The sequence below is a fragment of the Paramormyrops kingsleyae genome, chromosome 7, assembly GCF_048594095.1.
Source record: "Paramormyrops kingsleyae isolate MSU_618 chromosome 7, PKINGS_0.4, whole genome shotgun sequence".
NCBI lineage: Eukaryota > Metazoa > Chordata > Actinopteri > Osteoglossiformes > Mormyridae > Paramormyrops > Paramormyrops kingsleyae.
The window spans coordinates 6,528,450-6,600,538 of record NC_132803.1 but is presented as its reverse complement, the minus strand read 5'-3'; positions in this window follow the sequence as shown (position 1 = coordinate 6,600,538).

Here is a 72,089-nt window from a genome sequence, read left to right as displayed (position 1 = left end):
AAATGCATGTGCATGTGCGTGCAGACTTGAAAATCTCACTCCAGCCAGCTGACCAAAGTTAGCAACCATGCATATGCAGGCGAGAATAACCTCAGGGGTCACGGCACCCCTGCAGCTGCATTCAACTGGGCCTCAAACCAGTCACCTTCTGATCACAAGCACAGGGGCTTAGCCTGCTAGTCTCAAATCACCCCGTTGTTTAGAATAGAATAGTGATATGTACAGTACTTGTGGTTCTGTACGTACTTGCAAAAAAAAAAAAAAAGCCAAGTGACAAGTGAATGATGTTTGAGAAAGGAGTTCTCCAATACTGCCACTGTGGGTCTGTGATGCTCTGCTTCCCATGAGGGCCGCCATTGTTGTCTCACTGACCAGCAGGCTCTGCAATCTTTTTTTTTCTCCCGCTCAGCCAGAGGGGGTGGGGTTTATGGAGAGTCTGGAAAGGATGAGATAACGCTTCAGAAAAAGTGTCTCTCAAAGGGCTGATCACGCCTGCTTATTGAGAACAGGTACAGAAGTCTGGGAATGAGCCTGGGAGGATAGAGTGGCCTGTATGCCGAGCCAAACCACTGGCCTCCACAGGCCGCCTGAATGGAGTTTGAAGGAACGGGAGCAGAGCCCTCTTTTAGAGTTTGTGAAAACTGTCATCCCTATGGGTCACAATGTTTGTCTCTCCACTGAATCCCAACCTGTGACCGATCTGCTTCTCTCTTATTAATAACTTCCAAACTCATGTTTCTGGTACATGTTAATCAATCAGCATACAACTTCAAATCTCATTTTAATATTTCGATTTAAGCGGAAGAATTTTTTTGCAATATTTGGAGTATCTTTTCAGACCTTTCATGCACTGGCACGCTGTTGTACAATACACTACACTTTATACACTAAATTATTCATCCTTTCCTTTATTACACAAACTGATGTGGTGCTATCCTAGAGATGTGACCAGTCTGCAATAGCTCTACCCCGAACAATGGACATTAGCTGAGCGACTTTGACACCTCAGGGGCATAATGGCCACAGCCAGCTGGAAGACAGGCAAACACCACTGCGATGTGGCATAGTTTACCACGATGGAGAAAGTGCAGACAATGTGACAAGACAAAGGACACTGGAAGTCAGCAGACAATCCTTTTGTGTCTGAGAGACCCTCCAACCCCCCCTAACAGCCTAGAAGCTTCTGGGTGACAAAGCATGTTCAAGAGCCTATTGCTCTACCACTGATGGGCTGATGGACCTCCAGCGCCGTACAATAGAAACTCTGTATGAGGTGCATGAACATCTGACAGCATGCTGGGCTCCTTTGACACCCATGATAGCCTTGCAAGACTACGGAGAGCCAGCAGCCAAGAGATAAATGCAGGTGAGATCTCTGTACTCAGCCATAAATGATAGTTCTTATTGTAAGCAAATAATCACATGAACTACAATAAGTTGTTGCTGACAAATCACATTTGAAAAACCAGTTGTATACCAGTCTTGGACTGCAGATTAACAAACGGATACACTTCACACGCAACACTAATAGCATTAAAATATTTCCATCACGTCCATGTTCCATAATGCCCTCAGTACTAGGTCAGGATATACAGTTAATTATGCATTATGCTCCTTCTCAGCTGCCAAGCCCATTGCCTCAGTGGTGAATATTCTTCATTGCTCTGGCAGTCACTCCTGCGCGTTAATCAGAGAACAGGCCTAAACAACCAGCTCTCTCTTTCGCACGCCAGGGTTCTGGAAGCCAGTCCTTTTCCAGGCACCAAAACATCGCCCCTCACCCAATCCTGAGTAGGAGGGAGACAATCAATGTACATGCCCAGCCAGGGCCTCACACTGGGACATGTTTGACTGTACCCCCCAAGTGTGTGGGTGACAAGAGGTTCGGCACAAGCCTCCGCTTGACCCCAATATGGCTGAAAATCTGCGCTGCCTTTCGCACTTTGTGGAGAACCATATATGTCACATGATCATCTCTACTCAGTGGCAAAACTCTCCCTGACAAATAATCCCAGCGAAATGTCTTGGTGGGGGGGGGGGTGTGGGGGTGGCATTGAAATCAGTGAAGGGATTCTTAGGACGTTCTTTTCAGAGAGATTTGGGCTGCCCAATCCCTGTCTGAGCACGTACCCGGACAGCCTGAAAACAACAAGAGCAGCTTCTGTTGTACCTCAGCCCCTTCTCACGAGGATAATTACACTTGCCTGCGTCCTGCCTCTCTCCTCCTTCAGCTGCACGGTGACAGAATACCATGCCTTGCGTCTCTCATCGCTGACTTATAGCCCAAAAACTACCCATGATAGGAAACAAAGAGAGGCTTTTCATATTTCCTCCTGCCTTTTATCCTTTTATCGCGCACCGAGCGCTCGCTCCTTTCAAATCCCTCACAAGGTGACGGCAGAATGATTTAAATGAGACAAAGCATTGATAATCTTCTGAAATGTCACATTCACCCCCATCGCAGAGCACACACACACCTGTCTCTGGAGGGGGTGGGACAGGTGTCTCAATGCAGGTAGGGCATTAGGAAAGAAACAAGTGTTAATTAGAAATGCAAATGGAGGCATCGCGGCTCTGTAGAGGCATCATGGGAGCTGCGTGGCCTGTCAGGTGCGTGACTGTCATCACTCTGCTCGTCTGCCTCCGAAGCTGGGAATGTGCAGCAGGATATATTCTCCAGAAAAGCAACAGTGCTGTTATCTGATGCTGCATAAGTAAAAAAAACTAAGTTTTGAAGAGTGACCTTAGGATATTCCTGCCATTTACATTTTAATATGTAATTGTGCTATATATATCCATCCATCTCCCGCTTATCCGAGGTCGGGTCGCGGGGACAGCAGTCTCAGCAGGGAAACCCAGACTTCCCTCTCCCCGGCCACTTCATCCAGCTCCTCTGGGGGAATCCCGAGGTGTTCCCAGGCCAGCCGAGAGACATAGTCCCTCCAGCGTGTCCTGGGTCTTCCCCGGGGCCTCCTCCCAGTGGGACATGCCCAAAACACCTCACCAGGGAGGGGTCCAGGAGGCATCCTAATCAGATGCCCGAGCCACCTCATCTGGCTCCTCTCAATGCGGAGGAGCAGCGGCTGTACTCTGAGTCTCTCCTGAATGACCAAGCCCCTTACCCTATCTCTAAGGGAGAGCCCAGCCACCCTGTGGAAGAAACTCATTTCGGCCGCTTGCACTCGCGATCTCGTTCTTTCGGTCACTACCCACAGCTCGTGACCATAGGTGAGGGTAGGAACGTAGATCAACTGGTAAATCGAGAGCTTTGCCTTTTGGCTCAACTCCTTCTTTACCATGGCAGACCGATCCGCCTGTCGATCTCCCACTCCATCGTTCCCCCACTCGTGAACAAGACCCCAAGACACTTAAACTCCTCCACTTGGGGGAGGACCCCATCCCCGACCCAGAGAGAGCATTCTACCTTTTTCCAGCTGAGGACCATGGTCTCGGATTTGGAGGTGCTGATTCTCATCCCAGCCGCTTCACACTCGGCTGCAAACTGTCCCAGCGAGAGCCGAAGGTCACGGTCCGGTGAGGCCAACAGAACCACATCATCTGCAAAAAGCAGAGACCTAATACTGAGGTCACCAAACCGGACACCCTCAACACCCTGGCTGCGCCTAGAAATTCTGTCCATAAAAACTATGAACAGAATCAGTGACAAAGGGCAGCCCTGACGGAGTCCAACCCTCACCGGAAACAAGTCCGACTTATTGCCACCCATGCGGACCAGGCTCTGGCACCGGTCATACAGGGACCGAACAGCCCTTAAAAGGCAGCCCGGCACCTCATACTCCCGAAGAACCCCCCACACTCCCCGAGGAACACGGTCGAATGCCTTCTCCAAGTCCACAACACACATGTAGATTGGTTGGGCAAACTCCCATGAACCCTCCAGAACCCTGCGGAGAGTATAGAGCTGGTCCACTGTTCCACGGCCGGGGCAAAAACCACACTGCTCCTCCTGAATCCGAGGTTCGACAATCCGGCAGATCTTCAGAACCCCTGAATAGACCTTACGAGGGAGGCTGAGGAGTGTGATCCCCCTATAGTTGGAGCACACCCTCTGGTCCCCCGGATGGTGGACCAGAATAGCCTCGAAGCCGTCCGGAAGTCTTTTTGCATGGCCTCGGCAAACTCCTCCCAAACCCAAGTTTTTGCCTCAGCGACCGCCGAAGCCGCATTCCGCTTGACCTGCCGATACCCGTCAGCTGCCTCTGGAGTCCCACAGGCTAAAAAGGCCCAATAGGACTCCTTCTTCAGCTTGATGGCATCCTTCACCACTGGTGTCCACCAGCGGGTTCGGGGATTGCCGCCGCGACAGGCACCGACTACCTTACGCCCACAGCTCCGGTTAGCCGCCTCCACAATGGAGGCGCGGAACATGGCCCATTCGGACTCAATGTCCCCCGCCTCCCCCGGGACATGGGAGAAGTTCTTCCGGAGGTAGGAGTTGCCAGGCCTGGCCGGCTTCTTCCCCCACCAGTGGAGCCAACCCACCACCAGGTAGTGATCAGTTGACAGCTCCGCCCCTCTCTTCACCCGAGTGTCCAAGACATGCGGCCGCAAGTCCGATGACACGACTACAAAGTCAATCATCGAACTGCGGCCTAGGGTGTCCTGGTGCCGGGTGCACATATGAACACCCTTATGCCTGAACATGGTGTTCGTTATGGACAATCTGTGACGAGCACAGAAGTCCAACAACAAAACACCACTCGGGTTCAGATCAGGAGGGCCGTTCCTCCCAATCACGCCACTCCAGGTCTCACTGTCATTGCCCACGTGAGCATTGAAGTCCCCTAGCAGAACAAGAGAGTCCCCAGGAAGAGTGCTCTCCAACGCCCCGTCCAGGGACTCTAAAAAGGGTGGGTATTCTGAACTGCCGCTTGGTGCATAAGCGCAAACAACAGTCAGGACTCGTCCCCCCACCCGAAGGCCAAGGGAGGCTACCCTCTCATCCACTGCGGTAAACCCCAATGTACAGGTGCCCAGCCAGGGGGCAATAAGTATGTCCACCCCCGCTCGGCGCCTCTCCCCGCGGGCAACTCCAGAGTGGAAGAGGGTCCAACCCCCCTCAAGGAGGCTGGTTCCAGAGCCCAGGCCATGCGTCGAGGTGAGCCCGACTATATCTAGCCGGAACTTCACAACCTCGCGCACCAGCTCAGGCTCCTTCCCCATCAGAGAGGTGACATTCCATGTCCCAAGAGCTAGCTTCTGCAGCCGAGGATCGGACCGCCAAGGTCCCAGCCTTTGGCCACTGCCCAGCTCACATCGCACCCGACCCCTACGGCCCCTCCTATAGGTGGTGAGCCCATATATATATATATTACATACATACATACATGCGTGTGCTTTTTAGTTAACTCTCAAATATTTACTTGTATTCTATGAAAGTAAATGAGGAATATTAAGTACTTCACCATAATTAAGCGGTGTGGAGGCTCCGTTGGGATTTGAATACCACCCCTGGCTGTTTGTCTGGTGCTTGAATGCTTGTTTTTTCACCAACCCAAAGACGGTAAACTGATGAGTCGCCCATAGAATGTGAGATTGCCACCCAGGGGCTCCTGTGCTGTAAAGTCTTTGGGATAAGCTCTACATTCACTGTAATCTCATAGTGGAGAAGCGCTTGTGGAAAATGGGGGGATGGATGGGTACTTTGGCAGATTCAGGGGGCCCAGCATGTTACAGAGCCCCTTGAATATGTAAAATTATAAGTAAAATTGGGTGGAGGAGGCCTAAGGTGACATTTTGGTCAGCAGGCCCAGAATCTCAAGGACTCTGATTCACAAACAATATGTCAAATAACAAGTATCAGTAAATAGTCAATCAGAACATAGTCAAACTGTCCTACTATGGCCCTATACACACACTCACTAATTGCTGCATTAAATGGGCTAAATCGTGTCTTTAATTGAGTGTCGATGCTAGCTGGGATTTGCATAGAAGGCCACGCAAAGAGCAATGAAATGGTTTTCCTTCTGCCCATTGCCTAGTGTCCCTGTTTGTTTAAAATATTATCACCAAACATTTTATATAGATTTATTCTGTGGAATACTGTATATATAATAGTACATATGCATTGAAATGGGCCTTGTGCCAATTATTGAGTGTGTATCTATTGTGTATTCATATTTCAATACCCGCATCTACTCCACAGCAATAGCCCATCTACTAGATTTTCCTATTTGACATTTTTAGGAAAAAAAAATTAGGCATAAACTGCATACATTTATTAATGTAGCTCCCTAACGGTAACAAAAAATCCACACAGCTACAGTCACACTTTATAGTATATGACCTGTATGTTCTGTAAACCTGTAATGATTGGTAAATAATACTAGTCGAAGAATGCAGACACCCGTCATGATTAGTATATTTTAGTAATATAAGAGTGTGTACGCCTGTCATGATGGCATATGTCACTAATGCAAGAATGTACACAACTGCCATTATTGATAAACATTACCAATATAAAGATAAAGCTTGTCATGACTGAAAACCGGCGTTAAAGAAGCGAAAAAATAAGCAACATATTTTCTATCCATAATTACAACATTTCTGATGTTGCCTACAAGGCTAAGTGCCTCATCCTATGTTCATATTTTTTAAACACAATTAATTGGATTCCTAATCTTATTACTGCATTGATTTCAAAAAGTCTTCTCTTTTTTTCTTCTGGGAATGAGATTAAAAAAAGAATAGCAGGATCATTTGTTCTGAGCTTTAGAACAACATAAACTTTAGAAAGATGTTAAAAAAAAACCCTGAATAGTAAAAGGTTGGTTCTTAGATGTTTAGTGTGTGGTATCTCATGGTAAGATGAATATATGAGTTCTTAATATTAATTTTTGGATCTTTAATCAAGTGAACTTCATTGGAAGGAAGACACACAATAGCTAATTCCTGTTTTTCTTTTCTTTTTTGTTGCTGTTTACAAAGGTAATCCTAAGAAATGTCAATTAAATCGTGAGCTAATTATTAATGATAGGGAGAGAGTAAGCAATCAGGTCGGGCATAGTTTCTGTGGTACAAGCGAAAATTAATTCAAGGCTTAAGGTTTTCATGTCACTTATCCGTACAGTGTATCTATCCAAGGAAATCATCGGGTATCAGTGATCCTGAAGGGGGGAAATTTTAATAACATCTGTTATTGGTGTCAGAAATGCCAGGGCTAAAGACGAATCATCAAAAAAACGTCTGGAAAAAAAATCTAATTAGAAAAAATGTGCTTTAGTGCCTTTAGCATGTGGATTAACCAGATGTTGTTATGCAATCTGCACTCGTCATAAACTATAATCTGACTTCTATGGGAGGGATATTTAAATGTATATTAAAGCTGCAGGGCTTATCTTATGAGGGATGGCAATCTGTCCCTTCCCCCCCCCACTCCACGACTCCTACTTTGGTTACCGGCATTCATTTGAGAAGGTCATAGAGACAGGGAGCCACTTAGAAATCTGTCAGTCAAAGATCTTTTGCCTTTGCTGGCACCATTCTACCTTCCACTCTCCTGTTGCCGAGGTGTCCATGAATTAAACCCTCTGCACATAGTGGTCTATTCTTCCATCAGGTGTGTAACTCAAAAAAGCACTTAAAAAGTTACACGCTTTTGAGTTATGTGTATTCTGCTCTCATCAGTACAGACAGCCCACCGCACTTAACCCAGATAAGACGGCACTGCCGTGCTAGAAATATAATTAACTCATCAAGTTAGAAAGAGGGGGTTACCCCAAACGATTCTGGCAGCAAGCAAAATGTGGAACATGCACTTCTTAATTTACATTGTGAACATAATTAAAATCCACAGAAACCCTTTTATATTGAAAAATAAAGCATGGAGGTATCCTGCTGCACTTATATTTGGTAATTCTCAAACAAGGGAATCCTCGGACAAAAAATAAATGCTACTGGGAAATACAGAGTTTGATTTTTGTGCAGAGCAATTGATATTACCTTATCTTTGAACTGCAACGGCAAGGAAAGTCAACTCCATAGTGCATATCTCGCCTAATTGCATATAAACCCCAGACTTTAGTTGATTGGAGAATACATGTAAGTGGAACAGCATGCAGCTGAATGTGCTTAGGAGAATCAACCACATAGAATGTTCGATTTCACTTTAGCCTGGAATATGTATAACCTGACCCACAATGAGAAACGCAGCTTTTAAACAAACAACAAACATGATTTCACAGCAGATTTAACTGGAATAATACCATGAATTTTTGGTATGAATTACTAATACTGTATGCTTTAAATGGTTATTTATTTTTCCAAAAAGTTTTTATTTATTTTATTTTTGGAATAAAGTTGAATATTGAGACATGCCCCATCATGTAAAAATATGTCTTTTACTAAATTCAGTTGAAGGAGAATGCGATCAGGACAGCATTTCCCTAGTGAGAAACATATGGGAGCTTGCAGGCAAAGTCACTGTAACACGGTCAATTTCTCTCAATTAATTTGGCCTGATTGCAAAACATAACAGCATGATTTCAGCAGAGGAGATTCAGTTTACCCGCTGGAGAGGGAATGCCAATTTAATTTACGTCAGTTAGACAGGTTTTTAAAATGCTGTTCTAAGTGATCATTATTCAAAAATCACCAGCAGAAGTATTGCTTTTAAAGACAGATCTCTTTCAATGATACTTTGCAGGAAGTTACTTTTTTAGGATGGTAAAGCCAAGCTAAATCCATCTATGGAGAATATGATTAATTATTCAGCACAGTACCAGATTACAGTACCAGTCAAAAGTATGGACACACCTACCCACAGACAGGTTAACTTGTATTAATCTCTACATTCATGGTTCTCAACTTTTTCAGCATTTAGGCCCACATATTTATCAGTCCGTGTTGTCAAAGCCCACTGGGCCACATTAGATTAGTAGATTAGTGTTTAATAACCAAGTACCGGTGTTCATGTTTCAAAAAAATGGAATTTCTTTTAGCTCAGAAACAAAATTTACACTCAAAAACAGAAATTAACATATAGGGTACTGTTCAGATAATTCACATGAAAAATGAAAGATTTGGTTTATCAAAAGCTCCAACAAGAACAGTTCCAAAAATGCTGAGTAAGCCTCCAGCAGCCATCAGTGTTGATCTCCTTTCCTGTGTTGGGAACAACCCGGCAAATACATAGACCTGGGCGATATATTACTATATTTACTTGCCATCTCCCCCCTGCTCACTGTTTGTGTCTCAGATTTAACTGTATCTGACTCTCCCTGCCAGCCCCTGGAGGATGGGCTCCCCCTTTGAGTCTGGTTAGGGTTAGAGTTCCCTCTGCTGCCCCCTGGAGGATGGGCTCCCCCTTTGAGTCTGGTCCCTCCCAAGGTTTCTTCCTTCTAGGGAGTTTTTCCTTGCCACTGTCGCCTATGGCTTACTCACTGGGGGCTTTGGGTGGGGATGCTGTAAAGCGCTTTGAGACGATGTAATGTTGTGATAATGCGCTATACAAAAATAAATTTGTTGTTGTTGTTGATATAGCCAAAAATGTTATCGTTATAAAATTTTTCACATATGTAGATGTTGATAATTATCACGATAAATGTCAAATCATTATTTCTTTCCAGTTTAAAGGCTGACTTTTACTCCTGAGTTCAGCGGTGGAGACAGAAAATTTTCAGTGGGGTAGCCAGGGTGGGGCCAGAGGTCATTTTGAGGAGGCACACAAATCTAAATACGAATATAAGGCATCTATAGAAACAATTATATTATAAAAGAAGTTTTTCTAAGTCAAAGTCTGATTTAACCACAAAAATGCAAATGCGAGGGTGCTGGCCAATGGGCTGGCCAGGTTCCAGTTGCCACCCCCAAGATCCATACAGTATATGAGGAAACCAGGTGATTGTAGTTATAAACTATCCTTTGCAATTTATTAATCGCGTTTGTTCAAATTGTGCTTTCCTTTTGAAATCGATAAATCGTTCAGCCCTACTATATTTACTGCCCAAATTACACATGGCGCTGGCGGCCTTTTATGGACCAATGGCTTCTCGCGATTTTAGATTCGTGGCCCACACAATGGCGTTTGCAGCCCGTCAGTAGCGTGCAGCCCAGTGGTTGAGAAACCCAGTTCCACATTTTGGAATAATTATTAGGACAACAAAATTATAAAGCACCAAAAAAGTATTTAAAAAATCTGATCCAAATGCAACTTGATTGCAAATCATAAAATATAAAATAAAAAAAAAGGTTAAACACCATATGAAAGAAAAGCAACGATAAAAGCAGTGATAGTTAAATAATATCGGGTTGAATTACGCGCTGAATACCTGTCTTAATCTAGCTTAATAATATAAATTCTAATTCAGTGCAGCCACATCTTTACTCAGAATCTCAAAATGTATAATCTTATAGTCTTTAGATTCCTGAAAAGTGCCATATAAATTAAATGTATAATTATATGCATGAGTCTCTGGACTGTGGGAAGCAGCACATATCCAGGGAAAACAAGCACAGGGAAATAGAGTGAGGATGGGAACACAGAGCTGGCATCTGAATCTGAACTGAACCTATAATGATAGATTGTTAGGTCATGATAATATCCAGTGGGTCACCATGTTCACCCTATGACCAAAAGCACCACCCCAAGTTGCCAGCATATCGTTTAAAAAATGCAAACTTAAGGAAAACTTAAGCCAGACTTCAAGCCATGACATAACTGAGTTTCAGAAAGCAAATTACCTATTCATGGATGGCTTCATTTACAGTAACATTGAACTTAGCTTCATATAGTTAGTGAGAAATACAATGCCATTCATTTATTATTGTTATTATTTTTTCAAATACACAGCTAAATTATTTTAACCTTTGCAAACACACACTGTAGCTGCAAGACTATTTAAGGGTGTTGGAAATGCAATAGTTAGAGGTCTTTGAGATTACCAAGTAAAGATGTGGCTGCACTGAATGAGAATTTATACTATAAGATAGATTAAGACAGCGATTCAGAGCCTACTTCTACCTGAAAAAAATGAAATATCACTGCTTATATTGTTGCTTTTCTTTCAGTTGGGTATTTTACCATTATTGTGATTTTATACAGTATTTTATGATTTGCAATCAAATTACATTTGGATGAAATACTGCATATGAAATTAAGGTTTTAGGGGCATTTTTTTATGTTCTGTCTTGGACACTGGCTAAGTAAGCATTACTGCTGTTATTGCATGCTATCTCACTTGTGAGAAAAGGATTTAAGTTAATCCATAATGAGTACTATCACAGAATTTCAATGAGAATAACCAATAAGATCAAGTATTTTTTATTGCTCAAAGCAACATGCCAACATTGCACAGAATCTAGAAAGTTATGAATATCCTATATTTTATTATATTCCAGAATGTTTTGTAAGCCCATGGAAACTACTTTCTGAAGCACTGTAAGCTTTAGCCTTATTTTACTTATATTTACCTCAGTTATTGCATTAGAGAAAGTATCTGCGGCAACAGTGAGCTGCTCCCAAAACCATATAAATTCCCTGTCCGGCAAATACAATGCAACATTTGAAATAAAACATTAAAAAAAAAAAGATACACCTACTGTACAGTATAGGTGACACAGTGAATTGGCCTCCAGCACTGTGCTGACTTGCTTCTGCTCTGTCTTTATGAAGGTTGCAAACCCCATTTCTTGGTGTTCCAGTTTCTTCCCGCTGTCCAAAACATGCCGTTAGGCTCACTGTTTTATTTTTTTTTTTCAAGTTTTTTTTTTTTTTAATTGTCATATACAGATAACAATGTAGCATCATTACCCGCAATGAAATTCTTAGTCTCACGTTCCCCCAACTTTGAGACTAAGAATTTCATTGTGGGTAATGATGCTACATTGTTATCTGTATATGACCGAAAAAAATGTGCATTTTAATGCATTTTATGTGCATTTATATGTGCATTTGATGCATTTTCATTTAAATGTGCACTGCAATGGACTGTACTCCCATCTGGGGGTGTGCCCTATGCCTTCTGGGAAAGGGTCCGGAACCCCCTACAAATCTGTATAGGATAGGTTTTTGGAATTTGGGTGGATAGGTACAACTGTATATGCCTGGAACTTGTGTTAAATGTAAAGAGTGTAAAACTCATTTTTGTCCAACACCACAGACACTATAAGCTCCACTTCTATCACCAAAATTAATGTTTCCAAAGCAAGTAATGCTCATATTTGGCAGCAATACATCAGGATCAGCACCTGTCCTGTCCAGTATGTTGTTTCCCTAATTTCCTTGTTTGGCCAGTTGGTGTGTGTGTATGTATGTATGTGCATATATATATATATATAGATGGTCATCTCATTTTCTCTCATTGTATCACCTGCCCACCGTTGTTCATATCCATCATGGTCTGTTTTCTTTGAGTGTTCTTTGCATTGTCTTAAAAAAAGGTGTCTTAAAATTGCATTGTGGATCAATCATGCTCAGATGTAACACAATACATGGTGTTGTTAAATATATTTTTAAATTATTAACATCCTCATAAATTTGACCTGGGCTGGTCTTTTCTATAGTATTGATATTTAAGGCTCTTTTCCACAACACCAGGTATTCTGCTTTTGGTATTTGAAGAAAGTACCAAAAGTACGGTACTTCAGGGTGTTGGTTTTCCACTGGCATAAAAACTGGTACCGAGGCTGAATGACATTACAAAGTGAGGTGGAGTATTTTGTACTGAATTCGAAAAAATGACTGCAGTGTATTATAGGGCTAGATGATACGCAATATTAAAACCAACATTACAATTCTTACATCTCTAGTCAGCAAGATTAAGGTCAGGTTTTTCTTACCTTCCTACGGACATTATTGCACAAGGAATTTAAGTTTTGCCAAAACATTTTTACTCACGTCATAGGAAAAATATACTTAGCAAGTTTTGCAATTTTAATGGTTATTCCTTTTCAAGATTGTCTAGTATATGTATAAAAATAAGATTAAAGTTTACCTCTGCTGCTTTTGCATGAGCGCTGCATGGGTTCTCCAAGAAAACCATAATCTTTTTCATCCTTTTCTGTTTAACTCACTCCTAGAAGGGTTTGTGAGAACTTTATGTTGGATTCCTTTTTCGCGTTATAAATACCCCAACATTTATTCCGACAAAGTACTACTGTGCTGTCCTAGTATCTTATACAAAATTTCTTGTAATGCCATCCTGATCTTGTATCGCAACTTTTTTCAAGACAGCGGTTGTATTGTGTTTCAGAGGTTGCATAACCAATCAACAAAGAAAGAATTTCAAGTCCCACCACAAATACCTAAAGTACCAAAAAAGTACCCCAGTTGCTTTGGTACTTTAGGTACTGGAACTTTTGGTACTGGGACTTGACTGGAAGTTAATGTAAAAAGGAAAGTAACGAAAGTACCATACCAAACGTACAGTACCTGGTGCAGCGAAAACGTGCCTTTAGTGCCTGGGAACCCTTTCCTCTTAAGGAGTTTTTAGTTCTCGTGAAAGAGCACAAACAAAACATGCATTGCGCCATAACATGAACTCTATCATAGCACTATCCCAGATGACTGCCCCCCGAAAAAAAATGAATTACCACCAACACACAGAAGTTGGAGCAAACCATAGAGAAGAACGTGTTGAGAACAGCCTCTTGCTGGTGCCCCTTTGAAGACGTCGCCGCTCACTGGCAACAGCTCAGCCTGATGGATCGACACGAGGCTTTATCAGCCAAACCCACTATCAGCGCCCTCACAGTTATCAATTCCTGAAGCAATTAAGGACTCAACCAGGTGCTTTGCACGCTGGATCCATACTGATAACACTAATCTGCCTCTGGTCTCATTAAGTAGGAAATCATCAAAACAGAAGGCTTTGCTGCTCTGTGCTGTTTATGTCTGTAAGACTGTGTGTGATTGCATGCGTACATGGGAGTGTGCATGTGTGTGAAAAGGGAAAAGCTTGGGGCTCAATTCTGATTTATTGTCCATTAATACTACATTTCTTGTTAGAGAAAGGCTGTCAGGTCTGAGTGGGGGGGCGGGGGTGGGGGGGCACAGATTTTTAATAACCGCCAAAAGGTGTACAAGCACCTTCTATGGCAGATTATCTTGCAAATACAAAGCTTTTTACGGGTGATACATACAATGCAGATGCAATTACGCCATTCCTGCTATTCCGTTTCCAGAAAACAAAATGAACAGTGCCATCCAATTTCAAAATTGCCTCATACATCACAACAGATAATCTATATAATTTGTTAATTTAATTGGAAATATGAATCCCTGTGTTGATGGTATTAGGAGGTTCTTAATGCTCTGCTCCCTGATTGATGCAGAATGATTCTATGTAAATGTGGAGGGTCACTCATGCCACTTTTAAATATCATTTTCTCCTGAGGCACAGGGCCGGACTAGTGTGGGTGACAAATGCAATTAAAACTCCCCAAGTGTCACCCAGTACAGGATAAGCCAAAATTGGTTATTGTTTTTATTGGAATATCCGTCTCATTAAACCTAAAAAGAATGAACTTATTTTCTGTCAGGCTTTCACCATTATTTATGATGCAGTGTCCATACTGTTTGTGTTATTCATACTTTAATGACAGCATTTGGAAATTAGGTTATTATAATGTAATGGCATTTATCCTGGATAATACTTGATTTGAGGAATCCTATTGAAAATGTAACATAGTTACATTGTGGCCCTTTCATGCTTCGCACGTGTAATGCCTTATCAATGAACTGCTTGACCATTTTCTACTTTTGGAATGGAATCACAGATGCAAATTTTGTGTATTGAATCATGAGGTAATGTGAACTTTTCAGTATATTAGGAGATATCCACATCAGAAATAGAAAGTTTAGCACAGTCTTGCAGCTTACAAATCTTATTTTCACCTCCTTAATATTGATAAAAAAAGATCTTAATTGTCTAGTCTGTTGACTCTACTCTGAATAACTTCCAGCTGAAAACAAATGCAGCAGAATGAACTCTGTACAGGTATGTACTGTATACACACTACATTGTCTTTATTGTAAATTTCCCCATGTTATATTTGCGTTATTTCATCTAGAACTTCTGTTGTATGATACATCGGGATATAATGGTAGAAGGGAAGACTGGCAATGCTGTGTGTGTGTGCCCTGCGATGGGCTGGCCCCCTGTCCAGGGTTGTTCCCTGCCTCATGCCCATTGCTTACGGGATAGGCTCTGGACTCCCCGCGGCCCAGTAGGATAAGCGGGTTGGATAATGGATGGATGGAAGACTGGCAATGCCAGATTTTCAATCATTTTCAATCAGTCTTTTTGCATTTATTGTCAATGTGCCAGACCTGCTTTTTTGACTTGTTATAAATATGAAGTAGTCATATTTATAATGCTTACTTACCGTGCTGATTAAATTAATTGAGGATTAAAAAAGACAGGTTAGGGATCTATGCCCATGTCCAGAAAGTTGTGGGTTCAGATCCCATGGCTAGCAGACTAATCACATCACTGTTGGTTCCTTTCTCCAGTTGCTCCAAGGACAATGCCTGACCCTGTTCTGATCCTCACTTACTTGTAATTTTGAACAAAGTGTTTTCTAAATAAGTAAATGCAATGGATTTCACACAAAAATCTACCCAAATGAGAAGACTGTTCTTATTAACCTAATTCACCACAATGAACTTTAAAGGATACTTCATGCTTCTTCACCAGTCAGCCAAAAAACATTATTTGTAATAAGGTGAAAAACAACCTCAGGTTTAGTATCTTCAGTATTTCACTGTTACCCAAACCAGGCATTCACAGATATCCCCATATCTGGTTTTATTATATGTCAACCTGCTTGATTTACTTACTTAGTTATTTTAAAACATTCGGCATATAATCAGCTCAAAATAATGTATTGATCATGAATTCTCTATTAAGTCTCAAATCTTCACACATAAAGTCCAATAGCAATTGGAGATTCTATTTTAAGTTGAGTATGCTCTGTATCTGGGGCAGGGAAACTTTTATGAAAGCTAACATCTGTGCATCTGAAGTAATTTTTGTGCTTTTCACCTTTTGTTTTCCTTTTCCTGGGGGAATTGCACACCAGTTTAAATGCACACATGCAGCTTACTGTGGGGTTGAATGGTTAAAAGGGGATTTCTACTTTCAAAAAATGATAAGGCTTTGGGCTTACACTCAAAGAACAATCTGGCTTTCGGAATTCAGCAGATGATGTGGAAATTATATGTACGTTACTGTCCCTCAGCAATCTCCAGTTGTTATCTAAAAAAAAAGCTTAAAAATACAAAACCATCCAGAGATAAAGGGGGAATTGCAGCGAGGAAGGCGAAAAGGAGTATTTTTTCAAAAAGCCTTTATGTGTAACTACTATGGGCTGTCGTTCTTGTTATTAAATGCAGAGTCACAAAGAGTAGATTTGTGAGTATTTCAAAACTTGACTTCAGAGTTTCAAAGTTCAGCATTTAAACTTTGTTACTTTTATTTTTATATTTCAGTAGGGCCACATAAACCCTTACAGTCAGACCAAAACACATGCAATAAATAATAGTCATTACTGATCCTTTTAGAAAGTATGGATATATGACAATTACTGTATATGAATAAATTAGTGTTGTGGGCCCACCACCCACAAATGGAAAGGTGGGGGTCAAGTGCAGTGCCATTTAGGCAGCAAGCATTAGTGGGAAGGACTAGAAGGATGTGGAATGTTAGCTCTTTGGCTGGGAAGGAGCTTGAGGTGAGTGCATAAGATAAGATGAGGCCTCAGAGAGATATAAGCAGCCTTATGTTCGTGCTCTGAAACCAACCTGTTCAATTTGGGGTGGATCCTCTCCTACTCTGGCAAGATTTCAGGTGGGTATGGGGATGGTCAAATAGTCAAGGATGAGTTTTCCTCCCAGAGACAAGAGTGTTGCCTCTAAGAGACTGATTTGCAAAATAGAGAACTGCTTGGGTTGTGCCAAGCAGTGCAAAGTACTTAGCCTTTCTTCAAGAAAGTGGGGCCGGTGCTTGAAATTGCCCCCTTTGGACTCTTTGGTCTTACTGGTTGACTTGAATTCACACTTGGGGTGCAGTGGCGATATCTGGAGAAGCCTGATTGAGAAGAATGGCCTTCCAGATATAGACTGAAATGTTGACTGACGCGTTTCAGATATGCAGGTGAAGAGGGGCGGTAACATTATTGAAGCTGTCATTTATAATGCATTTTAGATACCTTGGTAATTCATTATAATGGTCATTATAAGAATTAATAAAGCATTGCAGCTTCTTCTATTGACAGTCATAAGGGATTATTGTTTTGGTTATACTTCATAAGCTCCAATGAAGCTGTTATCAATACTGCTCTATAAATACCTTCATACCACATTATAATACTCAGTATACTGTAAGAAATAAGGATGCTTTGTACTGCATTACGAAGTGCATTATAGATGGGAGCTTCATAAAGCATCCATCCATCTATTTTATGAAACCGCTTATCCAATTCAGGGTTGCTGGGGGGTCTGGAGCCTATGGGTGCAAGGTGGAGAACAACCCAGGATGGGGTGCCAACCCATTGCAGGGCACACTCATATACCAGTCACTCAAACATGTACAGCTATGGGCAATTTGGCAACTTCAATTAGCTTCGGCATATTTTTGGACTTTTGGGGGGAAACCGGAATACCCTGAGGAAACCCCATAACGACACGGGGAGAACATGCAAACTCCACATACATGGAACATTGGAGGAGACTCAAACCCAGGTCCCAGAAGTGTGAGGCAATACTGCTAGCCACTGCACCACTGTGCCGCCCCCACAAAGCACTCGTAATGCATAATTATGTCATTTTATACATGCAAATACTTATAGCCATGTTTATAATGTTTTAAAAATGCATTATAATGTGTTATGAATGTGTTCATAGATTCTTATAGACATGGCATTCACAAAAGGTGTTACCAGATGGATCACTGCAGCTGAAATTGCTGCAGAGCTGGATAAAATATACCCAGACATGTTGAAAGCACTGGATGTTGTTGGACTAATGTGGCCACGTCTCTTCAAGGTGTGTAAAGTACTTCGGCTCTGGCAAACTGGTGTGGTTGGTGTTTTATAAAGGGAAACCAGACCATGTATTCCACCTATGGAGGGAATCACACTTCACAGCCATCCTATGCCAGATTACTGGTAAGGAGTTTCTGTCCGGTGGGTGAACTTCATTTCAGGAAGTGCAGATTGGGTTCTGCCAAAAAAACAATGGATCAATGGACATGTTGGAAGGACTGCATCTCCCAGCTAGCTTAGGAACACCCAGGGATCCCCTAGAATGAGTGTCTGTCCATGGCCTCAGTAAAGGAGGTCTGAGCTCTCTGTTCAAAACGGGCTCATAGCATGCCCCAAAGCAAACCAGGGGCGCCATCTGGTGGGGCCAGGGAATGTGGCAGATGGTTCATGAAGCACTGTTTTGCCCATCACTACCTATTAGCATGAGCAGTATTTTCTTAATAACACTGCTGAATTGTGCAATATTTTCATATTTATTGTGTAACTGAAGAGGCATACCTATAACATTTTATTTAAACACCTAATTTTTGTCAGTTTTTCCATTTATTTTTCCATTGTTTCCATTTTTTTCTTTAAACTCCTTTTATATGCAATTTCATAGCCTATTTACTTATTCATATTCTGTTTAATCTGTTTCTTTTATATTCTATTCATCATATTATTTTCTATATTTGTATCCTCCCTGACTTTTTCCTTCCTTGCACCAACAAGGATAATCTTCCAATTTCATTATACTTTGCGTAATGGCAATAAAGGCATTCATTCATTAATTCATGATTTGCTTAGCAGGCCGCCACCACAAGCCTCATCAGGAAAAGTTTGGTGATGATTTGTTTCATAAAAAAAACAATGTACACTTCTTTCAGCAGTTTATGAAAGGTAATATAATACTTACGATACACATGCATGCCATACCTTAAAAGAGATTAAAGAAACCTGAGTAAATACTGTATATTTTGCATTTACACTGGAAAAGTCACATCAAACCCACATCATTGAAATAGGCCAACAGAGTACTCAAGCATTTACAACCAAATATTCATGAATAATTAAAACTATATGACTTGTCTGGCACTGACCTGATTTTCCAAGTAAAAAAAACTAGTGACCTACAGAATGATGTTATGCTATTTCAACACAAAACCATTATACGCAAGATCAAGTAGTATCAATTCACAACCACTTCTGTTAACTCCTTGCAGCTGGTGTTTACTTATAATCGGTGTGGGCTGGCTAAGTGGATATACTATTCACTATAGACAGGGATGGAATTTAGGGGGGGAGGGCAGAGGGGCAAACAATCCTGGGTCCCACACTCAAGGGGACTTCCTGCAGATCGCAGTCATGTTTTTTTTTTAAATAACAAAACACAAACCATTTATATAACAGTTTTGTTTTAAATTGTATAATCCATTTGTATATCTATATAATACAAATAAATAATATAATATAATATATAACCCTGTGAAAGATTGCATGGAGACTTGTTTATTTATTTTATGTATCTGTTTTCTTTGTTTTATTAAGTTTCTCTGTAATTCCACAATTTAAAGGGTTACATGTTGTTTAGCTTGGAGTGAGTAGATTGGTCCCTGATCATGTGAGAAGGGGGAGGGGAAAAATGGCGGGAAAAATAAGGACTGGGGTGAGAAGAGGAAGAAAGGGACAGGAGGAGCAAGGTGGAGAGTGTGGGCGCGGGGGTGTGACAAGGGGAATGGACCGGCATATCTGAGAGCATACTCCCCAGGCGCTGCCCTAAGGCAGATAACCCAGATAGTGCCCCAAGTTACCAGAGAAGCTTGGGGCTCCTCTGACACCGAACCAGCTCTGACTCACTGCGCCCGAGCGCAAGACTACTGTAGCCTAGGGGCCTCTGTACACCTTAATCCGCCCCCGTGTGTGGGGAAAGGGTGCTACAAATATATACATTGAAAATATAAAAAATAATATAATAATTTGGCTGGCCGGTCCACCAGTGTCATACCCCCCTCCCCCTATAATCGCATTTTACTGACAACACTCCAGCCCCCACCCTGTTCCATAAATCATACCACTGGTACTTTGTGTTTTGATTAGCATAGTACTGATGTTACATTGTTTTTAATTCCCTCTTGTCTCCCTTCCGGGACCAAAACTAGCTCAAATTGTCCACTTGGGGGGGTATTCCCTGTTAGCCTATGGACCTCAGAGAAGTTATTCCACCCCTGATAATACAGGCATAGAACTACTGTAACACAAGCCAAATCAATAAAAAGGACCTTCAGTGCAGGTAAAAGAGGTTTATCTTACAAATGCTAGCAATGATAGCAGCTACAAGTATGAATCCAGAGTACCAACCAATTCGCGAAAGTTCAAATGATGTTAAGTCAAAATTTTCTGGCCATGTATAATCTGGAATTTTCTTACCAAAATGCAGTATACTCTAAAAAAAAAAAAAAAGAGTCAATAAGATGATGAATTTCAGGCAAATAGAAAACTATACAAACATACTATACAAAAAACTGAAAACACACAAACAATAGAAATATAGAAACATTTAAGAGCAAATAAAAGAGAATGTCGTGATACTGTTTCCCCATTCCCAGTCATACCCCACTGCTGTAAAGACGCCACCATGCTTCTGTAGGGCGGTTTACACCCCTAGTTTAAGGTGTGCCTCCCTGATCTAGCTTAAGGTGAGTTCAGTTCATTTTGTTGTGTCATATATATCTTTTGATTTAAATTTCTGTAGCCTCAATGCCAAAAATGAAAATTGCCCCCAGAGATGCAAAGGGGCTCTTTCATGTCAAACAGAGGTGTCAGAAAAAAATCAAATAAAGGATATAAGGTGACATATCCAGTTCTTTCTTAATAATCGAGGGATATGATATATTTGATCTGCTTTTAATAGCATATCCTAGCGAGCACAGGGAACAAAGCTTGGGAACATTCTAGATGGGATGATAATACATCTCAGAACTTAATGACAATGATAATTAATTTGTTAGTCTATTTATAAAGGTCTCAGTTTTTTACCTGCCATAGACATTTTTCTGTATCCTTACCTCTAAAAAATGGAGGGAATGCATAAAAAGTCGGTATAGTACACCGTTTGCTCTGCCCGAAGACCTAATGACGTCCAGTGAAAACTTGAGAGGGGACATTTATGCTGCTTGCCATCAGATCCACAGTCTATGTACTCTTCATATCCTCCCATGTGCCAGCTGAGACTGACCATGTGGAACAGTTGGTCTTGTCAAAGCATTTCAGATTTAAACAAGGACCATTTCATCTTTGTCCCAGGCACAGATTCTGGAAATGTAATATTTTGCCTCCATCATTGTCCATTTAACCAGAACAAAATGATTCATTTATAGCCAGACTTGATGAGATGCTTATGGAGCTAAAGGAAGAAATTCTGGAAAATCATCCAACCATTTTCCATATCCATAGCCAGGATACATTGGACAGGGTTCCCCCAATTCTGGCAGAATAAATTTCCATGACTTTTCCAAAACTTTTCCAGTACCATAAGAACATTTTCCAAAACCCACAAGTTTGTAAAACTAAAGTAGATAGAACAGTATTTGTATAAGGCAGTTAACTATTGACTTCAACTCGTACATTTAATCAGAAATGAACAAGGCTAGTTTCCAAAACTTTTCCTCTCTATCCAAGAATTCCAAAACTTATCCAGGGCCTGGAAAAACTATTTCAAAATTCCAAAACTTTTCCAGGTTTTCCATGACCGCGGGTACCCTGATTGGATACTCACTGGATGAGATGCCAGTTATACACTACGGCAAATAAGAAAAAGTAATTAATGAAAGTAATGTTTTTGGGGAGAGAAAAACCATGCAAACTGTGCCCACACAGAGGGCAGAAATCAAACCCTCTGCCATGATCGGGGGGGCAAAGACCAGGGAAACAGGAGCAGGAATCAGGGATGATACGCTCTGGAACACCCAACGTCACAACACAATGTTAATGACTGGACTCATGAAAGGCAGGCAGACATGGACTTACTGTAAATACAAAGAACAAATGAAACACAACTAGAAACAGCTGATGACACAGGGATTCCACACGAGGTAGCGAGGAGGCGTGGCACGTAGGATCGGCATGAGTAGGGTATGACACCCTCAACCTGGGAGTTGTGAGGCAACAGTACTAAACACTGCTACTGTATATCATGCAGTGATCCTGGAAGATGTTAATTACAGATAGAAGAAAGGCAGTGAAATAGTAAATTTTCTTTAAGAAGACTATAATTTGCAAACAATTATAATGAGAGGTAAAGGAAACAACTGAGAAAAGCTATTGATCAAGAATTCTGCTGAGACTAGCAGAAGGTGGTTATAGAAACCAGGAAGCGTGTGATTAGTCAGTGAGAGTGTAGAATATTTTGAGTGGATTCATTGCAGCAGAAAGTTCATACACTGATGAGTTGAATTTCAAAGACCTTCCTGAAGAATTTTGCAGAGTTATCCACAATGAGAGTAGGTACTGTAAAAGTATAGAAGCACAAAGCTGGCACAAATAGCCAGACTTGGGTGAAGGGAGGCCAGGATGCAGATACCAGGACAAGACTTTTATTGAGCAATGTATGGGTAGACTAAGACAAGTGAAGTAAAACAGGAGACACAGACACCACCACCAGCAATGAAAATGCTAGCAACACCAAACATGACAAATTCTTGACTCGTGAGCTGGGGCCCAAACTCTACCATAAAAGGGAAAACACAGGGTCAACAAATGATGGCAGTTAGGGCAGGATAATTGGTCATTTCTGTACATGACAGGATAACACAATAGGTAGGTTGGACAGTATTGCCCTCCCAGAGCATAGTGAATGCCATAGTATACCGCCACCTGGTGGGCAACCCCTTTGAGATGGTATGGATCGTTTAAGCCTTATGTCTGCCAGGGGTCCCTGGTTTACTGGCCTGCAAAGGCTATGGGAAGGGACAAAAACAGCACAGGCGATGAATCATAAGACGGGACTGAACCAAAGACAGAGCTTGGAGACGAGACTGACGAAAGGGCTTGGAGATGGAACCAGAGTCCAGCCTCCACTGCCTGGCAGGCATCCCTCTTACGGCAATATAAACTGGCCAGCAAATTGTTACCATCTACCTGGCGTCCCCACATTACTGGCATGCACAGGCCTCTAGACTTCTGACTACAACAGTAGCGTTGCCGACAAGACCAGACTGAGAGCAGGACTGGACTGGAAACCGGACTAACAGCAGGACTGGACTGGAAACAGCACAGAGAGCAGAACTGTCCTGAAACAGGACTGGGAGCAGGATTAAACTGAAAATAGGACTGGCACCTTGCACTGGCACCGAGACTGGGATCAGGATTGAACATGGCTGGACTGGAGACCGGAGAAATGTAGGAGAAATGACAGGACCTAGTTAGGCCTAAGAAAAGTAAAAGTTCCACAGAAGATAGCTATTTAATTTTAGATGTTATTTTACATGTTTTGAACAATTTTCAATGTAGCTGCACAGAATAGTTTATTCTAGTTCAAAGACATATGGTTCATGTTTTTCCTGCTTCTGAGGAAATATAAAAAAAACATTAAAATATTTAATTGAAAGTCCCCTCCATGACTCAGCACCTTATTGTGGTGGAGGGATTTATGTGCCTCTGTGATCTTAAGAGCTATGTCATCTGGGGCAGTAGCCCCTGGCAGGGTCTCCCAAGGCAAACTGGTCCTAGGTGAGTGGCCAGACTAAGTGCGGTTCAAACAGATTCCCATGATCATTGCTAAAAAGGACCATGTTACCCCACCTGGACTGGAGGGACCAGGGCCTTACCTTGGAGCCAAGCCTGCGGCAGAAGCTTGAGGGCAAACACCTGGTGGCCGGGCCTCCACCCATGATGCCTGGCCAGGCAAAGCCCAAAGAAATAACATGGGTCTGCCCTTCTGTGGGCCTACCAGCTGCAGGGGGAGCTGTGGGGCTCGGGTTCAATGTAGATCAGGTGGCAGTCAAAGGCAGGGGCCTTGGCTGGACTAGATATCACCTCAGTGCATGGCTCGGACTCTGGAACCAAACTCCTGGAGAAGGTCTGGACTTCCATCCTGGAGTTGCCCATGGGGAGAGGGTGGGACTACTTATAGCCCCCTGGTTCAGTGCCAGTTCATTGGAGTTTACCCTGGTGGGTGAGAGGGTTGCCTCCCTTTGACAGTGTGGCGGGGGAACAGATTCTGATGGCTGTCTGTGTGTATGTGCTGAACACCAATTTGCAGTATCCAGCCTTCTTGGAGGCCTTGGAGGGAGTGCTGGAAGATGCTCCTTCTGGTGACTCCATTGTTCCACTGGAGGAATTTAATGCTTATGTGGGTAATGACAGTGAAACTTGGAAGGATGTGATTGGGAGGAATGGCCTGCGTGATCGTAATCGGAGTGGTGATCAGTTGTTGGACTTCTGTCCTAATCACAGTTTGTCCATGAAGAACACCATGTTCAAAAATAAGGGTGTTCATAAGTTTACTTAGCACCCGAACACACTAGGCTGCAGTTCGGTGATCAATTTTGTAATCATATCATCGTACTTGTCTCCATATGTTTTGGACACTTCAGTGAAGAGAGGAGCTGAGCTGTCAACTGATCACCACCTGGTGGTAAGTTGGATTTGATGGTGGAGGAAGGTGTTGGATAGACCCAAATGCATAGTGAGGGTGTGCTGGGAGCGTCTGGCAGTGGGCCCTCTCCAGGAGATCTTCAACTCACACCTCCAGCAGAAATTCTCTTCTCTCCCCAGGGAGTCAGGGGGCATGGCACCAGAAAGGGCCGTGTTCTGGGACTCCATTGCTGAGGTGGAGGTGCAGAACTGTGGCTGTAAGGTTGTTGGTCCCAGTGGCAGCGGCAATCCCTGAATCCGGTGATGTAAACCAGGGGTAAAGGGAACTGTCAGGGTGACGGAGACCTTCAGGGTTTAGTTAGATTGTGGGACTCTGGAAACAGCAGACAGGTACCAGCAAGCCAAGCAGAAAGTGGCTCTGGTGGTTGCTGAAGCAAAAACTGAGTGTGGAAGGAGTTTGTTGAGGCTATGGAACCTCAAAAAGGTTCTGTCAAACCATCAGGCAACTCACGAGGGGAAAGCAGGGCTTCACCAAGGGATGGAGAACTGTTGACCTCAACTGGGGATATAGTCAGGCAGTGGAATTAATATTTAGAGGACTTCCTGATTCCCACTGATATGCCTTCCTTGGAAGAAGTAAAGCTGGAAGACTCAGAGGAGGACTTGCCCATCTATAGAGCTGAGGTCACTGAATTAGCCAAACAACTATTCGGTGGTAAGGCACTGAGGGTGGATGAGATTCGCCTTGAAAGCTCTTGATGTTGTGGGGCTATCTTGGCTGACACGCCTCTTCAATGTTGCGTGGATGTCGGGGACAGTTCTTTTGGATTGGCAGACTAAGTTGGTGGTCCTAATCTTTAAGAAATGGGACTGGAGGATATATACCTGCTTTAGGGGGATCACACTCCTCAGCCTTCCTGGGAAGGTCTATGACAATGGGTAAACCCATTAGTTGAACCTCAGATCCAGGAGGAATTATGTAGATTCCGTCTTGCTTGCGGAACACTTCACCATCTCTTCACTTCACAAGGATACTGGAGGGTTCAAGGGGAGTTTGCTCAACTAGTCTACATGTCTTTCGTGGACTTGGAAAAGGTACACGACCATGTTCCTCAGGGGGCCCTATGGGGGGTACTCCAGGAGGGTGGGGTACGGGGTCCGTTGTTGCGGGCCATCAGATCCATGCACAAACTGTGAGCTTGGTTTGCATTGCCAAAAGTAAATCAACCTTGTTCCCGGTGGGGTGTTGGATTCCCCCAGGGCTACCCTTTTTTACTGATTCAGATCATAACTTTTATGGATAAAATTTCTAGGTATAGCAAAGGAGTGGAGGGGTTCCAGCTCGGGGGCCTCAGAATAGCATCTTTGCTTTTTGCAGATGATGTGGTCTTGTTGGTGTCATTGGGCTGTGACCTGCAGCATGCACTGGGGTGACTTACAGCTGAGTGTGAGGCAGCCAGGATGTGGATCAGCACCTCCAAATCTGAGGTCATAGTTCTTGACCTAGAAAAGGGTGGATTTCCCTCTTCTGGTGGGGGATGAGTTGCTGCCTCAGAGGAGTTTAAGTATCTCAGGGTCTAGCTCACAAGTGAGGGAAGAAGGGAGCAGGAGATTGACAGACGAATTGGTGCAGTGTCAGCAGTAATGCAGACACTATACCATTCTGTTGTGGAGAAGAGGGAGCTGAGCTAGAAGGTAAAGCTTTCAATTTACTGGTTGATCGATGTTCCTACCCTCACCTATGGTCTTGAGCTCTAGGTAGTGACTAAGACAATGAGATTGGGGATACAAGCGGCCGAAATGAGTTTCCTCTGCAGAGTGGGTGAGCTCAGCTTTAGAAAAAGGGTGACGAGATCAGACATTCAGGAGGGGCTCAAAGTAGAGTCGTTGCTCCTCTGCATTGAAAGGAGCCAGCTGGGGTGGTTTGGGCATGTATCGAAGATGCCTCCTAGACGGCTCCCTGGGGAGGTATTTTAATCCAACCGAGAGGAGGCCCCAGGGCAGACCCAACAAATGCTGGAGAGACTGTATCTCATGACTGGCCAGGGAACCCCTTGGTTTTCCCCCAGTGTAGCTGGAGGAGGTGGCTGGTGAGAGAAAAGTCTGGGCATCCCTGCTTAGAATGCTGCCGCTGTGACCTGACCCTGGATAAGCAACAGAAAATGGATCGATGGATACATGGATGGATTATGTAAGGGTTAATGTGGTACTGTCAGTAAGGATATGCTGTATACTGTAACACTGTTAATTACTGTCATGACCTGTTCATCCGATCCTCCTGTGTGCCACGCCCCCTTGTTACCGCATGTGGAATCCCGGTGTTTTCAGCTGTGTGTAGTTGTTAATTGATTCTGTGTATTTAGTGCTTCCGTTTCCGTCTTACCCTTGTCCAGTCATTGACGTTTATTATTGCATTTCGTCCTGTGTTTGCTGGTTTCCCCGAATAAATCCAGTTTTCCCTGACTTTACGGCATTTTGTGATGCTTCCGCGGATGCAATCCTTAACAATTACACTGTTAAGATAAAGAACAATGTAGGTAAAGAATGAGTAAGGTTTACGTGCATTTCCCAAAACCCTTTGTTATTTCAGAAATATCAAGCGAACTTTAAGTAGTACTTTGTTGGCTCCTCCCTAGCCTCCACGTGACAAAATCCCAGACTGTCAATAACAGCAACATTGATCCCATGTATTTCAATTGCGAAATACGAGTCAAATCATTGCCATGGCTCACACATGAAAATTAACAATTTAATACATAACCTATCAAAACACGTAAAAGCACACAGACGTAATGCCAAATTAAATTATCGCTAATGTACGAATTAGCTGAAAGCGCATTTAGGCTCCATTGGAAAAAGAAACCATGGACAGCCATCAAAGAAAACAGAAGCATTGGTTCTCTAAGGAACAGATCAAGCAACTCATGGAGGATGTGGCAGCCCACAAGGCTGTCCTCCACTTTAAAGCCAGAGGAATCCTCTCCAACAAGGAGAAAAAAAATGAGAGGAGCTACAAGGATGATCACCTGCAGTGGCCAGCAGCGATCTGGCAGTGAAGACCGCAATAAACGGCATGACTTCTCCAGCCATGCTAAATGATAGGGTGCAGAGGTGAGATGGCAGACCAGCAGAACTGGAATAGGGCAGTCATGGGCTCACCCTCTCACCCCAGAGAAACAGCAGGTCCTAGCCATACTAGGGCCAACTGTGACCGAGGAACTATCTAGAGGGGTAGATGTGTGTGTCGCCAATTTCCATATACCCCACACCACCTTACCCTTCTAGGGCATCCCTCTTCTTGCAACAGTGACAGTCCATCTGCAGGGCCCTCACAGGTACACCCAAACTGACTGCACTTGAAAAGGAGAGGCTGCAGCTATCAAAAGAAAGGTCCTGCTGAAGAGACCAGCTGTAGCAAAAGGAGGTGCACCACCAAGAGTGGCTGCAGCAAAGGGAGAGGCACCACCAGGAGCTGGTCCTGCTGAAAAAGGCCAAATTGGACATCTCTACCAAGAAGTTGGGCCTGGCGGAGGCACAGTATGACCACCTCCTCCATTACAGTCCCCATCATATTACCCACAGAAGGTAAGTCACTCATTCTGAAATGAACTAAATAGGAAGGTGTTACATGAAGTGCTAAGTCCATCAGTGACTGATGTTGTGCTGTATCAATGATCAATTGTCTGTCTTTCCAGACACGCATGCAGCAGACTAAACAGGACCCAATCCTTGGAGTCTTGTTATGGTATCTTTATTTTTCCTTAAAGCATTTCTTTTATGACAGCAGTTGTACACTGATCCTTCTGTGCCACGCCCCCTCGCTAATTCATGTGGAATTCCCATGTTACCAGCTGTTTCTAGTCTTGTTAATTGCTGTTGTGTATTTAACTCCACGTTAGAGTATGTTTCCCCAGTCCAGTAATTGACGTCAGTCAAATAAACCCTTTGTTCACGCAATCTTATTGGATCCTGTGATGCTTCCCCGCTCTGAGCGAATGACTCCCGAAAAAGATGCCTCGCCTGACCGAGGCTGAGTACCTCGGTCTGGTGGCCAAGGTAATCTACTAGCTCAACCAGCCAGATGTAAAGGAGGATCCCACAGCCCAAGCCCTTGCCATACAGATGAGGGACCTCCTGGAAGAGATGTCCCCATCTACAGACTCGTACCTCGCGGAGGAAGTGTGGCAAATTCTGCTGCAAGTGCGGAGTGGAGTAGCCGAACCGATGCTCAGGCAGGTAGCTCTGGACTGTGGACTACCTCCTACCTCACTGGCAGAACAGCCTAAGCCAGCCCCAGCTCAGACTAAAGCAGCCACAAAAAGAAAGAAGCGGAAGAATCACGGAGGGGCAGATTCCTTGGGGAATCAATTTACAACAGACGTGAATCCCGTGCTTCCCCATGGCTGCTAACGGGGCTTACCTCACGGTACTTGACCTGGCGGTGTTCAATACTCCCGGGTCGCTAGCCCCCACCACCGCCAAGCCGGCTCCCAAGGCATTTGGTCTCATTGTGCCGGCTCCAGAGGCGCCCCTCCTCCTCGCGCCAGTCCCAGAGGTGCACCTCCCTGCACGGTCATTGTCCATGGCTCGTCTCCCTGCTGCTGTGCCTATACCCAAGACCCTGGCTAGGAGATTCTTTATCCTTCAAGGTCTGTACTGGCAGGTGAGGGATGATCCGGCAGTGTGGAACTCCTCTGAGGCTACCCCACTCCTTAGATTTTCCTAATTTACTCCAGCTTCCCCACGTCAGAAGCTGCAGAAAGTGTAGGAAAGGCTTAGGAAACTGCTCCACTTAAGGAGGAACTCGAATGGGACCCCTTGGGAATCACCCTGACTCCTTCCCCTACGACTCCCTCTGGAGTGAAGCCCCAACCGCCACCCCATCATGAAAGATCCTGGCCAGGACCCCATCTCTCGGTACCCCGCAGCGGGAGAGGATACCTGCACTGGGTCACGCCCGCCCTGTCCCCTGGCTTGCCTTCGGTCCCCCTTGTTTCGGCTCGGTGGTTGCATGCGGTTCCCCCAGCTCATGCTCAGCAGTCGCCTGAGGTCCCTATGGCACCTGCTCGACAGTAGCCTGCGGTTCCCCCTGTGGTGACTCATCGGGTGCCTACGGTCCCACCTCCAATGCCTCATCGGTTGCCTGCGGTTCTCCCTAGCTCCACATGGTCAGTTGCTTATGCCTTCGCTGTCGCCTACAACAGCTTCTACTCCCTCTTTGCCTCCACTGGTGTCCCCTTCGCCTTCCTCCTCACCTCCTCCATCAGTTCCTCCGCCTTCCTCCTCGCCCCCATTGGTGTCCCTTCTGCCTCCTGCCTTGTGGTCGCCGAGGGTCCCTCTGGCCCCAGCCTCGCAGTTGCCTGTGGCCTGCCGGTGTTCCCTTCAGCTCCCAGGTTCCCCCTGCCTTTTGCCTCCTTGCCCCCTGGTGTGGTTCCCCCTGTGGGTGGTTTCCCTATGTTTGCTCCCCATCCTCAATGCAGTGCAGGAGTCGACAGATCTGCAGAGCTAGTATTTAGATACACTGAGAACGTTAAAGATATTGATTATAGAAGAGATAGAAGAGCAATGGTTTGCCAAATGCCTCCCAGTACATGATGAAGGCCCATTTCGATAAGAAAGCTAAACAATGGACCTTCTAGGCTAGCAATCAGGTACTTGTTCTTTTCCCTTTGTCTGGTTCCTCCCTTCATGCCTGATTGTCTGGTCTGTATGTTGTACAAGCTAAACTGAGCCCCACAAACTATATAATAGAGACCCTGAATCGCAGGAGGAAGACACGTGTGCATCACAGAAATATGTTAAAGTCCGACAGGGATCGGTTGGTTGCCACTCCTTTGCTAACTTCCCCTACCTCGGCCCCCCTCACTGCTACATTGGTTGTTCAACCCAGTGATTATTCTCTGGAGAGTGATTCATTATATCTTGGAAGGAATTGCAGTCAGGGTCAGACCCTGCTGTGGTCCTACCGTGTCCCTTCCCCGTTTGACCAGCAGGCGTTGCTGGTCATCCCGTTTTTTATGTTAGTCTTTGTTCTCCCCTGTTACCTGTCTGGTCATGTGGCTCAATGTGTTGAGCATGTGGTTGTCTGTGTACCCTTCTGTCCTGTGTTCGAATCCTGCCTCCTATTTTTGTATGTTGTTCCTTATTGTTTCTGGTGGTTTTTGTATTTGGTTTTGTTCCTTGTGCCCCTGCTTGTCTTTACCTGTTTGTAATTCCCTAGTGTTGGTTTCTGTTTCCCTGTGTCCTTGGTTAGTTCTTAGTGTGTGTGTGTGTGTGATGTGTTGTTGGTTGGTTGGTTGGTAGGTAGGTATTGATTGTCTTATGGTTTTGAGGTTAGATCTGTATTATGTTTCCCTGCCTAGTTTATGTTTATTTGTGATTTGTAGTCTTTATTTATCCCCTTTAGTTTTTTGACCCCGCGTGGTCCTTTTGTGTTTTCTGTTTTATTTAATAAACCCCTTTTTGTTCCTGGAGCCGCTAGTGGGTTGTCTACCCTTTTTGTGCCTGATGCCACGCACCATGCCACGTTCACGTGCCCGAGCCGCCCGCATCCATGACAATTGCTTATTCTGTGCCCATTTACCAAATTCAGAAGCTATAAGGTTACTTTCACATAAACTTACCCACCTGCCTCTAGATGCCCAATGGGACATCTCCTCCCTAATTAATCAATTTCCACCTTTATTTGCTGATACCCCTTTGCAAACCCACATTGTAGAGCATGATATTGATGTTAGTAAACATCTTCCCATTAAGCAGCATCCCAATCAGGTTAGTCCACACAAACGTGCATTGTTAGAAAAGGAGACCACCTACTTGCTCAAAGACAGGATGGCTGTTAGTTGTAACCTGTGGAGTTTGCCATGTTTACTCATACCAAAGCCAGACAGCACTGTTCAGTTCTGCACTGATTATAAACTAAGCCTGATGCTTTTCCTTTACCCAAGACTGAGGACTGAATTGATCGCATCGGATCTGCTAGATGTGTCACTAAATTGGACCTTTTAAAGGGTTATTGGCAAGTGTTCCTGATGTCCCATGCACCTGAGATATCTGCCTTTGTCACGTCTGACACCTTTCTCCAGTACATGGTTATGCCCTTCGGGTTGTGTAACGCCCCAGCTGCCTTCCAGTACTTAATGAACAAGATGTTCAGGGGTATAAGGAACTATGAAGCATGCATGTCCATAATAGCCCAACAAAACTACAGCTAAAAGCGGCCCTGGGGACCAAATTGTTTGTCCGTTATAAGCGAAATTCCGTTACAGTATATGCGAGTCCGCTATATCCGATGCTTTTTCTGCACTGGGACCAGCAGACCTCGTCCGTTATTGATGAAATTCCATTATAAGCGAGTTCACTATAACGGGATTTTACTGTAATTATTTTGGAATTAATTGTAATGCTGAAATGTGATTTTTATAGGCTTTATTATATTCATTATGTTGCAATCTGAGCTCTTTTCTCCATGTTGTGGAAGTATCACACAGAGGATTACTTCAGAAAAGATGGTTTTTATTCTCTGCTTTCTCGTCTTGATTTTACTCACAGCACTGACTACAGGGTTCTATTTTTTAATATACAATTATACAAGACTCATTCTCCCGCTAACTCAAACAAAATCAAGTCATTTTGGTACACGTTACAGGTTAACAATATAATTCAATCAGATAATGACAGATGAGGACATATAATTCAACAGATTACATGACATGAGTAGTGAGATCGTGGAATTTCGTCCAATGGAACGATCTTTTGAGAATCTGTTCCCACACATCGGACGTTCTTTGAGACAACACTTAACTAAGCGAGACACTTAACCTGGTCTGGAGCAGACTTGTTCACTCACCTAAGTTACCATGGTAGCTCGGCGGGGTATCATTTAAGACACGTTGATGGAATGGAACTCCCACTTGTTGAAATAAGTCAGACTTTCCCTTAATCCTGCTTCATGGAACACCCCCCTGGTTCACTCCTGGAGTGAACACTCCTCTGTTTTGTGTGCTGTGCTCCTTTCTTTCCACACACCACACACGACAATTCTGTTACTTAATTCTGTTACTTGATTGGGGCACATAATAGAAAAAAATATTCTTGTAGTAATTTGTGCTCTCAAATTGGTAATTTGTGTGCTCGAGTTACTGATTCGTGTGCTGAAGTTACTAATTTGTGCTCTGTAGCTGGTAATAAATTTGAGGGAATGAATTACTAACTCAAGCGCCTGAATTACCAATTCATCCATCCATTGTCCAACCTGCTTATCCTACTGGGTCGCGGGGGGTCCGGAGCCTATCCTGGAAGTAACGGGTACGAAGCAGGGCATGAATTACCAATTCGAGCACACAAATTTCTAATTCCAGGGAATGAATTAGAAACTCAAGAGCACGAATTAGAAACTCAAGCACATGAATTAGTAACTCAAGCACATGAATTAGTAACTGGGGGGCATGAATTATTAAACCAAGCTTGCAAGTTAGTAATTTGTGTGCTTCAGTTACTAATTTGTGCACTCAAGTTACTAATTTATATAAACCAATATAAATAGTTTACCAAATTGATTAGTTCTAGGGATCGAATTATTAATGCGGGAGCACAAATTATTATGAGAATATTTTTCTACAATGACACCTAAGCGACTCCATATAGGAGTGTTTACTTTAAAAAAAAATAAAAATAATAAGAATTAGAAGGGACAATAATGTTTCAATGTATGTATGCATTTTGATCTACTTATGAACACCTTTAAGAATGAAATTTGAAGACCATGTGAGTTTTACATGCTTCCAAATTCACCATTAAAAGATACATTTGTAATGTGTCATGTGATGGGTGATAAAAAGCAACAGACTTATCAATAAAGGATTTGTCATTTTCTTCCTTTTCTGACTGTATCAAGCATTGTAAATCCATCCAGCCATCCATCTTCTGTAACTGCTAATGCTATTCAGGGTAACTCGTAAATGAAGGGAATAAAACAAGTGTTGCACTGTCCTTCAAGTCAGAAATATATATAAGCAACTACGGTAACCTCAAAAACCCAAAAACCAAGAGAGGTGCAGATGAGCAATGTGGCACAGAAAACTCAATAAACCCATTGTCCTGACCCCAAATGCAGCTCTACAATAGGATGTGCAAGTGTGCATTAACACAATTAAAAATAACATTATCATTTAAAAAAACTTATCACATGCGTTTACGCAGTAATTTTGACAGCCCTCATATGTCCACAGTGCTCAAAGAAAGTCTTGGGATGCTTGCTTAATTCAGTAAAAATATTGCAGATTTATTGGTTTTATAATTAAGTCATTACTTTATTCTTTTGTTTAAAAATGTATATATCACTTTAGAAATAATCAATAGGAATAAGCAAAACATTAATTTCAAGTACAAATAAACTGAAACCCAAAGTGTAGTTCTAAAGGAGTGTCACACCAACAGAAGCATGACTTAGACTGCAGCTGGGGTGACTTAAACCTTTGCAGCAGACTATATTGAGCAAGCAGTATAAACACAGTAGCAAGAACAGGTAACAATGATGGAACTTGGGACTGCAAGCCTGAGAAGCACTTAAAATACAAAGGAAATGAGAGTTTAACAGGATACAGCTGCAGGTGATTGACATGGGGGCAAATCAGTCCTGGAGTTTGCGATCCTGCCAGTGGAATAAAAGAGAAATCTCATCAGTCTGCCTAAAAAACTTTTTTTTTAGTTTAGTTTTTCCCTCTAAGGACAAAGTTTTTTGCCTTATACATATAAAAAAACACCCCTATAAACCTTGAACTTTTCAAATATATAAAGATAGAAAAGACGTGAAAACTCCCTTTTACACTGACTGAGGAGGTTCAACCTTTTATTTTATGATGTGAGACTGTTTTCACTGAGGAAATCCGATATAAATACAATTCTTCAATTCATGGATAACAAGGAATTCGGATAAGCGGTAACTGTAAATTACAAAATGCACTTTTTCTAATTTTGATCGACATTGTAAAAATGTTTAACTAAAAAGAAAAATGTATACAAACTGCTGCTAACTAGGCTGTTCTATAACGTTTTTTTTACGACCTTTATGGGACTTTTTTTTTACAAATATAAGACTACAAAACAATTGTTTTAGTTAACTAATTATGTTTCTCAAGATACACTATTGCTAAGTATTGGGATGCCCCTGCAAATCATTGAATTCAGGTGTTCCAATCACTTCAATTTCCACAGCTGCATAAAATGAAGCACCTAGGCATACAAACTGCTTCTACAAACATTTGCAAAATGTTGCTCTCAGGAACTCAGTGAATTCAAGCATAGTACTGTGATGGGATGCCACCATCGTCCAGTCTATTTGTGAAATTTCCTCGCTACTAAATATTCCATGGTCAACTGTTAGTGGTATTATATCAAAGTGGAAGCAATTGAGAACAACAACAGCAGCTCAGCCATGAAGTTGTAGGCCACGTAAAATCACAGAGTGGGGACAACACATGCTGAGGCACACAGTGTGCAGATGTTGCTCACTGTCTGCAGAGTCAAGAGCTACAGACCTCAACTTCATGTGGCCTTCAGATTCGCTCAAGAACAGTGCATGAAGAGCTTCATGGAATGGGTTTCCATGGCTAAGCAGCTGCATCCAAGCCTTACATCACCAAGTACACTTAAGTGGACTCTAGAGCAGTGGAGACGTGTTCTCTGGAGTGATGAATCACACTTCTCTGTCTGGCAATCAGATGGACGAGTCTGGGTTTGGCGGTTGCCAGGAGAATGGTACTTGCCTGACTGCATTGTGGCAAGTGTAAAGTTTGCTGGAGGGGGGATTATGGTGTGGGGTTGTTTTTCAGGGGTTGGGCTTGGGGCCCATAGTTCCAGTGAAAGGAACTCTTAATGCTGCAGCATTTGAAGCCGTTTTGGACAATTTCATGCTCCAAACTTTGTGGGAACAGTTTGGGGATGGCCCCTTCCTGTTCCAACATGACTGCGCACCAGTGCACAAAGCAAGGTCCATAAGGACATGGATGAGCGAGTCTGGTGTGGAGGAGCTTGACTGGCCTACATAGAGCCCTGACCTCAACCCGCTGGAACACCTTTGGGATGAATTGGAGCAGAGACGGTGAGCCAGGCCTTCTCATCCAACATCAATGCCTGACTTCACAAATGGTCTTTGGAGGAATGGCCAAAAATTCCGATGAACATTGTGAATAGCCTTCCAAGAAGATTTGAAACCGTTATAACTGCAAAGGGTGGGGCAACTCCATATTAAAGCCTATGTATTAAGGCGGTGTCATCAAAGTTCATGTGTATGTAAAGGCAGGTGTCCTAATACTTTTGGCGTGTAACAAGTGTATATGTCATAAAATATCTTAAAATAGTAGGGCTTGTACTTGCTGAAAATAAGACTTTATGTAAAATATTAACTTTTGCACTAAAACACTTGTATAATTCACATAAATGATGCAACTTGTGTTTGTGCAATCAAAAGCAAAATTGGGAAAAAAAGCTTGCCCTAACTTTAAAAAGAACAGTTTTGTGATTTACTTGTTATAGTATTAAGAGCTGTATCTAGAGCACAGCACTGCTGTTGGCTAATTTCTCTAGTTTTTGTTTTCTGACAACCAGTGAGCAATATCTGATATCTGACAATTTGCACCAAGCACCTAAGCAGCTTCTTTCCTTGAACTAATGGTCATGGGGGGAAAAAGGAAGTTCACAACAAGCACACTGGACGTGTCACTTGATTCACATGCATCTAGCTGAAAATGGTGATAGGCTATATTAAAAAGTCTGTAAGCCTGGTGATTAATGTTCTTAAAGTGACAGAAAATAAATAAAATGACATTGTATTAAGTATTGTAAATATTTTAAATACTTTGAAAGATTGTATTTAATGTATTATCTTTTTTTTTTTTTTTCTTGGTCAGGCAAAATACAAATTACAAAATGCTCAAAAGTAATTAAATACATATTTGAAATACATTTGTTTGAAATGCTACCCATCTCTATATACTAATTTATCAGCGTCACAGGAAAACCCATAAATGAAACACCTACTATGTCTCTAAATATTTACAATCCGAAAAAGAGCTCTATTACTGAAGAAAACTCTTGCTGCATCATAACTTACTACTTTTAGCCTGGGAATTTTTAACAAGTTTATCCAAAAAGAACTGTGTGAACTGGGATATTGAAACACTCTATAAGAAGAAAAGCCTCTACTTCTCTGAGGGTTGAATTTTGTGGTAATATGTAGTGTTTTGATTTTGACCATTCCAGCAAACTATTTGTTTAATGAATAGATTATAATTTCGTTCTTTATTTTCATTTCTTTCTATAAGTAATATTATTTGCAGCCTTATGAGAGTATGTGAAGGATATGTATTTTTGTTTTAAATTAATGTATTAAGTTTTGTGTCATGTGATGTCACTTCCTGTTGTCGAGTTGGCCAATCGCGTCCCGCTCAAGTCAGAACAGCTTCGGACTTGAGCGAGACAGGTACATTGTGAATGTGCTCCGTGACATAGTGTTAAAATATTTAAGATTGAGTCAAAATGTTAAGTGATATCCGTGGATGATTTGTTTTAATGCTGGATTGAGTCGAACAGTGGATTCGTTTAGTATTATTTTTTCATTATATCGTGAGTTTTGTGTTTGTGAGCTGTTAATGGCTTGGTTCAAGTTGCCGCCGCGCCATTTTTTAATGGCGCGGTACTTTTCTACTGACCTTTGTTTCTTAGATAAAATTAAAAAGGTGGATTACGTTCTTAAAAAAACATCGTGCAGTTAAATTTGTAAAAAGTATATTGTCATTTTATGTTTAATGTGTGGATTTGTAGACGTATTATCTTTTGAGTTGTTAATTGGTTGCAGTTATCGTGTTAATGGGGACAGCGGTTCACTATTCTCTCTTCTTTCGACTTTCACAGATCAAAGAATTGAGAGTGTGTTTGCGTGGTGTTAATCCCTGTCTTGTCTTTAATAAACTGCAGGTATGAGATCCCAGTAAAATAATTACCACTATACGATCATATGTTATTGTAATGTTAAGTTAGAACAGTTTTCTGTATTTTCAAAGTGTGAAACTACAGTATAGTACGTTCGTTATTTTCACGATACGGTTATCAGATTGAATTGTGTGTGTGATACCTGACATGTGTAAGAAAGAAAGTGAGTGAGACCAGATGTATTTATTATTTAGTGTAGTCAGAACAGCTTCGGACTTGAGCGAGACAGATCAAAGAATTGAGAGTGTGTTTGCGTGGTGTTAATCCCTGTCTTGTCTTTAATAAACTGCAGACGTGGTCCACCGAAGCCAGTGGTGTCGTGGAGTTCTTTGTGGCGCGAAATGAAGCGCGCTACAAAATTGGTGCCGTGACCCGGATCTCAAGGGATCAGCCGCTGCCGATCTCCGGGGGAAGTCATCTTCATCGATATCACCAGTCAACTGAACTTCGGGGTAACTCTGCAGGGTGACTTAAATATGGACAGTTACGGTTCTACGCACAATAAAACACAAGAAGATATGTCAGGTGCAGATTCTGCGAATGTGACACCCTTTTGTGTTAGGAGTGGTGTTTTGAGCTCGCAGAGGTTTCCTACTGGGATTGGGAGGGGGGCCCAATTAAACAGTATGTTGGAACAGAGCATGGTAGCTTCACCAGTTCGCCCACCAACTGGTAGCGCAATGGTGCAGGGTGTGAATAGTGAAGCAACAGTACCTCAAAGGGGAAGGTTGTATAGTACCCCTGAGGGTGAACAAGTTAATCAGTGGCATACAATGGCAGATCTAATGAAGCAAATGGGCAGTGAAATAGGCAACCAGATTGCTGCAAACCTCAGATCCGAAGGGCAAAGTGCTCCGAGAGATCACGTGGGTGCCCAACAGTCCTCACCCCAGAGTCCTGAGCTGCCCAACTTTAACCTTATTGTTAGGCATCAAGACCTCAAGGAACCGCCTACCTTTAGGGGTGATAAGACAGATCGATGCACCATCGGTGAATGGCAAGAGCTGATGCAGACCTACTTGAACAAGAAGGGGTTTAGTGCATCTCAGCAGGGCCAAGAGATCCTTGACAAGCTAATGGGCCATGCCAAGGACATAGTGAGGATATGTATTCGCAACAATCCTCTGATAGATGTGGCTAGAGACCCACATGTCATCTTCTCGATTCTAAGGCAGCATTTTGGAGATGCTATTTCCTCCACGACACCCATGAGAGACTTCTATGAGACCTTGCCAAAGCAGTCAGAGAGTAGTTTAGAGTATTGGATTAGACTGAACAAGGCTGTTGACCTGGCTGATGAATGCCTGAGAAGACAAGGGAAAAGAGTTGAAGACCCAAGTCATGAGGTGACAATGATGTTTGTAAGGCATTGCCCTGAACCCAGTTTATATACAGCGCTTCGAAGTAAACCACTGGAGACTTGGAATGTAAGTGAAATTCAAGCGTTGATTGACAGCCACCACAGAGACAAGCAGTCCGTACGAGTAGATAGGGAGAAGAGGGCTGGTAACGCTTCTCCTAATGCCTGGTGCATGGCACAGCAGCAGTCCACTGCCACTAATCAGGCAAGCGGTTCGGACTCAGCTGTCCTTGGCCGAGTAGTTTCTCTACTAGAGCAGTTCCTTGTTCAGCAAAAGGGGCAAGAACAGAAACCTGAACAGGGTAAGGTAGTGCCTGTAGACCCTGCAGCCCCCTGTAAGATATGTAAAGCCTTAGGTCATACAACCAAGGCTCATTGTTTTAAGGAAGGGCTATGTTTTAAGTGTTTCAAGACTGGGCACAGAGGTTTTGAGTGCCCTGACAAAAGACAACCGAAACCAGGCACAGCCAATGCCATTGGATCTGAACGCCATTTAAACTAGAAAACCTGCACCGTGAGGGGAGCAGTGTGGGTGCTACACAAGTAGAGTCCCCAGTCCCTCTGATTGTTCACTTAACTACTAGTGACCACTTGAGTCAAGATGGTATAAGTCAAGTAACTGCAGGTCAGAAGAAAACTCCTGGTGGTATTCCAAAAACTACCTATCAGAGAATTAATGACGAAGATGATTTGTTTTATGCTCCGGTAATGGTAGAAGGGAAAGTGAAACTATTAGCCCTCGTGGATAGTGGATCTGTTACCTGTACGTTGAGTGAATCAGCTGAGCACACACTTAGAGAGTGGAACTTGATTCGCACGGATTCAAGTAAACCCACGACGAAAGTACTTACTGGTTGTGGAGGGAATGAAACAAGACCAAAGTGTACATATGAGTTAAGTGTGGATATGCTTGAATGCAAAATGACGGTCAATTTCCTAGTTGTTCCAGGTCAGAAGGACGACATGATAGTTGGGTCAAATGTCATCAGGCATGTGACTCGTCAGATGAAGAAAACCGATTGGTACTGGAAAAGTCTATCTCAACCAGTTCAAGGGGATAGGCAGGAACCTCTGCTGAATTTGCTTTCTAACGTTGACCGCTGGCATGGAGAAAAGATACCACAGAGAGTTGGCACAGTAGTATTGAGGCAATGTGTTACGCTAGAGCCACAACACGAACATTTGGTTTGGGGAAGGTTAAAGGAGGAGGTTCCCTTATCTGTTGGAAGTACAGTAATGCTTGAACCTTCCACTTCCCGGTCTGCACCAAGAAATGTCATGGTGGCTCGCAGTGTTTGCCCTCTCAGGGGCGATAAATGGATTCCTATGAGAGTGATCAACATGATTGACCGCCCCATTGTTTTGAGACGCAACACTAAAATAGCGCATGTACACCCGTGTCTGGCATTAGAGGAGATGGATCTCACGGAAGAGCGCACAGACTACCAGCATGTAGGAGCTCGGCGGAATGTTGTACAGGTTAGTAGGCTTAATAAGAAAAGTGACTTGCGGACTGACTATAAAGTGAAGCTGAGAGAATTAGGGCTGACGGAAATTGACATTGAATCTTGTGAAGTGAGTGAGTACTGGAAGAGAGAACTAGCTGACCTCATAGGACAGTATGAGAGCTCCTTCTCTCGTGGCAAATTAGATTGTGGGGAAGTTAAGACTACTGTCCACCGGATAAGACTCAAGGACGAAAAGCCTTTCCGTTTGCCCTACAGAAGAGTTCCGCCTACCCATTACCAGAAGTTAAGACAAACGCTGGATGAAATGGAGGAGCGTGGCATTATTCAAAAATCGAACAGTGAATGGGCTTCACCCTTAGTTTTAGTCTGGAAACCCTCTGGAGAGCTAAGGATATGTACTGACTTTAGGTGGCTTAACCAAAGGACAGAGAAGGATGCATATCCTTTACCCCATCAGGCCGATGCCCTTGCGTCATTGGGAGGGAATTGTTATTTTAGCACCATGGACTTAACATCAGGCTTTTATAACATTCCGATCCATGAGGATGACCGCAAGTATACGGCATGCACAACTCCAGTGGGGCTTTATGAATATAACCGGATGGCTCAGGGTTTGTGTAACAGCCCAGCAACGTTTTCACGTATGATGACATCGATTTTTGGAGACCAGAACTACTTGTCACTTCTCTGCTATTTAGATGACCTATTGGTCTTTGGCAAAACTGAGAGAGAAGCACTCGACCGCCTTGGAATGGTGTTTTCTCGGCTTAAAGATCATAATCTGAAACTGGCGCAAAAGAAGTGTTACTTCTTAAGGAAGACGGTCAGATTTCTGGGACATATCGTAACAGAGAGTGGCATAGCAACTGATCCCACTAAAGTGTCTGCGATTAATGACATCAAATCTACAGACCTGATGGAGGCAGATGGAGAGACTCCATCACCAACCAAAGTTAAGTCTTTTCTGGGGATGGCGAATTACTATTCACATTTCATTGAAGGCCTCTCGACTTTAGCTAGACCATTGTTCAAACTGACAGCTGGACAGAAAGTTAGAGGGAAAAGTGGACAGAAAACCCGCTACGTTCCCAATTCTAGGCATCTAAGGCCTGAAGACTGGACTGCAGAGTGTGACACAGCTGTGGAGAAGATAAAACAAGCCTTTTCTCATGCTGTTGTCCTTGCCCATCCAGACTTTAGAAGGCCTTTCCTGCTGTCCACAGATGCATCAATGGATGGATTTGGTGCAGTCTTGAGTCAGATTCCAGAAGGTGAGGCAAAACCTAGACCAGTTGCTTTTGCGAGCAAAACTCTGTCGAAAGCCCAGTCCCATTACCCCGCCCACAGGTTAGAATTCTATGCATTAAAGTGGGCAGTTTGTGATAAGTTTGGCCACTGGCTGAAGGGGACGAAGTTCACAGTGCTAACTGATAACAATCCTCTGACGTATATACTGTCAAAGCCCAAGTTAGACGCCTGCGAACAACGATGGGTGTCTAAGCTTGCCCCGTTTGATTTCGATCTGAAATACATACCTGGTACCCAGAATGTTCCAGCTGACTTGTTGAGTCGCCGGCCATTTACCAGGACGTTAGAGGTTTGTGATGCTCTGAAGACAAAAGCTGAACATGTGACTTCTGAGACTATCCAGGAAACGTTTCGGTTGTCAGTGAATGTGCACAATCAGATGAGCGGAAGCAGTGTAGATTCCCAAGCTGGAGATTTGACGACAGTCAGTAGTGAAGGGGTGAGAGCTGTCTTCGAGTCCTGTCTTACCTGGGAAGCTGGCAGTCCAGTTCATAGAGTCCATCTGGCGCAGAACAGTCATTGTGTCCACGGAGGCGTCAGTACTCTTCCAGTTTTCTCTATGGATGAGATACGCATGAGGCAGAGTGCAGATCCCACTGTATTGCGTGTTGTGTTCTTTGTTGACAGGAAAAGGAGACCATCACGTAGAGAGAGGGACAATGAAACTGCACCAGTAATGCGACTACTAAAGCATTGGGAGAAGCTTGAGGTAAAGGACGGAGTGCTCTATCGCAGGTCCAAAGATAGGGTTGGTAAAGTCAGGTACCAGCTTGTGGTTCCACAGACGTTGAGAACTGTTGTGCTGAGAGGAACTCATGATGATGCAGGCCATCAAGGCCAGAGTAGGACACTTCACCTTGTCCGTCAGAGGTTTTTTTGGTCTGGGATGGACACAGATGTCAAGAGGTATGTCTCGCACTGTAAAAGATGCGTGGTTGGGAAGACTCAGGAACCGGAGGCCAGAGCTCCACTGGAGTCTATCAGGACGAGTGCACCTCTTGAACTTGTGTGTATAGACTTCTGGTCTGCAGAAGGGATGCATGGAGAGAGTGTTGATGTCCTTGTGGTTACAGACCATTTCACAAAGCTAGCCCATGCGTTCCCCTGTCCCAACCAGACAGCTAGAGTCGTGGCTCAGAAATTGTGGAACAACTTTTTCTGTGTGTATGGATTCCCACAGAGAATACACTCTGACAAAGGTGCAAATTTTGAGAGCAAATTGATTGCTGAGTTGTTGCTGGTGTCTGGTGTTGATAAGTCCCATACTACACCGTACCATCCCATGGGCAATGGACAGACAGAAAGATTTAATCGCACCCTGGGAAACATGATCCGTTCTTTACCTCCTCGAGTGAAAGAAAGATGGCCACAAATGATCCAGACGCTCACGTTTTCCTACAATTGTACTACCCATGAATCAACAGGGTTTGCGCCGTTCTACTTGATGTTTGGAAGGATTCCTAGGTTACCTGTAGACGTCATGTTTGGGAGTGCTCTGAGAGATGAGGACGTTCAGACTTATGATGAGTATGTGAAGTCCCTTCAGAACGATCTCAGGGAAGCTGTACAGGTTGCTAAGGGTAACACTAGGGACGCGCAGAAAAGACAGACAGAAGGGTATAATAAAAGGTCTAAAGGTGTTCCTCTGGAGGTTGGTGATCATGTCCTCCTGGCAAATAAGAAGGAAAGAGGAAAGGGAAAGTTGGCGGATAAGTGGAACTCAGCAGTTCATGTAGTGACTTGGAAAGATTCATCGTTGCCCATTTACAGGGTTGAGAATCCCACTACGAAGAACAGCAAAGTGGTTCATCGTAATTTCCTCCTGCCAGTTAATTTCCTTCCTTTGGAAGAGCCGGACAGTGGAACTACAGTTCCATCTGAGGTGTCAGGAGAGGAAATGTATGGAACAAAGGACAGAAGCGAAAGATCTTTATTCAGTTCGGATAGAGAGTCCAGGAACAGTAGAACTGCTGTATGGATTCTACAAGGTGGAGGCTGCAAAGTATCACGGAGTACTGTAGAAGGTACTGTGAAAGAGAGGATCAGAGGACACGTCACAGAGTTGGGAAAATCAGACGGTGTGTGTCAGCCTAGAGAGGAGAATCTTCCTTCCGGGAGTGGGTGTGAGCACACTGAAGGTTCTGGTGATGGATGTGACGCAAGGGGAGTGACCTCTGACAGTGAACAGTCTGACGCTGACGGTAGTGTACATGGATGGGAACCAGATCCAGTGTGCACCAGTAATGGGGAAAGGTCCCGAGAATCTGTGAGCAACCAGAGTGTTCGGGCTGCGTCAGTTGCTGTGTTAAATGATGCCAGTTCAAGGAGTAGATCAGTCAGAAGCTCTAAGTGTAAAGGCTCGAGTTGTGTACGTTCACAGGGGAAATCTCCAGGAACAAAGACTACAGCAGACACTGCCTTGATACCAGGTGAAGGAGCAGTGAGAACCAGGGCAGGAAGGCTGGTGAGGCCTGTGAGACGCCTGCTCGAGTGTATGAGCATAATAATGACTGAATCAGGACAGAAAGATCCTTGGGCAGAGTTGCTTAAAATTTTAGCAAATTTTATAGAGGGTTCAACTGATGTTTAAAGTTGAATTTCAGGAGATAATTCAAGGTTGGACCTGAGTGAGCTTTAATAGGGTTTGAGAAGTACTTAATTTGGGGTTGTATGGTAATATGTATAAGGGCATATTTCTACCTAGCAATGTTTCTTTGCTATTCCTTTGAATGACTTGAGTCAGGGGGCCCCTTGTTAAGGAAAGTGTCTCACCCACGGTCTTAAAGTTTGCTGAAAGTAAGGAGGGGAGAGTGTAGTGTTTTGATTTTGACCATTCCAGCAAACTATTTGTTTAATGAATAGATTATAATTTCGTTCTTTATTTTCATTTCTTTCTATAAGTAATATTATTTGCAGCCTTATGAGAGTATGTGAAGGATATGTATTTTTGTTTTAAATTAATGTATTAAGTTTTGTGTCATGTGATGTCACTTCCTGTTGTCGAGTTGGCCAATCGCGTCCCGCTCAAGTCAGAACAGCTTCGGACTTGAGCGAGACAGGTACATTGTGAATGTGCTCCGTGACATAGTGTTAAAATATTTAAGATTGAGTCAAAATGTTAAGTGATATCCGTGGATGATTTGTTTTAATGCTGGATTGAGTCGAACAGTGGATTCGTTTAGTATTATTTTTTCATTATATCGTGAGTTTTGTGTTTGTGAGCTGTTAATGGCTTGGTTCAAGTTGCCGCCGCGCCATTTTTTAATGGCGCGGTACTTTTCTACTGACCTTTGTTTCTTAGATAAAATTAAAAAGGTGGATTACGTTCTTAAAAAAACATCGTGCAGTTAAATTTGTAAAAAGTATATTGTCATTTTATGTTTAATGTGTGGATTTGTAGACGTATTATCTTTTGAGTTGTTAATTGGTTGCAGTTATCGTGTTAATGGGGACAGCGGTTCACTATTCGCTCTTCTTTCGACTTTCACAGATCAAAGAATTGAGAGTGTGTTTGCGTGGTGTTAATCCCTGTCTTGTCTTTAATAAACTGCAGGTATGAGATCCCAGTAAAATAATTACCACTATACGATCATATGTTATTGTAATGTTAAGTTAGAACAGTTTTCTGTATTTTCAAAGTGTGAAACTACAGTATAGTACGTTCGTTATTTTCACGATACGGTTATCAGATTGAATTGTGTGTGTGATACCTGACATGTGTAAGAAAGAAAGTGAGTGAGACCAGATGTATTTATTATTTAGTGTAGTCAGAACAGCTTCGGACTTGAGCGAGACAGATCAAAGAATTGAGAGTGTGTTTGCGTGGTGTTAATCCCTGTCTTGTCTTTAATAAACTGCAGACGTGGTCCACCGAAGCCAGTGGTGTCGTGGAGTTCTTTGTGGCGCGAAACGAAGCGCGCTACAAATATACTGCTTACTTTGCACTCCAGCGTCCCATAAAGGTTCAATAATGTTTAGATTTGCTGATTGGGGAGGCCGTGGAAACCATTTGACTTCATCCTGGTGTTCAAAAATGTAGCAGCGTGTTCTGTAATAGGGAAACATCATGTGGTAACAGCATTCGCACCACAAGGCACACCTGCTGCTGTAAAATAGCCTTATATTCCTTAGCCGTTATGCAGCCTCGCAGAGCAGTCATTGAACCTTGCGAGACTGCTGCCCTAACCCACAGACGTTGTGGGTTGCTGGATTTCTCCAGACATAAATCCGTCCATATGCAGGGAAAAGTGAAAAATGGCTCATCCGACCATATTACATATTTTCATTGCTCAGGGGTCCAGGTTTTGATCTCGTTGAAGCAGGTTATGCGTCTGTGCATTGGCCGTGGATACGGTGGTTTTTGAACTGAAGCTCTGCTATAAATTCTGGCTTTGTGAAGCGCACCATGTTTTCTGTTGAGACTGTGCCACATAGACGCTGTTTCAGTTCTGTGGTCATGTTTTGAAGCCATATTTCTATGGTGTTTACTGACTATCTTGTTAAAAAAGCCACTCTGTCTGAATTTTGTCCTGTAACTGCTGTTCCTCTTTAGCACTGTATTGTACGTTATTTACATTTATTTATTTAGCTTGAATTTTTTTTCCAAAGCAACGTACAAGAGTATATCCATACACGTAAACCTTTATAATTTTGTAGGCTGTTCTTAAATATTTTTGCAGTTTTGTACTTCTGCAGTTCTGCCTCATGTGGCTTTGAAACGGATCTGTATAACTTTTTAAGTGAGAAAGTTTCTAAATACATAGCAAAATACCCCAAAATATGCTCAATATTGACAGAAACATCAGAGTTTTGTGAGAGACGAGGAAGTAAAGCCCTGGAGGTAGATTCAGATTCATCCTTAAAAAGTGTATTGATGCAACTATTAATACATTTGAGTGGGAGGCAGGCGTGAACACGATGGGTGGGGGGGGGGAAGAACTCTAAAGATGGTTTGAAAGACTCACTAGAGGCAAACGGCACCACGAGAGGGAAAGACAACATCACTTATTATTTTTTCCCCGTCTCCACCATTGACAAGCTGCCAGGGATGACAGAAGCATGGCTGACACACTTCACAGACCATATAGGAGATTATTTCCCTCCAAGGACAATTTCCCCTACGAACCCAACATATATTTTTGTCTTTTTTTTCCCCCACAAATCCCTATCACCACTGCTGAAAAAACAATTAAAATTTTGATCCTACAGAAAGCTTTCAATGCTACTCCTAATCGCATGTTTTAGGAGAAATCGAGAAACCTGTTGATTAATAATAATTAAAACATTTCCATGTCTAAGAGGTTTGGAGCATCACTTAGATGTTGGTTTAGAAAATTCCACATTTTATGTCTTGCTTTGATAAGTTTTTAAAAATCGTCCACTGGATTTTGTTTACCTAATTACAGTATCTTCACTTTGATGTTATGCTTTGATCTTTCTGGTTGTGAGACCAAGCCATATTCAGTCCTTGTAGTGTCACTGTGTGTCCATCTTCCACCCGTGTTTCCCTGCCTGATACTCTTTGCCATCTATTGCTAAAGTGGAAAAAAATGTGGTCCAACATTGTCAAAGTTTCAGTAAACAAATATATCATAATAAGCTGCTCTGATGTTAAGGCACCATTTGGCTTGGCAGAATTTTAGTAAGTATCAGAAAGTGTGTTTGATTAAAACTGCTGGCTAGAATTTAAAATAATTTCAAAGCAATTACAAAACCTTTCTCAAGCACAGTATTGGCTTAGAGTATTTATTATTACTTTGTTACACACCTACAGGTAAATAAGACTCTCTTCGGGGGAGGACAGTATTGCTGACTGAAAATTTAATTCAAAATTGTCACTGCTACATCTTTATCAACTGTTATTGTGCACTTTTTTAATGTTTCAAAAGGTACACAATAGGATAAGGAAATTTCTCTAAATAAATACCGTTAACTATGCTTTATTTAGAATTTGAAGATTTGAATAACGCCCTTCTGATCCTAACCATCTGAGCGTCACACACATTGCATTATGATGTAAGTCAGCCTCTTTTGTTTTTTTTTCTCTGAGGTTACAGCTTGAAATTCCATGAGAAGGCAGAGGGTCAGAAGAGACATACCCAACAGCCAGTTTATTGAAATGTAAACATATTGGGGTATACTGTTTATGTTCATTTTTAAAAAAACAATGGAAAGAGACAAAACAATAACTTAAACTACTGTGCTAAAAACAGTTACACTAATAAATTAAAGCGGTAATTTTGTTAGGAAAACAGATATTGATGTATGTGCATGCTACACTTATGTATGTATATACTGTAATTTGTGCATATGTATGTGTATGATTGTAGGTTGGGGTTTTTGTCTCTTACTGCAGAGTCTGACCACTCAGGACAATCCTGCCTTGAATAAAGCACAGAACCTGTACCCATTTGTTTATTGCATAGGTTTTTAATTGCACTGCAAATAAAACGACATTGAATGTGTAGTATTATACAAACAAAAAGAAGAGAGCAGTATTCCTGTGAGTACTTTAAAAACAACATGGGCACAGTCAGAAAACCTGCAAGAGGCATGCTATGTTGACATCATCATTGTTGCTGTTTTTATGGTTGGATTCTGTGACGGTAACCTGGTGCCCTAATAGATGAGGTATTAGCCACTGGAGCCTGGAATTGTGGATTTGAGTCCCACCTGGGTCTGAAACCAGATGCTTTGGTATGGTGTGTGTAGTTCGGAAGATTAGGGCTCTGTGTCTGTGAGCTGAAGGTCACTGGTTCACATCACTTAGTCAACGGCGATTTTGTGGTTGGGACCTTGATCAAAGCCCAAAAGCTCCGGGGACAGTCTAACCCTGCTTTCTCAATTGTATGTCTCTTTGTATAAAAGTGTCTGCCAAATAAATAGATGTAATCTTGTCATTCTGAACTGTTTGGGGAATAACTTTCGAACTATGAAATTCATAATACTACAAAAGACATAATAAAAATTTGTACATTTTCAGATGTACCATGTGGTTCACAGAATTGCTGCTTCCAGCTATATTTATTGTTGCTATGATGATTACCATTTCAGTTATTGCTTAATTATTGCTTGTTGTTGCTTATGCAATGTTCCATTTAGTAGCTGTACTGTTCATATTTTGCTCTTCGCTGGTTTGAGAACAGACAACTACTAAAGCAGAATCTTCTGGCTACGAATGCGGAAGGTATGAACTTGAAGTATTGTCTTTTAAACAGTAAATAGGAAATATTGCATCTTTTCCAGCATATCACGGGCTGGCAAAATTTTTTATGTTACACTTCTATATAAGGTTTATTTTAATGTGGAAATCACTTAATTGTCCTATTTGTAATTATGAATGTCAATATGTAACAGTGTGAATTTATATTTTATCTTTTGGAAACTGCTATATTTGCCATCCACCATTATGCTCTCACATTATGCAGGTAATGTGCTCTGAAATCAAAAATAGCTGAAAATTAAATTAAGCCAAAAACTTATTCAGAGTGATAGAGAAACTGGAATAAATGAGTAGAGCGGCTGGAAATCTCACACCAATAAAAACAGAGCTTGAGTAACTCCAGCACAAGGTGCCTAATTGCCATCATCTTTTGTCATAAAGCAGATGGGGAAAAATATATATTGTTAATGATAATTGGGGCGGTAATGGAATTTCCTGGACACAGAATAAACACTACATTGTTAGTGTTGACAAGAAAACATCAGCAGCAGCAATTAGGGACCGCTGTGTTGTTTTGCACTTTAGGCAGCAAAGGGAGGTAGAAGGATCTTTTATGGAGTTTGTGGCAGGTTTAGGAGGCTAATTTCTCACAGTCTGGCCCCCTGAGCGGTCTTTATATCTGCTTCACGCCATTTAGCCACTCATCTCCTTGTGTGGTGGAATATACACGATGGTGGCGACGATCGCTTGCCATTTCCCGGCTGTTGGCATCCTTGATCCATGGCAGGCCTTGTTTACTGCCCCCTGCTTTGCCAGTTAGCAGGTGTGTCATAAGGCAGTATTTTTACTCTGCTGTTTTTCATTGTTTGCTGCTTTAGCTGTTGATTGGGAGAAAAAAAATAATGAAGATTTTACATTTTGTACTATATAAAATCGTATTCTTCAACTATTAAAAAACAATGAACGGTCTTAATGGGAAGTTAGCACACTTGTTTAATGGGTGCCACAATTGAAATTACACTATTACCCAAAACCCAGATGGTTAACCGGAGTGAAAATGATGCCAGGAAGCCACATCTGTGGGGGGAGGTCAACCAGAATGACTGTCCTTGAGACAGAAACAAAGGTAAACTTTCTTCAAGTGTTCTCTGACTATACTGTGGCATTGTAATTTTTATTGTTCGTGGAGGGAAAACAAGGCAATATATAAGAAGTGTTTTCGTCCAGATTGTGATCAGTTTGCAACATCCCATGTTGCTCAGCTGTTGAGAGCTTTCCCTTAATGGATGAACTAAGGATTGATGAGATGTGCAGTTTATTACCTATCTGAGCCTAATATCTCAGTGCATATGCTGTGAATCCTCAAACGACTGCAAGCTGTTAAGGAAAATCATAGCTGCTACCTTCATGCAAGCTTATCATCACCATTGTAATCATTCCAAGGTTTCCTGCTGTTTTATGGCATATCTTTAATGGGAAAGTACAAATGAATCCCATGGCATAGGAATAACTGTATGGCTCTCATGCTTACATTAATGCTTGCATGAACCAAACACTCGAATGATGACAAATGTACAACAACTCTGGGAAAATGAACATTTCAACAACGAGAATCACAAAACAAAACATACGGTTGTCTGGCTTTATCCTATCCTATAGGTCTTTTATTTTAGTTTCATTTCATTTTCTAAGGCACACACACCTCAAAGGCTCGTGAACATTTGTTCCTTCAGTTCAAATCTGTGTAGTAAGGTATTGCAGGAGAGTGTCTCCTGGAAGATCATGCTCACCATGAGACCTCTGACAGGCATGCAGGACTGCAGATGCTACGGCAGGGGCAACAGTGGGAACTCCTAGGCAGATTTACTAAGCAAGGCAAATTGGGATGAGTGTGCAATAAAAAGGCACCAATGGGAGTGGCCAATTATGCATGTGATCTATGAAACATTTATAAAGACAGACAGTCAGTTCATTTAAATACAAACCTGTTTCTAAAAGCTGAGGCACTGTATAAAGTGTGAATAAAAACTGAATGCAATGATTTACAAGTCATATAAACCCAAAATTAACTGAAGAATAAAAGAAAGACAAAATATCAAATGTTGAAACTGAGAATTTTGTTTCATGACAAATATATATGCTGAATTTGAATTTGATGCAACTTTTCAAAAATGTTGGGGCATGTTTACCACTGTGTTGCATCACCTCTTCTTTTAACAACATTCTGTAAGTGTTTGGGAACTGAGGAGAACAGTTGCTGGAGTTTTGAAAGTGAAGTGTTCCATTCTTGCCTGATAAAGGATTTCAACTGCTCAACAGTTCAGGGTCTCCTTTGTCGTATTTTTTTGTGTCACAACTGCTGTCCGGCAAGCAGGCAGGACGCGGGGAAAGATAAGGCAAGCAGACGAGGATCCAATAAACGGGTTTATTCCAGGCGGACAGGAAAATGCGGTAACCAACATTAATGACGGATCTGGGGAAACTAACTCGGACGCGGACTAAATACACAGGATAGGCCGAAAACAACAGGCAACAGGTGATGACAATCATAACAATCGTAATCGTAACACGAGGTAACGAGGGGGGCGTGGCACACACGAGGATCGGACGAGCCGGGTGTGACATTTTGCTTCATGATGCGCCCAAATGTTTTCAACAGGTCTGGACTGCAGGCTGTACAGTCTAGAACCTGGACTCTACTACCATGGAACCGTGCTACTGTAATATTTACATAATGCGGTTTGGCATTGTCTTTCAAAAATGTACAAGGTCTTCTATGAAAAAGGCAGTCTGGATGGCAGCATATGTTGCTCCAAAACCGGTATATATAGTTCAGCATTAATGGTGTCTTCACAGATGTGCAAACTACCCAAGCAATGGGCACTAATGCACCCCCATACCTTCACGGATGCTGGCTTTTGAACTCTCTGCTGATAACAAGCTGGATGGTCCCTCTCTTTAGCCCAGAGGATGCGGTGTTGATTTTCCAAAAAGAATTTGAAATTTTGATTCCTCAGACCTAAGGATTTTGCCTCAGTCCATCTTAAATGAACTCGGGCCCAGAGAAATCAGTGACATTTCTGGATCATGTTTAGATACAGTTTCTTCTTTGCTTGGTAAATTTTCATCCTGCATTTGTGGATGCGGTGACAAACTGTGTTCACACACAATAGTTTTTGATAGTGTTCCTGACCCAATGCAGTGATTTCCACTAAAACATAGTGTCTGTTTTTATTGCAGTGCCACTTGAGGACTTGAAGATCACAGCTATCAAATAATGTGCTGTGATCTGTAGTCCACCATGAGCTCCTTGGTTTTGCTGACGTTGAGCAGCAGGTTGTTATCGTGGCACCATGATGTCAGGGCTCTCACCTCTGCCCTGTATGCCGGCTCATCTGCATCAGAAATGCAGCCGATGATGGTGGTGTCGTCTGCAAATTTGATGATGGTGTTGGAGCTGTGTGTTGCTGTACAGCCGTGGGTGAACAGGATGTACAGCAGGAGGCTGAGCACATCTCTGGGGGGGCACCAGTGCTAAGTGTCAGTGTGGATGAGGTGATGTTGCCAATCCGAACCACCTGAGGTCTGTCTGTCAGAAAGTCCAGGATCCAGCTGCACAGGGAGGAACTAATGTTCAGGTCAGCGTTTCATGACAAGTCTGGATGGTATGATGGTGTTGAAAGCGGAGCTATAGTCGATGAACAGCATCCGTACATATGTGTTTTTCTGGTCCAGGTGGGAGCTATTGCATCGTCTGTAGATCTGTTAGACCTGTAGGCAAACTAGAGTGGACCAAGTGAAGAAGGGAGTAATGATGTGATGTGAGCTTTGACTATACGCTCAAAGCACTTCATGGCAATGGAGGTGAGTGCTACTGGGTGATCATTTAGGCAGCTCACATTAGTTTTCTTTGGAACAGGGATAATGGTGGTCCTCTTAAAGCATGTTGGGGCAGCAGACTGGAATAGAGAAAGGTTAAAAATGTCTGTGAAGATATTTGCCAGCTCATGGGCGCATGCTTTGAAAACACGACCTGGGATGTTGTCTGGTCCAGGAGCTTTCCATGTTTTTACTTGTCTGAAGTATTTACACACGTCTGCCTGAGATATCTGAGGAGGGCAGCTGTCCTCTTCCAGCAAAAGCTCCTGAGATTGGTGTTTATCAAAGTGTGCATAGAAGGTGTTCAGCTCATCAGGTAGAGATGCAGTTACCTCCCCAACTCTGCAGTCCACTCCACATGTTCCTGATGTTGGAGTTGCTGTAGCAGGGTTCCACCTTTTCTCTGTATTGTCCCTTGGCCATTTTTATCGCTTCTCTCAGCGCATACCAGGATGTTTTGTACTCACTCGGGCCTCTGGATTTAAAGAGCGCTGCATGGACCTCTCCGTTAACCTACGGCTTCTGGTCCGTACATTAACCCACGGTACTCTAGTTGTTGATGTCAGCGGCAGTCCGGAAGACTTCCCAGTCCGGAAGACTTCCCAGTCTGTGATGTTGAAGCATATGACATGTTGCTGGCGACATGTTGGGTCTTAAATTACACAGTATGTATAAAAATACTGGGACACATGTCTCAATCAGTTAAGGTGCATAGTGCGTAAAAGTCATGGAAAAGTTCAAGGAATGGAATTCCATGACCGAGCAGCGGCCTGGAGTGGTATAAGGCACAGTGCCACTGGACTCTGGAACAATGGAAACATGTTCTGTGGAGTGACGAATCATGCCTTTCTGTCTGGCATTCTGATGGATGAGTCTGGGGTTGGTGGATGCCAGGAAAACATTACCTGCCTGACTGCATTGTGCCCCAACTGTAAAGTTTAGTGGAGGAGGGAGAATGGTATGGTGTTTTTCAGGGGTTGGACTAGGTCCCTACACTGGAACGTACAGGAAATTTTATGACATCCCATTCTAAATCCATAGATTTAGATCCATACATAACAGCTACCACTCTTCTGGCAATGCCTACCACAAGATTTTATCTGTGGGAATTTTTATCCATTCCTCCAGAAGAGCATTTGTGAGGTCAGGCACAGATGTTGGACGTGAAGGCCTGGCTCACAATATATATGTTCTAGTTCATCCCAAAGGTGTTTGATGGGGTTGATGTCAGGGCTTTGTGCAGGCCAGTCTAGTTCTTCCACACCAAACTCACCCAACCATGTCTTTACAGACCTTGCTTTGTGCACTGGGACACAGTCCTGCTGGAACAGAAAAGGGCCTTCCCCAAACTGCTCCCACAAAGTTGGAAGTATGGAATTGTCCAAAATGTCTTGTTTTGCTAAAGCATTAAGAGTTCCTTTCACTAGAACTAAGGGGCCTAGCCCAGTCCCTGAAAAGCAACCCCATACTATTATCCATCCTCTACTTAACTTTACAATTGGCACAATGCATTTAGGCAGGTAATGTTCTCTTGGCATCCACCAAACCCAGATAGAGAAGCATGATTCGTCACAGAACACTGCTCCAGAGTCACCTTGTGGTTGCACGGAACTCTGCATTTATTGAGTCAGCAGAGCGCTGGCGACTTTTACGCACTATGAGCCTCAGCACTTGGCGACCTTGCACTGTAACTTAACACGGTCTGCCATTTTGTGGCTAGGGTTCTTTTGTTCCTAAGTGCTTTCACTTTCACTTCATTTACAAAAATACTACTTAGTTGACCATGGAATATCTTGCAGGGAAAAAAATTCTTGAATTGACTTATTGCATAGGCGGTATCCAACGGCAGTGCAACGCCTGAATTCACTGAGCTCTGCAGAACAAACCCATTCTTTCACAAATGTTTGTAAACCTGACTGCATGGCTAGGTGCTTGATTTTATAGACCTCTGGTAATGGGTCTGAATGATAGACCTGAATTCAATGATTAAGAGGTGTGCCCCAATGCATTTGTCCACATAGTGAATACAGTAGTGCCTGCGGTTCATGAACACTGTGTTCAACGAACAATTTGGTTTGCGACCAAAAATTTCATGGAAAAAATGAATTGTTCACATACAAAATTTGGTTGACGAACAGATTCCTCGACCAGATTCCTTTTTTTATACTAGTGTAGCACCGGCGGGGCGCATGTCCCAGCATGACCTGCGTGCGATTGTAAATAGAAGGACCACAACAGGCAACCAACAAGCACCGAACCCAAATACACTAATGGGAAACACAAGGTTGTCAGACGCTGAACTGCAAGATGCACACGATGGAAGATTGACACACGTTAAATACACGCGAGGATTGGACCGGGTACACACAAGACACGGGCAAACACACGCATGACAATAGGGAAATGCAACCTAACAACAACAACAATACAAGGGTTAAGGACTGTTAATAAAGAGTTTGATTTCCCCGGAAAGCAAGCCTCCATGTCTCTCTCTGCTCTCACGATGCCTCGGTCTGCCCATTGCCACACTGTTTTGTGCTCTTTAAAGTTTTTACTATATAAAAACCAGAAAATTAATTAACAAAAATTATTTGGTAGGCTTGTGAACAAATTAATTGAATTTCAATGCATTCTTATGGGGAAAAATTGCCTTGGTTTGCGTACAAATTGGTTCACGAGCGGATTGTGTTTGTGAACCGCAGTCACCACTGTACAGTATATACTTTAGCCCCCTAGGGGTCAAATCAAAGAATCACCCCTGATAAAGTTTTTTGATGTGAAGGATGGCATGCAGCCTTGTGAAGCACTAAATAATACATGCTTTTTCAGCGTTAATAATGGCGGACTTTGCAGTAAATTGCCTACCACAAACCTTAGTAAATCACGTTGCATAATTCATTTAAATACTCTCCTGCCCCAAATGTTGAGCTTTCAAAGGGAACTCCTACAAAAATATATGCAGTGTGGCCAGTCACAAAATTAACTGTCATCGTCTTTCACTGCACATCTTTAGTAAATCCCGACAGTACTATTTTAATGCTAAAAGAGGGTTTGCAATGGCACAAACCATTAGTATATCTGGCTATTAATCCCAATTTTTTTCTGCATGTTGCTACACACACTATTTCCTCTATGCAGTTCAAAGACATGTATTTAGGCTACTTGGCCAGAGTAAATGTGCCCCGACTGTGCAAGTATGTGCCCCAGAAGTACCCCAGCCTATTGTCCTGTGCTGCCAGTGATTGCCCCTCCCCATCCACCTTCACTGGAATTGGCACACCCCCCCCTCCACCCACCACCGCAGTTAAAAAAATTAAATGATGATATAATGATTCTCGCACTTGGTTAAGGCAATAAGGGAAAAATGAATCGTGTGTATTCCCCTGTCTTGCTTTAGCTGCATGCTGTTGTACTCTATCTGCTTCATTGTTGACCACATAGCCTGGCAGCGAAGCTGGATTTCATCCTTTCTTCATCAAGTTGTCTCCATACCGTATACAGTGCAGTATTTTGCACCACTTCGTCTTTGCCGAGGTCTTATAAATAATGTATACACTTAAGTAATGCCACAGTCAGGATCTTCTTTATTAAAACCTCCAGTGTGCCCTGACCCCTGTTTATTTACTCAGATGGATCGTGGATGTCTGAATTAGTTTCCATCAATTTTTTTTCTGCTTTAGCATAGATAAACATGCACATCTCCCCTTTTATGTACTTTTCTTGTGTAATGCAGAAAATATTACACACACTCCTCTGTTTTCTGCAGGGAGCAGAATGTTAGTCAGACAAAAACACGGCATCTCTAAAGTAATGTTTTAATATTACATTTTAACATCTGACACAGAAAACATTTAGAAACAGCAAGAGGTACGGTGTAGTAAACCGATTTATAGTATGCATATAATGTATACTACATGTATTATAATATTTATGTCTCAGTATTTGGGATGCCCATTTTGACTAAATGTGTAATAATTGTTATTGTTTTGTTACAGCTTTATGCCTGTCAGTGGAAAGCTGTGGTCATTCAATATGTGCACATCTCACCCCCCAGTCTGTAAAACTGAGCCTTAATGAAATGTGCCTCCCAGAAAACTTAGCCAAAGCCATCACTTGCCTGTCTCCCCGCAAAGCCACATCTACATAAGTTATTTCATTATCACCCCATGCTGCAAGGCTTCTTTGTTTATATTACTCCATGGAGGAAGTCATTGTGAAGCAGGTAGGTTTCAAACCCATCACCTCTTGGTCCAACAACAAGTATCCTATCACTAGGCCACCACCACCATCTTTAGGTAAAACAACAAAGCAATAGCCAATATTCTATTAATTACTAATTAATTAATTAATTTCGTCAGAAATGTGTTAGTAGGTAAGAAAGACATTTAGTAAGGTAAGAAAGACATTTAGTAATGCTTAATCTTGTACGACTTAATTGGGTGTTAAGGTGCATGCTTCAGGATTTCCTGATGTGTACATTGTTAATAAATGCATTAACTCATGGTTACTTTGGCATTAGTTCATTTATTAATATATGCTTATTTGTTGACCAGTATTGTAAAGTGTTACCGATAATTTTATCTACAGAATAGGGACAGGCTCTGTCTAATAATATTCACTATAATCACCCAAAATACTTTCACTGTCTTTTACCTGATAGAGATTCTGCAAGTTTTTCTTGGTCTACTTCTGTAGCTTTAGGATTAGAGGGACTCTTGCGTTAAGGGAGAGAAAATCATGCCTGTATAAGCAAGCACGCATGTATTTGTGTGTGCCTATGCATGCATGCGTGTTTTTCGGCAATCTCGAAGGTGGTATGATAAAAAGTTTTGATTTGTTGAAGGGTATTTTGGAAAGTGTTAACAATAGCAGAGCATTCTGACTAACTTCCTGTAATAACTACTTCCTACTGTATTTAGCAGATAAGTGGGCAGAGTCTCCAGGTAGCACAAATGAGGTTTCTGAATGAAACATTTCCATGTGCGTTGCCTCCAAAATGAACCTCAATGGAAATTCTAATTGGACTTCTAACAGACCTGAGAATATAGCTTTGTGGCTTAAACAATGCTATCTCTCTGCTATTGAAAATGCAGAGAAATCTGTTTGAATTTTCACATTTTGCATTTCCCATTTTACATATTTTATAGGTTGACTGAGCTTTGATTAACTGGATTTTTGTTCAGTCCAATCCGTTAAAAACAAATTTTATCATAAAATTTCCAACCCTGTGTTAATGTGTTTTGTTTTTTAATTAAATAAGAGTATAGCTTAATCATGCAAATATTTATGTACAATTTACTTTTGTTTACTTTTTCATAGTTTAAGGACGCTTTTATCAAGGTAAAAAGAAGATCACTCAGTTTGAAGTCATTTCTTTTTCCAGTGCTGTTACAGATGGTGTGTATTACTCCAGTTTGAATAGTTCCTTCCAGGTTCTTTCACAGGATAATATGGTAATGAGAATGATTTATTCTTTGTGTTATAGTTTTGTAGGACGACTTGAAAATCATCCGTTCGTTCATTCATATCCATCAGTGAAGTTTTTTTTTTTATTGGAAAATCTGTTGATTAAATTTACTTTATATAATAAGTTTCACCTCATGAACAGTTGAAATAGTAATACAAAAAGTCCAAAATATGTGAGAAAATGCTGCGGTGTATTTAGTTTGATCAGATTCAGGGGAATTGCTTCAATAAGTGTGCAGACACATAAAATTGTGCTCTGACACTTTTGACTCCTCTTTAGCAATAAATAAATGAATAAGTATAAACATTATGGAAAATTAAATAACAATATTCATTACTGTATATACTAGATACCCCCTGTATGCTCCTCCCTTACTTAAGAGTGTAACATGAGGTGAGAGGTCCTATTGTACAAGCTGCCATGCTATGCACATTTTTGTGGCACCCTGTTTTACTCCAGCAAGTTGCTACTGTAACAAAGCTCACAGGTCTATATGGCCCAGGAGCTGCTAACAAGGAAACGATGATTAGTACGCGACTTAGTGTACTTTTGCTGAGTAGGATGAATGGGCCTAACATTTGTCACTGGAAAGTGTAGCGGAGGCTTCAGAATTTCAGTGATGTTAATATTGGGGGAGTCATGCCAGGGCTAATGTGAGTGTTTCGACATAAAAACGTGCCCCCAGTTCGTTAACTGGAATACTGAAGGGCTGGCAGTTTGTGTGCTTGTGTGCTCGAGTTTGTCTTTGGGTATCTTAATTTGCATGAAGAAATGGCTGATAGGGAGCGATAGAGGGGGTGTGTGTGCTGTGTCCCCTCCCCACATCTGTGACCCTGTAGCCTTTTCATCCTTGTAGATTTCAGTGCAGTGATCCAACTAAGACTTGGAGCAAACAGACCGATTAAGGCCCAGCCACACAGATAACATTCAGATCAAAGTGCCCTCAGAGCTCATGCCGGGCACGAAAAAATATGTAAAAAAAAATCACTATGCCAACCACAGTAACCATTTTCTCAACACTCAGTCAGGTGAAAATTGTCTCTTTTTTTATTTTCCTGTCTCAGTAACTTGCTGTCAATGGCTCTGCAGGAAATACTTTGCTATCAATCTTCACATGGTCTACATAAGCAGCTGGAGGCCAAAACAGAAAAAAGAAATCAGGTCACACTGGGATAACTGGGAAAGATCTTTCCCTCCTTTCCTTTAAGAGAACTTTCTCTCTACACAATTTTCTCTTTCAATTCATTGTGTATTCCCTTCATAGAAATTTTGACTCATCCAATTTAAAATCTGATTCATTTGTAAAGCTGTATATGTCAAGGAGGCAACCCAGGCTAACACCTTTAAAGGGTTAACTTGATCAGATTTATTCAAGGGATGTGAATTTTTTATTTTTTTTTGTCTAGCTCCAAATGCACCATACTGAATATGCATATCAGTCATTTATTTATCTATTTTTTACGAAGCAGCTACTTGAGTAATAATTTTTTTTTAAATCTGCCATCTGTAAATATCAGTATGTCCTTTAATGAATACCAGCACAATGTCACACCTACTGTACCTCGTGAGCTGGCCAATGGATCAACGAGAATGAGTCACACCTGTGTGCGGCTCATTAAAAGGAGCCTCACAACTCGCACACAGTGGCTCTCTGCTTTCCTTCCTAGCCATGATCCTGGTCCCAGTCCCGACCTCCTGTCCCCTTCGTCCACTCAATCTGCCTGCCCAGTTCTTGCCCCGCCAGCACCATCTGCCTGGATCCAGTCCCCAGCTCCATATCTATGGATACCCTGCCGTGCACCTGTTCATCCCACAATTGCTCCAGTCTCGCCCTCTGACATGGAAAAGCTTAGCCCCATCTCAGACCTCTCTCTCTGCTTGTCTGGTGCCCTGATTCTGGTTCAATAAAGCCCCATCTGGGGGACACTTCCTCCTTCTGTCTCTGCGAGTTTTCTGTTGCAGAACACCCGCAACCAGATCGACCAGCTCACTTTACTGGTCAGACAGCTAAAGCAGGGAGCTGTGGTGACCGCTCCTCTTCCACTTTCTCTCCTGCAGCCAGCGCCTGTTATCCCGATCGCCATGCCGGAGTGGTACGACAGGAATCCTAACCAGTGCTGTGCTTGTATAACCCGCACTGCATGATAAATCGACCACCACTTGGAGATAGTCCTGGATGATCAGAATAGGGTAAACTTTGTCATCTCCTTACTTACCGGTCGGGCAACTGCACTGTGGATGGAGAAGAGCGAGCTGCTGGAATCAGTGGCCCCCTTTGAACAGGCGCTCGGAGCAGTGTTTGACCATCCCGCAGAGGTTCGCAGCCTAGGGGACCAGCTTTTAGATCTGACAGGAAAATTGCCCGGCGACCGACTTCGCCCTGCAGTTCCGAATGCTCGCCACAGGGCTGTGCTGGCCCCCTTTGTGCCTGCAGGTCTTGTAGCGGAGGGTGCTCACAGTGAAGTGCACACTTTGGAGGAGTATGTGCAACTGTCAATCGTCCATGCAGGCGGATGTGCCCCACTGAGTGCCACTCTGAATGCAGCTGGTCCTTGTCGAGTGTCTACAGTGGAATGTCCTGTGCCAAAGTGCTGAGCACTGATCTCACCAGAGTACCGGGACTTTGCCAAGGTGTTCAGCAGGGACTGAGTGTTTGTTCTACCCCCACTTTGCCATGAGCCAGTGAAGGGGACCCCCTGGCTTAAGACACGCCTCTATGCGCTCTCCAGACCCAAAGAGGAAGGCCACGGAGACGTTCATCTGGGAAAAACTCACTTGAGGTATAATCTGCCCGTCTACCTCCCCAGCGTCAACAAGCTTCTTCTTTATGAAGGGGGGCCTCTGATCGTGCACTGTCTACCGTGAGCTCAATGTCATCATGAGGAAGCACCAAGAGCTACTACCGCTGATCCCCTCAGAGCTGGAGCAGCTGCGAGAGGCATGCATCTTCACCTGACTGGACCTTCAGAGCACCCACAACCTGATCTGCATTTGGGCCGGTGACAGATGGAAGACCGCTTTCGTCACCAGCACATGTCAGTTCAAGTACCTTGTGATGCCAACAGCAGGGCAAACAGCCCTTCTATCTTTCAGAACTTCATGAGTGGCATCTTTGCGGACATGCTCAACCGCTTCGTCATCATCATCGACATCCTGATCAACTCCCATTCCGCTGAAAACACATGAGCTATATTTGCCAGGTTCTCCAACAACTCTGGGAATACCACCTGAAGAGAAGTGAGTTCCAATGACCAATGATTAAATTCCTGGGGTAACAGATCCATCCCAGGGTCATGGGCATGGATGATGAGAAGGGCATTCCAGGATTGGCCCCAGCCCCACACTACCAAGGACTTCCAGTGGTTGCTCGGGTTTGCCAACTTTAACAGGCGTTTCATTTGCAGTTTCAGCTACATGGCCACCTCTCTCACTGCTCCTCTGTGGAATAGTTGCACCTCTCTCCAGTGGACTGCAGAGGGGGCCTCTTCAGCTTGATGCCAGTGCTGTGGCAGCCCAATCCGTTGTTGCCCTTTGTGTTGGAAGGCAACGCCTCTGAGTTGGGTGTGGGATACCCCAGGCTAACTGTTCTCCTAGGCTGCTGGTACTGGTGGCCAGGCTGGAAGGAGGCTGTGGAAGAGTATGTCCTGAAATGTCCCATCTGTGCCCATCTCAAAGTGGACACCCATAAACTCGCATGGCTTCCTTCAGCCCCTGCCTGTGTCCCAATGGCCCCAGTCCCACCTGGCCCTGGACTTAATCATGGACCTGCCCCACTCCCAAGGTAACGTGATGATCCTCACAGTGGTAGATTCTCCTGTATGAGCTGGCTGATACCCGCAAGCGAGTTAGCTGAAATCCTGCTGAACTGGGTGTTCCGGTTCTTGGGAACCACCGAGAACTTCATCAAGGATCAGGCCCTCAGGTAACATGATGATCCTCACAGTGGTATATTCTCCTGTATGAGTCGGCTGATACCCGCAAGCGAGTTAGCTGAAATCCTGCTGAACTGGGTGTTCCGGTTCTTGGGAACCACCGAGAACTAAGGATCAGGCCCTCCATTTCGCTGCCCAGGTCTTCTGTGCCTTCTGCTCCTGTCTGAACATTTTGCTCAGTTTCTCATCTCGCTCCCACTACCAAACCAAAAGGATGGCTGATTGCACTAATCAGGAGGTCTCAAAAGCACCTTGTCTCCTGTGTGCAGACCTCCTGGAGCAGTGGACTCACTTCCTACCCTGGATGGAGTACCTTCTGAACTCCCAAACACAGGGCTCTCCCCCTTCCAGTGCATCATAGGGTATTAACTGCCATTGTTCCTGTGGGACTTTCCACCCAGCTCCTTCCCCGTGGTGTAAAACTGGTTCCAGCGAAGCCGCAGGGTGTAGAGACAGGTCCGACGCACTCCCGACAGCCAAAAACCTCTGTGGATGCTGTAAGCTGGCGCTCCACTATATCGGGCCCTTTGCATTCTCTGCCATTCTCAGATTGGTCCTGCACCACCTCCATCTACCCCAGATGTACTGGAGTTCTCCCACTTTCCACGTGTCCCTCCTCAAGCCTGTCCAGCGAGTGATCACAAGACAGCAATGCCTACTCAACCCAAGCCCTGCTGGATTCCTGCCGTTGATGGGGATGCCTGCAATACCTGGTGGACTGGGAGGGCTACGGGCTAGAGGAATGGGCCTGGGTGCCGGAAGCTGACGTCTTGGATGATTATGAATTAGCTGTGCAGTATGGTGCAATTATGAAAATGTTATGTATTGCTAAGGCACAGAGCAGAGAAGCAGCACAGGAGCCAAGAAGTTGGGTGAACACGGGATTTAATATGGGTAAAGCACTCAGGACCATCTAACTACAACACAACGTCAATGACCGGACAGGGAAATATACAGTACTTAAACGCAGACTTAAATACACAGGACTAATGACAGCAACTTGAAACAGCTGATCACACGGGGATTCCACACGAGGTAGATGAGGGGGCATGGCACATGGGAGGATCAGACGAGCAGGTCACGACAGTTCCAAAAGGAATAAATTTTGCGAATGGGATTCACATCTTGTAAAGTTACAGTACAGTATGTACATAAAAAGGAACGTTTCAATAAGAAAGCCACGTTTTTTTAAGGGATTTTTAAACTGATTTATATTGTATGTCTTGAACTTTCCCCAAAAACATAGTAGAATCTTCATTAACTAAATTTTTCTTACCAATTTTGCACTTAAAAGCATGAAAACGTATAAATTACTACAAAAATTAAACAAACACTTCTGTAGGTTTATTTGAGAAATTCGCAAAAAATCATGGATGCGAATAAGTTCGGTTCCAATTAAATTTTCGCGGATCTGTGAATTCGCGAAGCGCGAATGCACAAGGGCTTACTGTACATTGATGTACAATGCATATGAAATTAATATCCGTCATTACTTTTTATGCATTATTCTTTGAATGAGCTCAACTTCAAGACATCTGAGGGCACGGGGCCTGAGGGGGCTGGGGCGGACTTTTTACTACGAAAATTAAACATAAACACTGTAGGGTTTTTGGAGGATTTCGTAGATGTGCGAAAAAAATCGCGGATGCAAATAAGTTCAGTTCCAATTGAATTTTCGCGGATCTGTGAATTTGCGAATCATGAAGCACGAATGCACGAGGGCTTACTGTATTCTGTTCATAAGATTAAGACTGGTTCTGTATTTCATTGACTTGTTTTTGCTGTGACTAGTGCCATTGCTTCAGTTTGGTGTTATTTGTCTCAAAATTTAATCAGTCCCATTTTGGCACCCATAAAAATTCCTCTTCAAGGTTTGAAAAGAACTCAAAAACTATTTGACAAATCATCTTAATGTAATCAAGTGTCAAAAATGCCATTTTTTACATCACTGAGGCACTGGTTCAATTTTCGGAAAATACCTCAAAATGTAATAAATTTCAGCTAATCACCCATACAATGCATGCAGAGACAAATATCACACAAAAGCACAAGGGATGGAAGCAGAGAAGAGTAAAGTTTTAAAAAGTTTGAAAAAGCTCCATAAAACAGTTTTTTGAGTTATTACAAGCAAAGCATCCACAGCAGTGGTGGACTGGTTCCAAAAACATATACATTCTTCATTTATGGAATACAATTACTCTATGCAAAATTCGTTGCCTATACCTTATTTAATGTGCAGTTCCACTTGTTCACAAGATGACACTCTAATAAAGTGACTTAGACATAAAATATTGCAGTATGTTATGGTCACTCTGCTTGTGCTATCCCATATAGCCAAGAGAGCTTTGCAAATCATGAATTCTTTAAGCACAATTTACCATAATTCAGTATACTGAGGTTATGTGCTTTAAATATTTAAAGCCTTTTAGATACTGTTGCCTTTAATGATATTCACGTATCATGCCTCAAATGTAATGAAGCATGTTTTGATTTAAAAAATCTTAGGTCCAACTAGTGCTTTCATTTTAGCTTCTTATTTAACATTTAGTGTATGCTGTTAAAAGAGGCTTGGTCCAAACTGTGAGCAGAAGAAATGTCATTTTGGTATTTTGAATTAATTTATGTTTGGCCTGCTTCCGCAATCATTCACCCTGATTGAACAGGTACACTTGTTTTAGTTTATCTACAAAATACTCTTGCTGTTTCCCTGTGGTGTAATATGATAAATCAATGTCCAGGCATTTATTTGTTCATTTGTTTGTTTGTTCAATCACTCACATATAGCAGTAATTGAATTGCAGCATACACATTGAAAAAGTGTTTGCCATAAACAAAAAAGCACAGTTGTATGAAAAGCAGGAACAAATTGTATTAGTATATATGTAAAACAGCTTCACGATTAAATATTTATTTCTTTACAGCAGCAAACAATTTGAATGCTTTTAAATATTCATGCAATGTCTAACCAATGGCATGTATTGCAAAGCAATGAATTTAATGTAGCATACAATACATATGAGTGGCTTCATGGAGGATCTTGTAACAGCTGTTAATCTTACAATCTTATGCTGCATATTATATGCATGGTTCCCTTTTTGAGTGTATATCTAAAACACAGTTTCATCTTTGAAATCATGCATGTGTGGCACCCTACTGTAAGACAAAAACGGAAATTCACACATTATGATAATTAATTTAAGAAAGCATTGGTGTGCCACCTCTGTCAGCCGCTGCTACTAATTCTGTGGGAAACACTGGGTATAAATTAAGGTTCTAAACTATCTTGTATCATGGTTCCGGAAGACAGAACCATGATATCCTCCACAACCCCAACTTACTTTTGAGCTCTCATTAAAGTACTAATATTACTAAATTCATTTTTCACTATTAACACTATAATAGCTGTAAATCACAAAATTATTATTCTATTTAAAGTTAGGGAAAGCTGTATGTTTTGTAAATATTACACATTACTAGGGCTGAAATCATACACATATTCGTTGTGTACTGTTACTATTTAAATGTATTTTTGTATTTTCAAATTGCAGAGTACTTGCATTTTAATTAAACACATTTTCTTACACCAGTATTTTGTAATTTATTTTGTTATATTTGATGAACAATTACAGGGTCACTGCACTGTTCCGTGATGATCTGCTGGCAATTGATGTTCTGGCAGGTCAATTGTGCCTGGTGGTCAGGAGCTGTGTGGGTGGTGGCTGCTATCGTGGTGAGCTAGTGCAGCCTCATGCTGACTGAGCATCCGGCTGAAGTATGCAACTACCCACTCCCCTTTGGGATTGAAAAGCACAGTGCCAAGCCTCTTGTTGCTAGCATCTAGGTCCAGAATAAAAGGGAGACACGAGTCTGTGCATGCTGGCAAGGGAGACTTGGCAAGCACCTTGCGGTGCTGGTTAAAAGCTGTGGCACAGGCATGTGTAACATGGGAAGCCACTTCCTTTCTCTGTAAGATGGTGTGGTGAATTGTGATGGTTTATAAACGACAATATGACAGCAGCCCCAGGAAGCTGTGCAGCTTTGTTACATTATGTGCTGCACTGCTGCCACCTTCCCTGGGTTGGTGGCCATGCCTTCCCGCGTGATGACGTAGACCAAGAAGTGTGCTGTGCTGGCAGAGGGTTCAGCCACAACTCTGACCGCCGGATCGTGGTGAGCACAATTTCTAGGTGCACTGGGCCAGGGGGACATGGACACCTCTCCAAAGTGGCTGGGGCATTGCACAGGCCAAACAGCTTCAAGCAGAAGTGCCACAGCCCCTGACCAATGGTAAACACGATCTTGGGGTGGGCTTCTGGGGCCAGTATGGCTTGCCAGGGTTCTCATAAGACATGGGCAAATATACACACCACAATCAGGAAATACAACTATTAACACAGCAGTACAAGAAGGTGCTATTTACGACTGCCCACGAACATGCCAGGATATGCTGATCCTCGCCGGCACTTCACTGCTGATCCTCGACTGCCCACCTCAATTCTGAAGCAAGTCCCAGGGGTCCAGTGAATCTCCAATGAAGGAGGGGGGAACATCAGCTCCCAATCTCACGGGTGTTAGACCAAGGCATCGTGTTGATAGAGAATAAGCAGGAGACTTCCTTGCGGGGAAAACCAGGGTCTTTTATTAACTCACTGTACAAGGCACTGTACAAGCACTGGAACCAAATAGAACAGCGGAAACACAAGGTGGTCAGACACCAAACTGTAAGGTACACAGATTACTGACCTGTACAATGTTCCAGGGAAGTTGGCAAAAAATATCCACCGAGGATGTTGGCTCTTTAGTTTGGGAATTTCAGATCATCCCCAAATAATGATGTGTAAATGTGATAAATAAGCGGTTCATATTTTTAAAATAAATTGTGCTCAAGTACTTCAGCTATAGTTAGGTTTCACCTTAAAGTTGTGAGAAACTAATTTAAAGCAATATGACAATGTCAAAGTATTTTGCGAATGCGGGCCATATGGCTACCTGGACCATCACCTCACATGAGGCAAAGGTGGGTCCTTCCTTTCAAAAATCACCACAGCTGACAAAGTCTTGACAAGCTGCTAAGCAGCTACTGATTGAGGTGGAAGATACAAGTATTAAAACGGAGGCTATGTGGGGCCGAATACAAGTGCTGGGAAATCATAACAAAGAAAATAATGCGAGATTGATAGAACAGAAAGAAAGCTACAGAACTACTGGGACCGGGACACTATTCAGTGGCATCCAAAAATATTAACGGAGGGACCACCGGTGATCATAGGCACAGAGACTTAGCCCACCGAGACACTCACTGTCCGTAATTTTTTACCCCAGTTAAAAAAACATAGTGTTATCATAAAGAAGTGGAAAAAACGATAGGCTAGACATGGGCAGTTTTTATGTAAGAAAGTCATATACAAAATGAGGAAGCTCTGAAATTTAAAACAGGATGGGTGGTTCATGTTTTTCACATTTCTCTCAGGAGTAACCATAATGTGGTGATTACGTTAGTGAATAAAAATATATGTTTTGTCTCTTAAACCAGAGAAAAGATAATGGAGGTAAAATGATTTGTATTTAGGTGCTAATAGAGGGCATGCAAATGGTACTATGTAACACATATGCTCCTAATAAGGAAGACTCACACTTCTGCCACAGAGTAAATTGTATGTTGGGGGAGATGGAAGGCCAAATTATCTTAGCTGGAGATTTTAATCTGGTGATGGACCCTGTATTGGGTAGAAGCAATAGGCCCTTTAAAAACAAGCCCCTGGAAAGCAATTTATAAGGTGAATAAAAATTCGGGACTCACAGATATATGGAGCTTGACTAACCCTTCTGCTAGAGAATACACATTCTTTTCCTACTGCCACAAATTTTATTCAGAATTTACTTTAAAAATAAATAAATAAATTGCAGATTTGTTGTATTGTGATTTGGATGAATTGTAACATTGCATCAATTGTCATTACACACCATGCAGCAAAAGAAATGTGCATTAACACAAATTGGGATCTGGAGAGATGGGGCAGATGGAGAATGAACAGTTCCCTACTACAAAAGCAAATCTTCAAAATGTGCTTAGGAGTGGAGCTTAAGTCATTTTTCAAACTAAACATTGGCAGTACAGAAGATATAGCAACGGTTTGGGAAGCTTGGAAAGCATAAATAAGGGAGGAATTTACAGCAGGGAGACCTTGGATAAAATTAAGACATTGGAAAATTAAATGAAAGTTAAAGAAATTCAGTTGTCTGAAGTCTTCAGTGATTTACAATAGCAAGAACTTTGTAAACTTACATACCTTTTACATTATACGTACAAGAGGAAGGTGGAGTATGCATTACATCACCTGAAATCAGATTTCTATGAAGGAGCTGAAGAGCTGAAATTGTTGACTAGAGAACTGAAATAGAGGTGTTATACCAGGGGTATGATGCCAATAATCAAACAGGGTAATAAATTAGTCCCTTCAACTTAAGAAGTGAATGAGGTTTTTCGTCAATACTGGCAATCCCCAGGTTATGAACAAGTTTGTCTAAGTCAAATTTGCAGGTAAGTCAAAAAATTATACAGTATATAATTATTATGTTATCAATAATACAGTAATACAAGTCACTACATACAGTACTGTACTATACCTTAAGTTGCTAATCCACCAAAATCACTCAATATTTTCACTATTGTCACAAAGTAGTGTGCACATTCGTTGTTACAAAACATTGTTTTTATCCCACATTTTTAATATAATAGGCTTTATGGCAGTCTGTTCGTAAGTACAAGTTGGATGTTTTTAACCCGGGGACTGTCTGTACTATAACAGACTATTTACAGTCTACAACATTCTCAGGAACCATGAAAGAGGAGTTGTTCATATCCAACATTGTAATACTGTACCTAGGCTGCAGGCTGATCGGGCAGAAATGTTACAATCTTGCATCACTGAGGATGAGAAGGCAGGCTATATCTCTCACGAAAATGAGAAATTACCTGGATATGATGGGCTCCCAATAGAGTATTACAAAGGATATGTCGACATTGTTGCCCAAGTATTGCTAAAGGTATGTCGAGAAATATGGTTAAAAGGGCTGCTGCCGCCAATCTTTAACGATGTTTTAATATCCTTAGTTCCCAAGGAAGACAAGGACACGGACCCTTCAAATGTCAAGCCAATAAGTTAGCTCAATCTGGATTGCAAGGTCCTGACTAAGATATTGGCCTAACGTTGCAGCAGGTTTTGCCAAACACTATCCACCCTAACCAAGTAGGCTTCATGAAGAATAGATCCTCCTCTGATAATGTGAGAACACTGTTCTGTTCCATCTGATGTGGCTGAGGTTGGTTAAAAAAAAAAGAATCTGTAGCTCCCATTTCCCTAGACACTGAGAAGGCCTTTGATAAGGTGGAATGGGAATTTATTTTCTCGGCTTTGTAACATTTTGGACTTAGTCCTAGTTTTATGAAATGGGTAAAGCCATTTTATCAGGCAGTGTTTCTCAGCCCGGGCCTTGGGGATCCCCTGACTGTCCACGTTTTACTGGGAGTTTGGAAGAAACTAAAACTTGGTCCGTCTGAGAATCCCTGAGGGCCAGGATGAGAATCAGTAATACAAGGAATCTAAGGCGGCAGTGATATCAAACCGTCCAATCATTTAAAACCTCAGCAGGGGATCTTGTCAGGGCTGTTTATTAAGATATTTACTGTTTACCATTTGTATAGAAATATTAGCCATTGCAATTGGAAAGAGCATACGCTATTGCTATACGGGGATGATATCTTGGCTACAGTGACTGATCCAGTGACATCTCTACCAAATTAGCAGGACACTATACACTCATTTTCAAAGTTTTCAGGATACAGAATCAATCAGAGACCAAGCCCCTTTCAAAGTCTTGCTTTCCATACAGTATATGTTGGAGAACTTCAAATAGATCCCAGAGGGAATAAAGTATTTTCGCATAAGATTAGGTCAGGATTTCTAGGGAATGCCCTTAAACAATTAAAATCTATTATCGCTTAGGATCAAAAATAATTTGGTTAAATGGTAAATGATTAGTCTCTTTTTATGGGGCAAAATTAACATTTTTAAAATGATGTGCTTCCCCAGTTTAATTATATAGCCACAATGCTGCCAATTACAATATCAAAACAAATTTTCAAGAAGTGTGAGAGTATAGTTAAGCAATTTTTATGGGAAGGTAAAAGGCTGAGAATAAATTGCTGATTAGCTGACCACAAGCAGCAGAAAGTGTGAGGAAAAGAGATGGAAGTAGCAGAACAAAAATTGAGTAGATGGAAACTTTAAGTAAAAGGCTGCAGTCATTTTGCTAATAAGGGGTGTGTGGCATTCCTGATATCGTTCTAAGAGGATAAAAGTCCAAGTCTTTAGAGTCCTGGTGCTCCCTGTCTTGCTGTTTGGCTGTGAGACATGGACTCTATCCAGTGACCCGAGATAAAAATTGGATTCCTTTGGTACTGTGTTTCTTCTGAGAATCCTTGGGTACAACTGGTTTGACATTGTGTTGAATGAGTGGTTGTTCAGGGAGTCCTCCAATGAGGCCCATTACCTGCAGGCTACAGAAGAGAGACGGGCACTTCCGGAGCGTGGGACTGGACTGTGTGTCAGCCCGGTTGCTAACTGGGATCTTGAATTGTTCCGTCGTGTGGTGGTCCCAGTAATGCAGAATTCCAGTGCATGCTCCCCAACATAACCTGACCAGTGGGAATGCCCCCTGATCAGGCAGTTCTGGGTTAGAGTTTTAAAAATCTTGAGTATCTGGTATGGATCAGAAATTTGTCTGTCCCCAGGGTTGTGTTTGTTAGGGGAAGGATCCCAGAGGGGGAATATATCAAAGAATCTATTCTCAGTTATTATTGGTATAGTCACTGGAAAATGACTAAAGCCATAGATGTGAAAGAATGAATGGGACAATGGTGGAAACAGCATCTTATGAATGCACGCTCATTAGATTAAAGGGGATGACACTGATATGACTTCAATATGAAATTTGAAATTATTGTCATAAAAACAACAGTTTGTGCTGTATACTGTACATCATGTATCAGGCTTTCCAAAGAAAATCAATAAAAACTTTAATCTAAAAAAAAAAAAAATCATAGAATAGCTAGAATAAAAATAGATGGTAGATGACTATTCATAAGATGGTGACTACAAGCTCCATTTTGCATCTTTTGGAAAAGATGGGATAAATATTATATGAGTTATGCTGACAAGGTCAATTATCTGAGATGGCCTTCAATTTGCTATCATCGTGTGGTGCTGCTTCAGTTTTGGTGAGAATTGTCAGGTCCTGATTTTCAACCTTACAACATGTCTGAAAAGGTTGGAAAAGGCCAAATACTTTGTAAGTTATTGCACTAACAGGATTAAATGTCTGAAACTACCCCTTTTTATCATTGTGCGGTGTTGCTTCAATTTTGGGGTAATCTGTCTGAAAAGTTGACCATGTCCAGCTTGTCACCGCATAATGTGCCTGAAAAGTTGGAAAAAAGATCCGTAAAATATTTTCAAAGTTACTCTGTTCACAAGACCTTTCTTCTAAGCATCTTGTACAGCTGCTCTTTCCTTCCTTTAATGCCACACAGTGCTGCTGCTTCATTTTGGGGCAATTTAGTTTGCAATTGAAATCAGGTGTAGTTCTTCATATATGTAATGTTTTTCTAAAGTAGTAAAAAGATCCATCAACTACTTTTTGACTTCAAAAGGTCAACTGCTTTCACTATTTCCTTTTTGTGCAAGCTCTCAAACTTTATTCCGTTCCAGTTCATCCCCCCATACAATGCCTCTACAAAGTTTGAAAAAGATCCATCAAATGGTGTTTAACTTATCATTTTAACATGCAAAGTGTCTGCAGCAGTGGCAGCGGACTGGGGATAAAAACCATATGTATACAATTAACTGAATACAGAACAGCACCCGACAGAATTAACAAAAAAAAT